The sequence below is a fragment of the Gossypium arboreum genome, chromosome 13 (genome assembly GCF_025698485.1).
Source record: "Gossypium arboreum isolate Shixiya-1 chromosome 13, ASM2569848v2, whole genome shotgun sequence".
NCBI lineage: Eukaryota > Viridiplantae > Streptophyta > Magnoliopsida > Malvales > Malvaceae > Gossypium > Gossypium arboreum.
In genome coordinates, this window is record NC_069082.1 from 121,755,091 (window position 1) to 121,826,630 (window position 71,540).

The following is a 71,540-nucleotide window of genomic DNA, read 5'->3' on the forward strand; positions in this document are numbered from 1 at the left end:
AACTCGACTGGGAGGTGGCACGGTTTACCGAAAATGAGTCGATAAGGTGACATGCCTATGGGTCCCTTGTAAGCTGTTCTATAGGCCCAAAGTGCGTCATTCAGTCTTAAACTCCAATCCTTCCTGTTATGTTTAACCGTCTTTTCCAAAATGGACTTGATCTCTCGATTTGACACTTCAGCTTGCCCGTTTGTTTGTGGATGGTAAGCTGTGGCAATTCGTTAAGTCACTCTGTAACACCCCAAACCCGGCCTAAAAGTTTGACTCAAATCTAGCATGTCACATTGAAGTATTTTTCGAAAATCATGTTTCCATTAAAAACCCTTCTTAATAATTAAAAACTTATACCCTTTTTAAACCTTGTTAGAAACCTCAGCTGAATAACATTCTTAACAACTTTGTAAAAATCTTGGCAGTTGCGGAAGCTTGATTTAAAAATAATTGCGGATACGTGATGTTTTGAACAACAGTAGTTGCTTTGGAAAATTGTGTTCTAAAACTAGCAATTATAAGAACAATAAGTAAAATTTCAAATTTGAAATCCAGAAAATTACAACGGCTTGACTACAACCCACATAAAAACATTTAAAAGCAATAATCAAAACTATAACATAAATAGTGTGTGTGACTTCCTCCGAGCCCCTCGCAGCCCCGATCCGTCTAAGGTGGAAATTACGAAAGGTTAATAAACGGGTGAGTTTACGAAAATTCATGTGAAATCCCTTACTATATAAAAGGAACAATCGGTCATATAAAAGAATTAAAAGTTGGCCCTACCCTACTTACGATTTCAAGATCAATTGGGCCTTAGCCCATTTTAACAAACGATGCGGATGGGCTTTAACCCATTACGAATAAGAAACATTATTAGAACTAGAATCAAAATCGAATCGAATTAGGTGACGAATCGAATCAAGATCGTAATAGAATCAAAATCGAATGTGAATGCAATTCCAACCCAATCCAAATTTATAACCAACCGCTACACTCCACCCGCATCAAATTTCTACACTCCATGTGAGGAATAGCTCACCCAAATTTACACTCCACGATTGCAAAGATTGTCGCCAGTTATCGATATTGTGACAGAGTCACCGACATGATATTGTGGAAGAGCCACCGTATCAGATATTTGTGGCATAGCCACCGTAAATGAATAATGTGGCAAAGCTACTTAATGAATACGTGGCACAAAACCATCGATAATCAGATTATGGTAGGCACATAGCCATCAACTAAAGTAACATAACCGCACACGTACTCTAGGTAAATGTGATCGACACGAGTCGTCAATAACCATATATTGGCACATAGCCTTAGTAAATACGTTTGGCACACATACCATAATCGAGTTGGCACGAGCCATATGTAGGTTGACACAAAGCCATAATCGAAGACTTTAAGCCATCAGTAGTTGTATCATGCTAGGCACATAGCCATCACGACGGTAATATAGTCGCACACGACCTCGTAAATATGACCTAAGACTCACCATTGATCGGTCTCGATTACCGTTCGAGGCGAATTGCAACCTTATCAAATCGAGACGAATATGCGGCTCTTAATCCTTCGGTGGATCCACAGTCGTCAAGCAACCATGCGATCCTAACAGATCAGATCTTCCTCCATACAAAATCCCAACCCATGCAACATGTCATGTATGCAGAATGTCATGCCCATATTTGAATAAAACAATCACAGTAAAGTCATTCATATACCAACATATATTCACAATCAAATTCGTCAACCACACAGTCCAAGTTAGTCACTTGGCCATAAAGGCAAAACAGTCATTTAACACCTTAGGGGCAACATGGTAATTTTGCCCCACAAGGTATCTCGGTAATTCCACCCTACAGGGATATTTTAGTAATTCTACCCTACAAGGGTATTTTTGTAATTCTACCTTACAAGGGTATTGCGATAATTCTACCCTATAGGGGTATTTCGGTAATTCTACCCTATAGGGGTATTTCGATAATTCTACCCTACAAGGGTATTGCGATAATTCTACCCTACAGGGGTATTCCGGTAATTCTACCCTACAGGGGTATTTCGGTAATTCTACCCTACAGGGTTATTGCGATAATTCTACCCTGCAGGGGTATTTCGGTAATTCTACCCTATAGGGGTATTTCGGTAATTCTACCCTACAGGGGTATTGCGATAATTCTACCCTACAGGGGTATTTCGATAATTCTACCCTCAGGGGTATTTCGGTAATTTTACCCTAGAGGGGTATTGCAATAATTCTACCCTACAGGGGTGTTCTGGTAATTCTACCCTACAGGGGTATTTCGGTTTTTCTACCCTACAAGGGTATTTCGGTAATTTTGTAAATCGAGGGTAAAATGGTAATTCTGTAAGTCAAGGGTACTTTGGTAATTTTACAAGTCGAGGGTATTTCAATAATTTTACAGGTCGAAGGTATTTCAGTAATTTCACAAATCAGGGGTATTTTGGTAATTTCACAAATCAGGGTATTTTGGTAATTTTATAAACTAGGGGTATTTTGATAATTTTACAAATCAGGGGTATTTTGATAATTTTACAAACCAGGGGTATTTTGGTAATTTTGTAAACCAAGGGTATTTTGATAATTTTACAAACTAGGGGTATTTTGGTGATTTTATAAACCAAGGGTATTTTAGTGATTTTACAAACCAGGGATATTTTGGTAATTTGGTAAACTAAAGTATTATAAACAGGGATAACAATACGAATGGCCTTAAAGCCTATTCTCGGCCCAAATGGGCCCACATGCTTGTGTGGCCCTTTTAGCCCAAATCTAGCCACAGATATGAGATTCACCTAGCCTAGTCCAATATATACTACACAATCAAGCAACTTATCCAATTGGGCCCGTAGGCCTATTGGGCCCACATGGCCCATCGCGGCCCGAAGTAGCCATCCTACAGCTAGAGTAGTGAGAAATACACACCTGATAGGAGACTGGAGTTAATCCGCGCTCTGAGCACTCTTAGTCGACGCCCAACCCAAAAGAGCACGCCACAAAGCGAAAGGGATCAGCCAAGAAGGGTACATTTACTCTCCTCATGGTTCTCTCTATTTAAAGCCGACCAGATCCACTCTTATGTTAGCTTCCGATGTGGGATCCTCCATCATCGAGTTTAAATTCAACACCAACTCTTGTCGCCGTTAGCAAAATAAATGCTCTTTACTTGCCATGGGATTCGAACCCATGCCTCCCCTCAGATGCTCCACACGCTACTTGCCACTAAGCCACAAGGCTTTTTGTGTCACAATTTCTCTAACAATATTCTTAAGACCTACCTACTACACCCAGGGTTTGATTCACCTTAAACCAATTTTTTTGCTAGAGTCTAGGTTTGAACCCAGGACTTCTCCAACACTTCTCAGCACACTTAACCACTAAAACAAGCCTTCATTAACGAAATTTTCACGCACAACAGAATATTATAAGCTGCCTTCAACCGCTCCCATACTCAAGGCCCAAAACTTCTAGGCCCAAATTCAGGGTGTTACACACTCCATATTTCTCCATAAGTGCACTTACGAGCTTATTGCAAAAATGTGTTCTTCTGTCACTGATTAATGCTCGTGGAGTGCCATACCTGGAAAAAATAGAATTTTTAAGAAAGTCAACTACGGTCTTAGCATCATCATTTCGAGTGGCCTTTGCCTCTATCCACTTAGAGACATAATCAACAGCTAAAAGTATATAAAAATTACCGAAAGAATAAACGAAAGGACCCATAAAGTCGATGCATCACACATAAAAAATTTCACAAATATGAATAGGAGTAAGCGACATATCATTTCGACGACTAAGGTTGCCAACTCTTTGGCATTTTTCACAAGTTTTAAAGAAATAAAAGGCATCACGAAATATGTTTGGCCAAAATAATCCACATTCGAGAATTTTGTGTGCGGTGCGTTTAGGTCCAAAGTGCCCTCCGCATGCATAAGAATGACAAAAAGTTAAGATAGACTATTCCTCTGTTTCTGCTACACAACGTCGTATTACCTGATCCGAGCAATGCTTCCAAAGGTAAGGGTCGTCCCAAATGTAATATCATGCATCCTTTCTTATTTTATCTTTTTTAGACCTTGGCAAATCTGAAGGAACAGTACTTGTAACGAGATAGTTTACTATATCTGCCTACCAAGGGTGCACTGTATTTGCTGAAAACAGGTTTTCATCTGGAAAGTTATCCTTCAATGGTGTGACGTCTACTGGAATCAGTAATCGACTCAGATGGTCAGCTACTAGGTTTTCGCATCCCTTTTTATCCCGAATTTCAAAATCAAACTCTTGTAAGAGTAGAATCCAACTGATCAATCGGGGTTTTGCCTCCTTTTTCCCTATTAAATATTTCAAAGCTGCATGATCAAAAAAGATAATTACCTTAGTTCCCAATAGGTAAGATCTGAATTTATCCAAAGCAAACACAACAGCTAATAATTCTTTCTCGGTCGTTGTGTAATTGCTTTGGGCAGCATCCAAAATCTTCAAAGCATAGTAGATGACATGAGGCTCTTTCCCTATTCTTTGGCCAAGAATAGCTCCCACACTTTGGTCACTTGCATCACACATGATTTCGAATGGAAAGTTTCAATTTGGTGGCTGCACAATGGGAGCGGAGACCAATTTATGCTTCAGTACATCAAACGCGTCCTTACAAGTCTGGTCAAATTCAAATTCTTTATCCTTTTGTAACAGACTACAAAGTGGTCGCGCGATTTTCGAAAATACTTTCATGAATCGTCTATAGAATCCTGCATGGCCAAGAAACGAACGAACTTCCCTCACTGATGAGGGGTAAGGTAACGAGTTAATAATATCCGTTTTTGCCTTATCGACCTCGATTCCTTTCGAGGAAACTATATGACCCAAAATTAATCCTTTGTCAACCATGAAATGGCATTTCTCATAATTTAAAACAAGATTAAATTCTAGGCATCTTTGTAATATCTTAGTAAGATTATTGAGACATTCGTTAAAAGAGTTACGTATACTGTGAAGTCATCCATAAAGACTTCGACGATTTTCTCGAGGTAATCAAAGAATATGCTCACCATGCATCTTTGTAAAGTGGCCGGAGCATTGAGAGTCCAAATGGCATTCGTCTATACTCAAATGTTCCGAAGGGACATGTGAAAGTCGTTTTGTCTTGATCCTCCGGAGCCACTGGAATCTGGAAAAATCTTGAGTACCCATCGAGACAACAATAATGGGACTTACCAGCTAATCGCTCGAGCATTTGATCGATGAAGGGGAGTGGAAAATGGTCTTTTCGGGTAGCTGCATTCAACTTTTTGTAATCGATGCAAACCCTCCATCCATTCTGTACTCGTGTAGAGACCAGCTCACCTAACTGGTTTTTCACCACTATCACGCCAGTTTTCTTGGGCACGACATGAATCGGGCTGACCCAATTACTGTCGGAAATTGGGTATATCATTCCAGCATTTAACAGTTTCTAGATCTCCTTCTTAACTACCTCCATCATGGGCGGATTGAGGTGCCTTTGAGCATCCCTCTTTGGTTTCGTGTTGTCTTCGATGGAAATTTTGTGCATACAAGTGGATGGACTTAGCCCTTTTATGTCGGCTATCGTCTAACCAATAGCTTCCTTATAATCTCTCAGAACTCGAACTAGACTTTCCTCCTCGTCTTTGGTTAACTTGTTTGACACTATAACCGATAAGGTGTCTTTCTCTCCCAAAAAGACGTACTTAAGATGGTCCGGTAATGCTTTAAGCTCCAAGACCGGTGGCTGCAAAACAGAGGGCAACATTTTAGTTTGGGAAGGTAATAGTTCAAACTGGTTACCTTTGTTTGTCAATGAAGGTTGCATATCCAAGTGATTGACGATTTCTTACAACGGATCTTCAATGACTGCGAATTCCTCGAGATGATGTAAAACATCCATGTCAATGTTTCTGAAAAGGACAGTTTCCAACTCATCAAAGTCATGATATTCAGAATAAGATTGAGTTAAACAATCTAAAATATATCTAAAATATCAATGCTAGAAATATTCAATAGTGAGTTAGGATGACCCATAGCCTCGTAGACATTAAATTTCACAATTTTGCCATCAAACTCCTTGGTCAGCGTCCCACTTCGAACATCTATTTTTGCACTTGCGGTACTTAGAAACGGCCTTCCAAGCAAAATGTCAGATGAATTAGTTGAATTATCATCTTTCATACTAATAATGTAGAAATCTGCAGGGAAAACTAATTCGTTAACTTTAACAAGGACGTCTTCAAGCGATTCTTCAGATAGACGATCGACTGTCCGCCAACCGGATTATTACTCTGTCTCTTTTAAAGGACCCGTTAATCAACTTATAAATAGAATAAGGCATAACATTAATAGAAGCCCCTAAATCACACATGGCTTTCTTAATGCCTACATTACCTATCTCACAGGAAATAGCAAACATACCTTGGTCCTTATATTTGGGCGGAACTTTCTTTTGCAGTACTGTGGAGACATTTTCTCCTACATTTACTCTTTCATTACCTATTAACCTCCTTTTTCTAGTATACAATTCCTTGAGGAATTTTGCATAACGAGGGATCTGTTTGATAGCGTCGAGAAAAGGGATATTTACCTCCACCTTCCTAGATGTCTCGAGGATTTCTTTTTCCTCCTTCTCTTTCTTATCCCTTGCAAGCCTCCCTGGAAAAGGAGGTGGCATCACAACTGGTTTCTGAACTTCCGATTCTGGCCTTGCTATTGGATCCGAGATTTATTTTTCCCGTTCCTTTTCTTGCCCATGATTTTCGGCTGGAACTGTTTCTAGAACCTTTCCGCTACGAAGAGTGATTGCACTGGCATTTTGCCGAGGGTTCGGTTCTGTCTAGGAAGGTAATTTACCTTGAGACTCCAAGTGATTAACTGCTATCGAGAGTTTACTAACTTGATTAGTTAACTCTTGTATTGATACGTCTGTCTTCTGTTGATATTTTGCGGTATCGGCAGCAAGTCATTTCACGATAGCTTCTAAAGATGTACTCGGCTTATGTTGTGGTGGTGGTTGCAGAGGTCTAGGTTGGTATGGTGGATTATATCAGGGATTAACTCCGTAATTTAGGTTGGGATAATCCTTCCACCTGGGATTGTAGGTGTTGGAAAAAGGATCATAGCGTCTTTGCCGAGATTCTGAAAAACCTCCAACAGCATCTACATGTGCCGTTGAATTATCGTTAAGGATTAGGCACAAATCCGTCGGGTGTTCAGACGTAGTACAAATTCCACATAGTGGGGTCAAACTCTTCTTTTTTGTAAGCAAAGATTGAACAACATTCGTAAGCTTATCCAATTTATTTTCTAAAGTTGAAACGTTTACCCCATTAACCCGTCTTGTAGGCTCTGAATTTGGTCGATACTGTTGAGAATTTGCCGCCATGGTGGATATTAGTTCTTTTGCCCTTTGAGGGGTCATATTGACAAGCGCTCCTCCGCTAGCAGCGTCGATCATCTTCATTTCCATAGGGAGCAAACCATCATAGAAATATTGAAGAAGTGATTGTTCGGTCAACCCATGTTGAGGACAACTCGCACACAGTTTTTTGTACCGCTCCCAGTAGTCGTAAAGCGATTCACTCTCCAATTGGTGAATTCCCACTATGTCCCTCCTAAGCTCGGCTGCTCGTGACGCTGGGAAGAATCTGTCAAGAAATACACGAGATAAGTCATCCTACGTTGTGATAGAACCGACAGATAAGTAAAATAACCATTCTTTTGCTGTATCAACTAAAGAAAAAGGAAAAGCCCGAAGTTTGATCTCATCTTCGGGTACTCCCTAGGGTTTCATGCTTGAGCAGACCATGTGGAATTCTCTCAAGTGAGTGTGTGGATTTTCGTTCTTCAGGCCTCGAAAAGTGGACAAAAGGTGAATCAAGCCCAACTTCAATTCGAAAAGGGTTCCTCCGGTTGGATAGTTGATGCATAACGGTGTTTACTCGTTGGGAGCAGCGGCTAGTTGACGAATGGTTCGGTTTGCCATCCTTTCTGATTCACCGAGGTTGCCTTTTGTTTCAAAGAGTGGTTCAGTCTCAGGTTCAACCTCTTCGACTCGTTTCCCACGTCGAATTACCTCTGCGCGAATTACTTCACTCAATTTTTCAACATCGGATTCTAGGATCCCCTCTCCTAGCTCAATTCCTGATTTACTTGCACGTTTAAGAGCTTCTGTCTCTTTTCATCGTGCTCGCACTGATTTCTCAATCTCTGGGTCGTATTCGAGATCTCCGGATGAAGATCTGGTCATGAAGACGATTTAAACAATTGTGAGTGTTGCCAGTCCCCGGCAACGGCGCCAAAACTGATGGCTGTCGATTCCACTAATATAAACCTACACCTAGTTTGCAAATTAAAGCAGTATAGGGTGTAGGATTAATCCCACAGAGACTGGAATTATCGAAAATTGTTTGTTTCTTGACAGATTAGTGTCAGGCGCTTGTCGTGCCTGCATGACGTTTAGGGGGGAAATAAAATATGAAACCTGAAATAAACACAAGAAAACGTAAAAAGTAAAAATAAAAAGATGAAATAAAAATAAATAACAAAATAATTTAAAGGAAAATCAATAAAACTTAGCTCAGCCTTAAGCACGGGTTTTCCCGTCTTTGACCCGTTCCTCGAAATTAGGTGAACTCCTCTTTTTCGATAAACTAGTTATAGCTACCAAGGACGCCTTGAACACCAACTCTTCCTTGTGTAAATTAGTTATGGAACGTCCTATAACTAACCCTTACCGATCGAACAACCTACGAAACGTTCGTGATTTAGAACTCCGGCAGCTTTGCGTTCTAGAAGAGCCTAGCTCGAACCAATGCCCTCAAATGTTGGGGCATTTAAATCCGGTTACTACTTCCCTTGACGGAACCAAACAGCAATCCCCACTTGGCACGCCAATGTGTTCACGGAAGACCAATTAGACAATCGATCCTTTCGGAATTCCAACTATACGTCTAGCCACACTAACTCAAACGACATCTTTTTTTACTTAGTATTGACTTGACTTTGTGAGTTGACGAAGTCATACTCTTAATCCGGAGAAATAATAAATATCGAAAGTTGGGAGTTAAACAGCTCGGGTTCGTAACTCATGGGTTTTTTGACGTTGTTAACACCGGCTTAAAGCTGAAAGGGGTTTAGTGTGGCATGAATTTAATCATGCTTGAAGGTTATGGAAATGATAGAAATTATATGAAAAAGGTAGTGGAAATGGATAGGAAAAATATTTGCAAAGAGAATTAGACAAATTTTGTAAAAAGAAGACAAAATAATCTAATGCTCAATTGAATTAAGAAAAAGAACAAGGTGGATAATGGAATTCCAAAATGAAATAGGAATGTAAAGACAATTGATTAATGGATGCCTTCCTAAGAACTAAAACCCCTTATTTATATGGATAGGGTTTACTAAAAATAGCTTAAGAAAATTAATATAAAATCTAAAATAATAATAATTAAAAATAAATAAATTAAAATAAACTTAAAATAGAATTTCCTATTTTTGGCTTTTTACAAAGTCAAATTTATGACTAGTCCTTGGCTTGCTCCATCTTTTTGCTTTGCACAATTTTAGCCGTGCTAAGCCGTAGTGGCCATTGCAGTCTAGCACTTCCAGTGTAATTTTCCTTTTTTAGCAAACAAACAACTTAAGATAACAACAGAGTTGGTGCCATGAGTTATCTGAATACCAATTTAATTAAAAAATGATTAAAACATATTCTTTAACAAAATAATAAATATAATTATATAGTTTTTATTTTTTTTATATAAAATCTATAAAATGCCAACACTATACTTGAACCTAATGTATTATGGGTGAGCTTAAAATGTTGACAGTGTACTTTTTTTGGTGAAAAATTAAAAATACAAAGTAATTAAGCTAGATCAACAAATGAGGATCCTCAAACAATCTTAAATCGAGGCTTCTACTGCGAACTAACTTAACCAAACTATCTGCAATTGAGTTCTCTTCTCTAAGCAAATGTTGAATCTTCCATTGCTTAGACATATTTAGAACTTAAAGTATTCTCCTGATTAGGGTAGAATTAGAATTTCTAGAAGAGCCATATTGAATAATGTTAACAACCTCAAAAATGTCAGTTTGAATTGAGATCCTATCGAATCATCTTTCCAAAAGAAGGTTTAACCCATCCAAGATCCCCCAAAGCTTAACCTCTGTCACTGTGCAATTACCCAAATATCGGCAAAACCTAATAATCCACCCACTATTATAATCACATATGAAACCTCCAGCTGCTGCAACATTTTCGTTAAGCCTAACCAAACCATCTGTTCTCAAACAAACCTAACTACTAGCTAAAGGTGATGAGTGAAGATAACTAAGAGGCTTATGAAGTGCAGTTTTGGAGATTAAAATGTATTGTTTTGCCCAACTGAATGAAATTTTAAGAATCTCATCATTACTTCAAGAAATGCCTTGAAAGGTAAGTAAGTTTCGATTCTTCCAAATATGCCAAGCAATGATCCAAAAGAGGCATGGCCAATCCACCCCATCCGAAGAAATGTTGAAATGATTCTAAAGATTTTCTGTCATCCAAATAGGGAGGGACCTAGTGTAAAACCTAGAGAGTCTGTCTTCTGGGATGAGTTTATCCTAAATAGTTCTAGCAGCAAGGCAATCTCTGAATACATGCAACATATCCTCATAATCCTACCCACAAAACCCATAAGCGTTGTTACTCCCAATGCCTCACCTTACCCTTTTAGTATTCATAAGTAGGCGTTGCTTGAGGATGAACCATAAAAAGAAACAGATTCGTTGATGACTTTTAAATTTCCAAGGAATCTCCAAAATCTGTTCTTTCAAATTCAATGTACCTTCTTAAATCTTCCTATAGACGCTTTTAAGAGAAAAAGAACCACTCGAAGTAGCTCCCCAAGTTATTTTATTAGGACCCGAAAATGAGTACGGTGGTGGAACATCTGCAATTTTGTTAATGGTCTCCTCTGAGACCCACAATCTGAAAAGGTCCAAATTCCACGATCTGTCACCTGCAACCATACTAGTAAGAGGACAATCCATATTAAAGTTAGAAAGAGATGGAATCTGTACAAATAAGGGACCACAGTTTGGAATCCAAGGGTCAAACCAACATTAGATACTATTTCCATCTCTAACAGACCATAAAAGTTTTTCGCGAATGAGGGGTCATACCTTAGAAATGGATCTCCATAAAAAGGAGCATCTAGAAACCCCGTACTTCAACCGAAAGACCCAAACCCAAAGGGCATCACCGTTTGAAACCAACCTTCATTGTAAAAAAGGTGTTGTGATCTTTCAAATACCTTAGGCCAAGACCTCCATAAGTTTTCAGTTGACACACCGAATCTCAACTTGCCAAGGCCATATTTGCACTGGCACTAAAAGTTCCCCAAACGAATTTCCGTACAATGCGCTCAATCTCTTCACAAAGGCTTTTGAGAACCATCATCGTCTGCATAAAATAGCTTGGAATTGAAAGTAAAACCAATTGAGCTAAGGTCACCCCTCTTGCTAAAGAGAACTATCTTGCATCCCAGCTAGACAAATTACTACGCACCTTATCAACCATGAAGCGTAATGTATTATTGGTAACCTTCTCATGGAAAAAGGGACATACATAGATACGTTCCCAAGTTACTCACCTCCTAAAAACCAAAAAATCTACTAATACTCCTCCCTATACTGCCATCAACCCTTCTAGAGAAAAAAATTTCATCTTCCTCATATTAATCTTGTGTTCTGAGTAACCACAGAACTCATCGAGAATGTTTTTTATTACTCGAGCTTGATGTTCCTTAGCCTGGCCAAAAAGAATCAAGTCATCTGCGAAAAATAGATGTGATACCGGTGGACCATTACAAGCCAGTCGAATAGGGGACCAGTTACCAGCATCAATAGCAGCACGGATTCTATGGCCCAACCACTCCATGCACAAGATAAACAAATAGAGAGATAAAAGACATCCCTAGTGAACTCCTCTAATTGGCCGAAATTTAAGAGTTGGAATCTAATTCCACAAAATCTGTATAGTAGAGCTAGAAATTGCAAACATAATAGCATTACGAATAAAATTAGGAATACCTGCAGCTTGAAGCAACGCATCGATAAAATCCCATCGTACCCGATTATAAGCTTTCTCTAGATCAATTCTTATGGCCATCCATCTCTTGTCCCTCTGCATGCTTCTCATAGAGTGTATAACCTATTGTGAGATGATGATGTTATCCGTGATGTTCCGTCTTGCTACAAAACCAATCTGTTCGGAAACTATAATTCTCGAAAAGACCACCTTAAACGATTTGCAATGACCCTCATAAGCAGTTTGTAAAGGACAGAACATAAGCTAATAGGTCGAAAGTGGGCGAAGCCCTCCAAAATTTGAATTTTAGGGAAAAGCACGATAAGCGAGTCATTTAATTCCGAATCAAATAGTGTACTTTTTTTATTTCACAAATAGTTTTAAAAAACTCCACTAATACTGTACCAAATATTTTCCGATACATTATTTATCTCTAAAATTTTAATTTTTTATCATTTTAACCAAAACCACTACATGATTTTTTTTTCTGTTTATATAAATTTTATCTAGTTAAAAATAATAAAGAAACGTTGGCTTAACTGACAAAATTAAAGATTTAAGAAGCTCAAGTCTTAAATTGTTTCTATATAAATTTATATAAAAGTATAAAAAATAACAATAGTGCAGTGTATTAATGGATGAAAATATACCAGAAAAAAGAAAAAAACTGTTTCCTTTTCTTTTTTCCTATGTGTATGCCGCCTTCAGCTCCGCTCCTACCATCTCCTCTTCCATCCACATAATAAGCACACAGTTTCTCTCTCATTTGTTTCATTCAACTTCATTTAAACATAAAACTTTCAACAGCCTTGTTGCTCTCTCTCTCAGGTTCCTGCCATTACTTTTCTCTCTTTTTTTCATGTTATGGGTAGTTTCCCCAGAATATATATATATATGCGACATAATGTGTGTTTTTGGTTTACATGTACATTCATGTGGACGATGATGTAATGTTTTCTGAGTCTTCTGCAAAATTTTGATTTGTCCAGCCTCCAAAGTCTTTGGAACATTTAAGGGTTGAAATGGTTATTTAATATTGTGTAATATGTAGATTATCTGGTTGTTAACAATTCTAGGTCTACTAGTTTGTATGCATATTTATATAGAGACACAGAAGACAAGCAAAGAACTTAAGATGTCGACGGTCGGAAATTCAACCAATATATTTTGGCAAGAATCGCCTGTAGGGAAGCTTGAAAGGCAGAAACTCCTTCACCAAAAGAGTTGTGTTGTATGGATCACAGGTCTCAGTGGATCAGGTTTATATATCAAAGGACTTTCCCTATATGTTCCAACTTGCTCTTTTCTTGGCTTTGAATTTGAAATTTGCTTCACATCATGTTCAGGTAAAAGCACACTTGCATGTTCATTAAGTAGGGAACTCTTTACAAGGGGAAATCTATCTTACGTACTCGACGGAGACAACCTTCGACACGGATTAAACCAGGATCTCGGTTTCAAGGCCGAAGATCGAACAGAAAATATACGCAGAGTTGGTACGTATGCTCTAAGTTTCCTAGAGTTGATGGTTTTGCTTGGCGTCCAAGAAATGTAATACATGTATGTATAGCTACAAATCTTGGCTCAAGTTTGGTTAAATGTATGCAACTTTCACTAAAGTAACCACGGACATAATGGCTTAGAGGAACTCGGATATCGGTTCGGTAGAGCCGGAGGTGTGATTAAGGCATGGTTCTTCTTTGACGCATCTTGTTTGATTCGGGTCTCTTAACGTTTTCTGCAATATTAATATTTAGGTGAAGTTGCAAAGCTGTTTGCAGATGCTGGTTTAATCTGCATAGCCAGTCTAATATCTCCCTATAGGAAAGACCGAGATTCATGCCGTGCTATGTTTCCGGATGCCAACTTTATAGAGGCAAAACCCTTTTCTTTCGTTTGATTTGTTTTATCTTTTTATTTACTTGAATGAAAATGCTTTTTCCTTGTACATATTTGCAGGTTTTCATGAACATGCCTCTAACATTGTGTGAAGAAAGAGACCCGAAAGGCCTTTACAAGCTCGCACGTGCCGGAAAGATTAAAGGTTTGATCGATTGCCTTCGGACATTCGTTGACCGCAAAATTGCCTCCTTTTTCCCTTTCTCCCCTCCCACCAACAACAACATACATACATACATGAGCAATGGCCTCTGCTTTAAGGACTCTAACAAGGGAATTGTGTTGTTTATTATAGGTTTTACAGGCATAGATGATCCTTACGAACCGCCATTGAACTGTGAGGTATGTAAGCTACTAATTATGACATTGAGATTATAGTTAGCCTATCTTTCTGCAAACAGTGGGAAATGGATAATCATTTTTGCTTATTTCCAGATCGAAATAAAGCAGAAAGCCGGAGTTTGTCCGACACCAGGAGCTATGGTAGGGGAAGTAGTTACGTACTTGGAGGAGAAAGGATATCTGCAACATCAGTAATGAACTGTCGAAGGCGGTCATTTTTACAACATTACTTCTAGGATTCCATTTGCCCCTAAGTATGGTTAGTTGCTTCTAATTATATCATCTAAATGAAGATGGTTTTGTGTTCTAGAGATAGGGACTATGTTACTTGAACTCGATGGTTTCGGGGGTCAGTTTGCTTGCTGCAACTCCATTTGCCCGAAAGCATTGTTTGTTGGTACTAATTACATCATCTACTAGTTGTTATTTTGCAGTTGCCAGGGATTAGCAACCATTGTTTTAATGGAAATTCCAGATTCAAGACATCCAACTTCTTGTATTCTGGATATAAGTTAATGAACACCATCCGTGACTTGATTCCAAGTCTATTAGGTTTTTATTTTTCATGAAATGGTTACTCAAAAAAACGATAAACCAAAGGTTAAATTTTGCTATTAGTCCTTATATTTTGCGAAAGCTGTAGATTTAATCTATATACTTTAATTTGGTATTTTTAGTCCTTGTACTTTTAAATTTTAAAATTCCAGTCTTCACCAATTGTTAAATTCATTAAATTCTACTATTTTCGAAATCTGATATGACAAACATATAATCATATGTATAATGTCATGTTAGCTTGTTATTTTTACACATTACTCACTGAAAATTTAGTTAATGGATTAATAATCGACATTTGCATCATGACTAAAATTTCAGAAATCGTAAAGTATAGAAATCTAGAATAATCCAATTGGAGAATATTGATTAAATCTACAATTGTATGCATAATATAAGCCTAGTAATTGAATTTAACTGCTATTGTTTAGGTCAAAACTAAAATTCAAAAATTCAAAAAGTAAATAAACTAAAATTGATCAAAATAAAATATGAGGATTAAAACCAGAACTTCCACAAAGTACAAGGACTAATAAGCAAAATTTAACCTATAAAATGAACCAGTAAAGGAACATTGTCTTGATTAACAAATTCAATGTATAACTTATAAATCCGGAATTCTGTTTTTCATTTGCATTTTATAAAACCTACAAATAGAAAAATAAACTATTTTAAATAAAAGAAATTCTAACTTTTTTCTTTGTCAATACGACAATCTTAAAATCAAGTTTGAACATTTGAAAAGTCTTAATTTTTTTTCAATAATTTTCCATTTAATCATGCATTTATGCTATTTAAAAGCATTGCACACAAGAATGATTTTTTTTTTTTTATCTTTTACTATTTTGCTCATTTAAAGGACCAAATAGCAACACAGAGAGTGTACTCTCTTTAATTTCTTTAGTCTCCAATGTTGTTCATCTTACAAAAATAACAACGTATGGATTCCCATTTTCAAGGACAATAACATTAAGCCATCAAGAAGCTGTATAAATGGACTATCCTCCAAATCCTAACCTCGAGATTTCGATGCGATTATCCCATCTTGAACTTCTGGCTCACAACATGATCTGACTGACGGAGGTTAAGAACGGATAACAGCAGAAGTTGAGTGAATGAATATGTAATATCAGTCGACAAAGCTTTAGCCGGATTTCGATTTAGTATGCAAAAATGATGCTCTTGTTGAAACTGGGAAAACGACCTCGTAGAGATTGTGAAAGAACCCTTTATCATACACATTCTTCTTTACAATGGCTTCAGTATCCTGTAGAAGGGACCGTCTGAAGAAGGATTTACATTTGCTCTCTTGAGGCTTTCCTTCAGTAGTCATCCCGGCGATGTTCGCTTTCAGTGCCGCTGTACTCGCTCGTGCTTCAATCAGTTTCTTCTGCCAGCTTATGTAGTCTTGCCACTTGAAGGTCTGTAATTTCAGAAACATTAGAAGAGATGAGTATTTCCGGGTTTATGTCAGAGTAAGGTAAAAAACTACCAAACAAGGTCTAAACAGATCTGACCTCATTTGTTGTCGTGTTCGTGAGACAAAGATTAGCGTGATATGCGAAGAAACCCGCTAATAAGAGAGAAACTACACCCATGAACACCATAAGAAGTATCTGGGTGTTATGTGCGTCTAATAGCCACTGCGAAAACCAAATTATTACTTAAATTCAAAAGAAGCTAAACTGCGCAGAGAATTATCTACACCATAATAAACAGGAAATCAAACATCGAGCAATAACCCTAAGCAAAAATTCAGATACCGGTGCATGTATATATGACACTCACCTGTACGACATACGGAGCTAAACTGCGAAGAGAATTATCCACACCATAATAAACTGGAAAAACAAAGAAAACGACATCGAATGATTACTCTATAGATTTTTAAGAAACTAGAAAATATTAGTCCAAATCGATTTACCTGTTAAAACATGCACAATTTGCAATTCTTTCAATCGTCCAGCAAGAACCAATCCAATAGCAATTGTCCCATAAATGCAAAGAAGGAAATGCCTGAAGAAATGCTAAATATGAATTTCGAACACTAAAATGGAAAAGCAGCTTTTTCGGGAACACATATTACCAAGACAGGTCTAGCACAGATGAGTACTGAACACAAGGATAAGCCGTGTTCTCCAACAAGTACACAAATGAAAAAAGTGCTTTATATTAAAGGATAGAAAGCAGGCACTTCTCGATTACTAGATTTAGATCATCAGTCCAACCAAAATTAATCAGAACCTTCATACTTATAACTAGCTTATATTAACGAAATTGGATGTTCAAAAGCTCCAGTCATAGTTATTGACAGAAATGGCAGCTAGTGTTGGATGATTGCCACCTAGTTATGTTACTTGGACTCGTGTTTAACTGTGTATGTGTTTGACTATGTTCAACAATTCAAGCAAAATGTAGAGTCAAAGTGAACATCACTGCTCTAAGTAAATTGAATGAAAAATAAAGATCACTAGCTGCAGATAAATAGTGCAGAACTCACCATAAAAGAAAAGCCAAGAAGTATCGGGTATTTCTCTCCCCAATACAGTTATTCTGCAATATATAAGAGCATATTAAGTAGATATTGAATGAGATTCAGATTTTTTAAACATTATGTACATAAAACAACTTGCAATACAAAGTAAAATAACAAAGAAAAGAATAGATTGCGATGTCAGTCAAACCATCCATCCACAGTGATGATCAAAGCGAGCAACACATCGATTGCATAAGCTGCAGTGCTTCGATCTAGCAGGTCTGGAACAATAGCAAAATCTCATCACACTTTATGTTAACAAAAAGGCTATCAATAAATACAAAACCAAAGCAATGACCCTACTTTGGAATTTTACAAGTGGGACATTCTTTCTCGGTATAGATGATATTGTCATAAGGATAAGCAGATAGATATCGTGAAACATTATCAGCCTTCACAGTCCCCGGATCAGAAAAGCTAGTTACTAGAAAGAGCAGAATGCCGACAGCAATAGCCAAAAAACTTGCGTACCTAAAAGAAGATACAAAATACAAGGAAAAGAGGGAGGACAATCATTTTGAAGAAATCAGGTTACAGCAGAGAACTCGCTTCTTAGCACATACCTATGAGCTTCACTCAGATAGTACCCAGGAATATAGCTAAAAGACGTCTTCACTATAATGTAATAAGTCGTTCCAATTATTGCCAAGTATATAAGCTGTCATAAGAAGAAAGTCATAAAACGGTTTACCACAATACGAAAGAAAAATCACCCCTTTACTAGTACAAAACAACCCTTTATAAGATCATCTTTTCAATATGGGTACTTTTCAAGCTAGGGTAGAATACTGGAGCATCTAAACCGTGAATTCTTATCATTTGCATCTGAGATCCATTTCTTTATATGGTATGGTGAAGGTTTCCTTATTTGATGCATGTATGTTGGCAGTGAGTTTTGACATTAAAATGGAGTTTATAGGGCCGTGACAGAACCGAACCTCTATTCGGTTTATCCTCATTCATCATATATAATGTGCATATAACTAAAGCTGTGAATCAGATGATAAAGATCAAAAAGAAAACTCAGGCAATCATCTTATAATTCAATACAACATCTCAAGCTTCACACCGTTGTCACTCTCCCATAGAAGGGCTAAGGCCAAAGTTTCGAGTTCTCTCTCTCCCCCTAAGACTTCCTCATAATGATGGGTGCCAAATGAATCTTATAATTCAATACTTTAGCAACTGAAACTAAACATCATTACCCATGCTGTATTGCTTTCTAATGTTCCCAAAGAAAACAACTTTCATGTATCCTAATTCAGATTCTACAATAAAATACCCAAATTCATAGAAACTCACTCAGCTATGAAACAAGAAAAAAAAGCAGAAATCATTTTTCCCAGGGGCTTCAATTGGTATTAGAATTATACCTGTAAGATAGGATTAGGCCTATCACAACAATAATACTCAACGGAAAGGATCAAATTTGTTCCTCTATCTCCAAAAACAGCCCCAATAAACCTCCTGAAACAAATTAAAACAAGAAAGAATCATATCCAAAGCAAGAAAAAAAAAAGAAGAACCCATAAAAGAAAATGTGGTAAAAAGAAATGGAAGTTACAGGAAGTATTGATAAGCTCCGAAAGTGAGGAAACGATGGATAGAGCTGATGGGTGTTCCTTGGAAGATAGGCCACTGCCCACAAAGGAAGGAAACAACTATTGTAAGAGTTATCAACCCATGGCATATCAATGCCCAATGCAAAGACATCTTTGTGAACAAGAATAAAGGGGCGAAGCTTTTTCTGGGTCTTTGAGACAGAGGGAAAAAAGGGGTATTTTGTGAGAGAAAATCTGGAAGATTTTCAGGAAGAGGTGGCTTGGTTTGACTTTTCGATGTTTTGTTTTACTTTTATGGCAGTTTCTTAGTTGGGGTTGGGTTTTTCGGATGTTTGTTCTAACTTCATGGTATTGAATTGTTTAGTGCACGAACTGAACTGAACTGAACTGAACTGAACTGAACTGAGAGATGATTTATCAGAAATTTTTTCCTATTTGATTATTGAATTGTTCATTGGATCTGGATCTTTCCTTCTGAATTTGGGAATGGGGTCATGGCCTGTATGAGTTGGGTACGATGTTAGAAAAGAAAGTCGATCTAATTATGTAAACTTAATTTTTTATAGGGTAAATTTCCAAGTTGGTCATCCAACTTTTAGGTACTTTCATTTTGGTCACTCAAAATGAAATTCTTACAATTTCATCACTTTAACTTTTAGGTCGTTTTCATTTTAGCCACATCATGTTCACACTCTTATTTTGGTAAAAAAAATTATTTTTTATAAATAAAACAGAAGATTACATAGAAGCATTCATAAATGAATTATCGCAGTGCTTTCTTCTTTCATAAAAATAATTATTTTTAAAGTATTGATTGAGGTAAAAAAATTTAAGAATTAAAGGGAAAAATGGTAGAAACTAAAATAATGCATTAAAATTTTGTCAAATTTTTCTTGTTTATCACATTGCGAAATTTTTATTTTTGATAATGTTAATCGATTTATCACTCTAATATTAAAATTAATTTAATTAAACTCCTTCTAAATTTTAATTTTAATTTTATATTTTTATATTATTTTTAATGAAATCCAGTTGATAACTTATATTTAAATTAGTCTATGAAACTTTAAAAAAAATTATTATAGTATTGAATATAGGTAATCATAGATCGGGCCAGGTCTCAAGAGAATTTTAAACTCAAACACAGTCTAAAAAATAAGTTTAAATTTTTATTCAAATCTAATTAAAAATAAAAGTATTTGTTTATTAAATTATACTTATCTTAATCAATGATAACCGGAGTGGGAATGGCAGTCCCACGGACCATAAGATGAGAGGTGCAGGTGCTTTTTATAATAACTGACACATTGCAAATATGCTCCAAGTTGAAACAACATGTATCAGCAAATATTTCTAAGCCATTATTATGACTAAAATAAATTCTCTCTCTACTAACTTTTGACTTTCAACAAGTATTTTGAATGGTTTTGTAATGCATTGTTCAACCCCCCACCCCACCATTTTTATACTGCTAATATGCAACTACATTTGTTTCTCATGTTTTATACTAAAGTTGCAATTCAACAAAGCGTTTACTAAACAGTTTAGTTTTTTTTCATTTATTAATTTAAATAAATTAACATGAACAATATTTTAGATCTCGTTTATTAAATGAATTGAATATACACAAAGCTTGTTCGATTTATTTATATTTATAAACATACTTGCTTATGTTCAGTTAAATAATTATAAAATTATAAAATTAAGAATTATTAAAACTATTAAAAGTTAAAAATATATTTTTTAATATTTTAAAATTAACTAATTGCTAACGTGACATACAATGAACAATCATGTGCATGGCACATCAATAAAGGTAACAACGTTAACTTCTCTATTTATTTTGGAATAATTTGATAAATAATATAAATTTAAAGACTAAAAAAGTAAAAATATTAAATGAAGGGTTAAAATGATTTTTTTTTAATAAAGTTAGAGAGCCAAAAAATCAATATTATTTTTAATTTATCTAAAAGGTAAAATTTTGATCATACTGGTAAACATATTCGTAAAATTGTTTCCATTTTTATTCTAACCAATCACTTCCTTTTCTTTTTTCCAATTTATTTACTTGTTGATTTCAGATGAAAATCCGATGAAAAGTTGAGGAAAACATTCTTTCTCATTCCAATAAATTAAATTAAAATTTTAAAAATAATATTTACATTTAGCATAAGTAGTAGCTCTATTGGTTAAGATGATTTTATTTATCTTGAATTTAAAATTCGATCCACAAGAAAATATCATAAACTAACTTAAAACACAAAAATAAGTGATTTATAATTTTAGGATTATATTGTATATTAGATTTAGTCTCTAGTTATGGTGATATTAATGAAAAATCATTTCATTAAAATCGGTACATTATCACATGCTTCATTATTTATTTTTAATTATATTTTAACGAGACTATGAGAATACAAACACTCATACTATACGTAGGTATATAGAGAATACATTATGAGATAGGAAATAGAAAGAGCAATAAAATAAGTAGGGATATCTATTTATTAATGTAAATAAATCAGCATCAACAAAATTTTTAATTATTAAATGAATTTAACATGAATAAAGTTTATCCAATTCATTTATATTTATCAACATGCTCGTTTATGTTTATTTAAAGCTCATTTAAATAATTTTTTTTAAATTTAAAAAATTTCTTCTCCCCCTTTCCTCAAAACTTTAAAATATTTTTTCCTACTCTCTCGCTTTCGTTCTCTTCATCGTCAAGACAAAATTTGAAAAAACAAAAAAATTTTCCCCCTTTCAGTTTTCTCATGATTTATGATTCCACTACAAGTATATATAGCCTGCTGGTGCCAATAACAAAAAAGACGACACCCAAAAAAAAAATTAATAAAAACATCGGTGCTAACAATGAAAAAGTTAGCACTGAAAAAGTAAAATTTAAACTTTTTTAACATCGATGTCGGCAACAAAAAGGCCGACACCAAAAATATATATATTTCTTAAAATTTAAACTAGTGCTAACAATCTGAACGCTAACATTTATTAAAATATAAAAATTTTTAATTATTAAAACCCCGAAATACTAATGTTTTTAATAGGTATCTGGAAAAATACATATCAATATAGACACCAAAAAAATAATTTTTTAAAGGATCGGATAATCATGTGGCAATGATTACGCGATAATGAAGGTTCACTGCCGGCACCAAGTGCAATGTAAAAAACAAATCATTTTCATACAAGATTTTACACTCTTAAGTCATTTTCATAAATAATTAATTTATTTGGATATTTCTTCTACGGGAATTGAAAATCCAGAGTACTAAAATATGATCTGATGGTAACTTCGTCAAGATTTGCATCAACAATACAAAAATCACAAAGAAATAAACTGGAGTTTAGTGATTAAAAAAAAACACTCCTAAGAAAGCAGCGAACTGCAGGTTGCTTTCGATTGGGAACCCTGAGTTGCATTTTCCATACATAGAGTTGAAGAAACACAAATAAGTCAATACCCAACCTCAAAACCACACTCTTAATCATTTGAATGTGAGAAGCCAACTGTTGTAAGAGAGGAGCATTTGGCAGAGTTACTTTCTTATGCGTGCTACTCAGGGAGCCTGCTCACTCATCATCTACAAATTGGATAGTGGGAGCAGCTAAGATAAAGTTACTACTTCGGCGATTGGGTTACTCAGAAAGTCAACTACATTATAGCAAACAGATCAAACTGGCATTTGCATGAATAATACTTATCATCTGCAAAATAAAATACTGATTCAATTTTTGTGCTTAATGCATGGGGAAAAAAACTTTTTTTCTCATGCATTAATCAATTCATGAGTCACAAAACCAGATTGAATTATCCAATCAATGACAAAGAAGCGGAAGATGAAGCAGCTTTTGCCCAAAATAGTTTGATATATAAGAGCTTTGTTCAAAAGATTACAAACCAAAATTCAAAGCTCGGTATCAAAATCCCCAAACCCTAAACAGCATATTCTACTATTTACCATTTTTCCATATTAAAATTAAAAAAGCTAAAGGCCTAAAACTCCTGAGAAGCAGATCCAATTTCACCCTTATCCTTCCCCATTTTCTTAGGAAGAAGAGTTTGATGAATATTTGGTAAAACACCTCCATTTGCAATAGTGACTGAACCCAAAAGCTTGCTCAACTCTTCATCGTTCCTTACTGCCAGTTGGATGTGTCTTGGAACAATTCGGGTCTTTTTGTTGTCTCTCGCTGCATTCCCAGCAAGTTCTAGAACCTGAATCAATCGCAATTCGAATGCAAATTTAGATTAGAACAAAAAAAAAACTCAAATCATAACAACATACAATCGAATAAGATCGTTTTTCTTTAATTAGAAAACCTATCACCAAATCGATTTACGTTAACAGTACAACCAAAAGAACTGAAACCCAGAAACAGATATCCTTTTAAAAACCCACCTCAGCAGCAAGGTACTCAAGCACGGCAGAGAGATAGACGGGAGCTCCGGCACCAACACGCTCGGCATATTTTCCAGCTTTCAAGAACCTGGCGATCCTCCCGACAGGAAATTGAAGACCGGCCTTGTGCGACCTCGAAACCGACTTTGATGCCTTCGGTTTCCCTCTCCCTCCTTTCGTTGATCCACCCGTAGAGCTCATATTCAAAATTCCTAAACCCTAAATTCCGCTGTGAAGATAGGAAATGGCAAACGGGAAAAGAGCAAAAACTTGAATTCCGTGGAAAGTTAAGTAAAGTGAGTTGCGGTATTTAATATACCGGTGGTTTGAGGGATCTGATTGGTGGAGTGAACACTCACGAAGCTTGCCAACGTGGCAAAAAATGTTTCGGGTTTCCCGCGAAAATCTGCTCTCTGTTTGGAATAGTATCGATTCTTTGTCTTTGTTCAAGATGAAAACGCTGTCGTATAAATGTGCCACAATTGATGTTACTTAAAAGGATCTCAAAGTTTTGCCCAAACCGACATCTTGTTTTTGGGCTGTAATCATTCACAAATCTTCATTCTTTTTGGGCCCAAAAAGAACCCAAACATATGACTGTTATGTCTCGTGTTTTTTTTTACTAATTTTTAATATCACATATATTACATATAATTTAACGTGTTTAAATTTTAAACTACTTTTAAATAATATAATTTTAATTATTATAATTCATTTTTATTTTTATAATTTTAATAATTATAATTATTCTTAAATATATAATTATTATAATTTCTATTAAATCATAATTATTTTTAAAATATAATCATTATAAAATATATTTTATGTCAATCTTTTTAATTAATAATTTTAAATTAAATATTTAAATTATTTTTAAATGTAATTTTGGAGTCGGTAATAATTTTTGAAATTTTATTGGGCGAAGAATTGACTTGAATGAAAGTAAAATTATAAGTTTTAATAGTTTAAGGACTAATTTGAATAAGAGAAGAATTTAAAAGGTTTTAAGTTATGATTAACCCAAGGGTTCGATAGCTATGATGGAGTTAGAGGAGTTCATGGGCTGGGCTGCTCGGCCAGGCCCGAAGGCTTACCCGAAATGTGGGAGGGTTTAGGTAAAAATATAGGCCCGAAAAATGAGCTTGAACAAAAAATAAGGCCCGTTTAAAAAATGAGCAGGGCTTCGAGTAAGGTATTTTTAGCCCGGGCCCGGCCCAAATTCACTAAATAACAAAAAAAATCTGCATTCTTTTTTATTTTTGAATGTTATTTTATTGTTATTTTCTCCCTATTTTGCTACCATTTTACTATTATGTTATTACTATTTTGTTGTTATTGTTTGGATATTGTATAAAACTTATTTTATTGTTGATTTTGTTATTATTTTAAAAGCATTTGTTAATTTTTTATTATTTTAGAGGCATTTGCTTGTTAAGTTGCATCTATCTTAGTGTTATTTAAGTCTACATATTTTTTAAAAATTATTTTCAATTTATTAGAAAATATTTATTTTGATGTTTTTAGTATTTTTAATGTATTATATATATTTAAAAATAATATAAAAATTAATCTGGGCGGGCTGTGCCGGGCCCTGATTTTAGTATTTTTATTCGGGTCGAGTTTGGGTAAAATTTTAGGCCTATTTTTTGGACCCGAGCCCAATAAATGGGCATGATTTTTTAGTTGAGCCCGGCCAAAACCCGATCCATGAACACCTCTAGATGGAGCTATTCCCCCTTAGTCAATTGTCGTTCCCTTCTCTACCGCCGGGAATTGTCGTCCAAAGCCGCGAGATATTCCCCCATCAGTCAATTGTTTTAATTGTTGGAGAGATCGGATAATTCAACCCAGTAATTAATGATCTAATCAATTCGACCATCTATCGACTTCATAAGTCATAATCATTTAAACATTCATACATGTTTATCTTTATATAAAAATATTTTATTTGTATATTCATTATATGAGAATTAATTTGTTTGCCCTAATTAATGACTCGTATTTTTTCACATCTTATACAATATATTTAAAATTGAAGATTTTACTAAAAAATTTAATTTGTGGAAACTATATTCATTATAAATATATATGGGCAAATATTTTATCCACTATGAAGTTAAAGTAGAGTTAATACATAACACGTGTCTGTTTTAATTTTTTTAATTTTTTTAATATATGAGCTAAAATTAAATTATCGGTTTTAATGCACTTCTTAGTAAAATCAATGCTTTGTGAAAATCCAAAATATCAGTTTAACTCTTGAATATAGAGAAAAATATTATCTTATTTTTAGTAGTATGTATAATATTTTAAAAATATCGATAATTTTGAAATGTATGCTAAAAACATATTAATGTTAATATATATATATATATATATCAATATAAGAATAAAAATAATAGTTCACCGATAAAATATTGATTAGCTTAACGGTTTGAAATGTGTGGAATGTAAATGAACGGATGGATAGATCATATATATATATATATATATATATATATATATATATATTAAATTAATTATAAATTGAATTGAGTTTTAACTCGATTAACATCAGTTATTGTTGTTAATACAAGAGGGCGTGGGTTCGAGTGTATTGAAACATATCATACTCCTATTTAAGGATTGTGGAGGGGCTATAAATAATTCTAAGTATTATATAAAAAATGAACTAATATGGTCAGAACCTACAATGAGATTGTTGAATAAAATTCAATTTGACTGGAATAAGTAATTCGAGTTTAAGTCAAGTTGAATTTTAAAATTCGAATAACTCAAATAACAAATTAGTGTAAATACCACTTTAGTCATTGTCAATTTTGAAAATAAACAAATTCATCTCTCCGTCTCTCAACAAATAATTCAAAATATTTATAAAATTTTCAAAAATATATTTTTTAAAAAATCTAAAGAATATATAAAGAAAGTTAAAAAATTTTAAATAATAATTTTGAAAATCTAAATAAGTTAATTAACAATTCAAATTTATCATACCCAACCAATTTCACTCGATTCAACTCGAATCGAATTTCATTTCACTAGACTTGATTTGAAAAAATTCAAATTGAGTCAATATAATAAAATAGAACTCATCAACTTGTTTAATTTAAAAAAATTATTTAATTTAATTCAATTCGATCGAACGTTTACCCTTAATCATATAACATGTTAAAAATGTTATTAAAACAAAAAGGGGAAAGAATCATACAATGTATCTGAGCTCTATTATGCGTGGATTATATTATTTGACAGTAGGTTGTAGTATTGGTTGGGTGTGTGTGTGTCCATGTTCGAGGGAAGTCCACAACAATCCAAAAACTTATCCCAGTTGTTGACCCATTGCCAATGCTTCCAAAACTATAGGGGGACCGTGGGCTGAGAGAGAGATGCCTAATAATAATAGCAAAAACTAGAACTTCACAGACAATGACAGCGGCATATATGGACAGACAGATATTAGCTGTTTGGTTTTGCTTCCTCACTCATATTTCCAATTACTTATGTCTTGTTTTACTTTTATTCCACTTCCTTTTTTTTTTTTTTAATTTCTCATTAAGTTCTATATTTTATTTTCATTTTTAATACATTTTAAGTTAATTATGCCCCTTACAGGGGTGAAGTCAGAAAATTCTTTTAGGGGCTGAATGAAATTTTAATTTTTATAGTTTATATCTTTAAAATTTGTAAAAGATTAAATTAAATTTTTATAATTTTAGGGGGTAAAGTGTAATTTTACCTTTACTAATTTAAATTTTTTTTAAAAATTTAAGGGTCTAAAAAATAATTTTACATTTTAGGGAGGGCCGGGGCCATGCTAGCCCCCTAGCTTTGCCCCTGCCCTTACTCGTTTTTAATATATTTTATGATTGAGAAGATATGAAATTATTTTAAATATTTTTATTAAAAATAAAGATTATTTGAGTAGTAAATTCGACAAGGGATGTATTTATATAATAATTATATTATTTTCTTTTTAATTTAAAATTTAAAATTTTAATAATTAAGTTGATTGAGTCTTTAGCTCGATTGGTATGGGCATGTTATCAATGCAGAAGAACATGGGTTTGAGTACGTTGAAGCGCATTATCCTCCTACTTATGGGTTAGGAAGAGGCTTTGGGTAATTTTAGATATTGTCTAACAAAAAGAACATATATGATCTGAAATTATAATAAGATTATTCAAAAATTTAATAATTAATATTTATATAAATCAGTCATATATGCGAGATTTTTTTTAATTAGTAAAATAGGTCTTTTTTTTTCAAAAATTAAGAAAATAGATTGATTTTAGATAGAGTGTATGAAAGCCTGCTTTCCCGCCACCACGCGCCCAATTGGACGCGCTTTCCTCCAACGATCATTTCCCAATGGTCAGAATTTAAAAGAGGCCAATGGTAAATTTTTTTAAGAATCTCACATCTGGCAAATAACCACCTTGGGGGCTGCAAATTGGATCCTACACTTATCAGTGCATTGGTGGAAAGATGGAGACTCAAGACACACACATTCCACCTTCTATGCAATGACTATATAATCGCACTCGAGAACGTAACTCTACAACTCAATTTACCGGTAGATGGGCTAGTCGTTACGGAGTCAGTGGCCGTTCCCGGTAAAAAAGATCTTTGCAAGACATTTTTTAAGGAAGGTGCTGAGAAAGTTTCAAGGTGGTTATGTAACACCCCTAACCCTTATCCATCGCCAGAATAGGGTTACAAGGTATTACCAGAAAGATCAGAACAATTATTTAACATACATAATGAAATTTAATAAAAATGTCCCTTTATTAAGCTCTCGAGGCCCAAAACATGTATTAGAAGCAAATCAGGACTTAATTGGAAGGTCAGAGAATTTTTTGTGAAATTTTCAAAATTTTTCCTAGATGCAGGGCTCACACGCCCGTGTGCCAGGCCATGTGGACTCAAAACGAGCCTTTTACAACAAGTTTACGAACCCTGCAATTCTTGAACACAAACAACTCCAAAATATATATATATTCAACCAATCTAAAATACATTCAAATACCTTTAATACATGCCAATTTTATCAATCTCATGACCTTTTTAAAGTACTTTCATAATTATTTCACATATAATTTCTAAACTAATTCATTTAACTTCATTAAAAAAACGAAACAGGGGAGAAAGAAAGAAAGAAAGGGGAATTAGGAATTTTAAGGTTTCAAGCTTAAGTGCTAACGTTGTGCCGGAAACCTCGGCTAAGAAAGGAAAGGAAAAAGTCAACGAGGATTAGCTCGGAAAATACGGTTTGTATTTCTATAATCTGAAAACTAAAACTATTTGTTTTATTTATTATTATTATGTATGGTAAGTGAAATTGAGGTGAGTTTGGTGTCGTGACATTGAATTGGATTGAATTGAAGTTGTATGTATATGTGAAAAATGTGATAAGTATGAAAATTGAGATTGAATTGGAATTATGTGATTATGGTGGAATTGATATTGAAGTGTATATTGATTGTGAATTGAGAAATGAATGGAAACCTATTAATTGTATCAGACTGAATCGGATATAGTTGGCATGCCATAGGATTCGAAGTGTTTAGGGATACTTTGACTTCAAGTCGATGAGACACTGAGTGTCGTATTATTACTTCGGATAAATCCGATGAGGTACTGAATACCATATCATTTTACTTCGGCATAGCCGATGAGGCACTGAGTGCCGTATTGGTGTGTTTTGGTTGGATCCGTGTATCCATCCAAGTCTGAATTGTGTTAATAGGGGTATATGAATGAATTGTCCAATTGATTGACATTGAATGATATTGATTATAGATTGGAATGAATAATGAAATGAAATATGTAATTGAGATGCATCAAATCACATGAATCATGGATTCATGAAATGGATATTGAAATTGAAATCGAATTGAGTATTTTTTGTAAAATGCTATTAAATAGCAATTATGAAATTGAAATAAAAAATAAGATATTTGAAAGTGTTATGAGTGATGTGTTTATGACATTTAATTATTTATTGAATGGTTACAGGTCATGAGTGATTATGTATTTAAATATTATAATTTTTTTATTAGTAAGTATTTGGATTATATAAATACCACTGAGTTTATACTCAGCGTACGGTTTGTTTTACGTGCGCAGGTTAGGTTAAAGTCAGAACGTTAAATCAGCATCCAAAGTTGATCCTGAATTTAAGTGGTGAAGTATATTTTCTTTTTGGTAGATATTATCGATAGAAATTATAAGTTGAGAAAATTTTATTTTGATTATGAGTTGAGAATTTTGCTTGAGGACAAACAAATGCTTAAATGTGGGGGTACTTGATAAACCGTAATTTATACATATTTTTACCCCATGTTTAATGCATTCTATGAATGATTTCCTATTAGAATTGGTGAATTCGATGCTCCTAATGCTTTAATTTCATGTTTTATACTTAGGAGAGCATAGGAGAGCGAAAGGAACGAGAAATGGGCCAAAACCGGAGAAAATGGGCCAAAGTACGAAATCAACACGGCCTGGACCTCCTCACACGGGCAGACCACATGGCCGTGTCAATTTGGCAGGCTCGAGTACGGCCTGAAGTAATCGCACATGGGCGTGTTACAAGGGCGTGTCCCTGCCGAGCCCAAGTTGAGTCCAATTCGGAAAAGGCTAATTTTGAGGACTCTTAGGCATTCCAAAGCCTATAAATACACCCTAGAGAAGGAAGAAAAGGGAGACACAGAATAGGGAGTAAGGAATTACTCCAAAGAAGCCGATTGATCCATCTCAGAAGCCAGATTCACCATCAAGACTGAAGATCTCTCCTCAATTTCCCTTTCAGGAGTTTTGGGTTTTCTTTATGTTTTGTATTCTTTATTATTCTGAGGTGTTTTCTTATTTAGTTATGAACTAAAACCCTTAAATACCTAAAGGGAATGAAACCTAAGATGAATCTTGTTATTATTTTTTGAATTGTATGATAAATATTTAACTTCTTCTTCATTATGTGTTATTAATTCTTGTTTTGATATCCTAAAATACTGATTCAAGATAAGCTCTTATTCAGAGGAAGAATAGACCTTGTCTAAGAGTACGTTTGTCATAATTAAGTGGAGTTGATTGCGCGCCTAGACATAGGGTGACAAGATTTTGCCGAATTAGGGTGAAACCTAATAAAGGGATCCATAGATAGAGTTAGTGCAACCCTAGGGTGTTAATTAGAGAAAAGTCCCAATTATTCAATCTAGGGATTAGACGTTATTAGTCTTGAATAGGGATAATAACATAACTTAGGGATCTCTACGGAACAAGTTAAATGAATAAATCGTCTGATTCACAGCCAGAATAACAAGTATAGTCTAGGTGGATTTTTCCTTAGGTATTGTCTTAATTCAATCGATTTTCCCAAAAACAATTCCCCAATTCCATTCTCTGTGAATTATCAGTTTAGATAATTAGTTAGTTAAAACAAAAACCTCTTTATTCTTAGGTTAGATAATAAAAAGACAGTCATTACTAGTACTTTTAGTTCCTTTGGGTTCGACAAACAATCTTGCTAAAACTATACTACTGTTCGATAGGTACACTTGCCCATATTGCGATAATAGTTAGTTTCAAGAACGATTAATTATAAATATTTAAAACCTATCACGAAATCACGCGATCATCTGCCTATTGTTAGATCAACACTTGGAAGTCGAAGTTAGTTATTATTTTTTCAAACTTATAATAATTACGTAATAATTTGAAATTTAAAATTTTGCAAATAACAAAATTTATAATTGTACGCTACAGTTTGAATGGATGTCATACGCCGATTCGATTATCGTAGAATATGTCCCACCCAAATTTTTGGCTATTTGGAGTATGTAGGACGCGATGGTGCCATTGATAGTTTACGTAATGATAGAAATACACAAATCGGATTGAGTGATGCAACAGTTCGGGCAGAGGCAACAAATTCCACCGCCACGGCAAGATATCGAAGCACTGCACAATCTTGATTTACGGGGGGAAAATCGACGAAATTTTGCAATATTTCCATAAGGATTATATCGACATTTAGGATCGTAGGATGGATTTCTTACTCATTCACGAATCTTTTTTCACATCAGACATGGTAACCTGTTTGGAGTACATGCCTTGGTTTAAGGTCGCCAGCAAGCCATATATACTGTTGGTGGAGGCGATGAATAGGCAATTTTGTCCAAATAGGTTATGGTAATCGCTCTAGCATCACAGGTCTGGAGCAAGTGTCTCGACGTGTTTGTCATTGATTCCAACCCAACAAAGGCCAACGATGTTTGCACCACATCCCAGTTAGTTCCCTCCACATATTCATATTCCTTTCACTAACCCCATTTTCTTTCACAAGCACCACCGCAAAATCTTGCATCTACACCTTCTGCGGGTATGAATTTCACGGCAACTCCATCCCCAACACATTACGCCCCAGTGCCGACATTGATGTTAACACAAATGCTGACATCAATTATGATACTTGTACCGAAACCAATGCCATTATCAATGCCGACGTAACCAAGTTTTACGACATTGTACAGTTATTCTTCGATAGTGTTACAAGCACTTACCGCGTCATTGTTTTATCAATGTACCTTATCATCACAACCCCTTCTCGTAAAATATAGAACACATAATAGGAGGTTAAGATGACATCGCACTCAACCATAGAAGAAGGAGATGAAGACGAAGACAAAGACAGAGGGTGGAGATGAAGATAAAGACGAGAGTCGAGATAAAGATTAATATGAGGGTGGAGATGAAGATGAAGACGAGAGTCGATATGAAAATTAATATAGGGTTTGAGGTGAAGAAGAAGATGAAGACGATGATCACGACTAAGAGGAGGAGCCGACACCCCAAGTTGTATATAAAAATCCTACCTGCAACTGTCAACCACCACCCTGTGACACACATTCGTCCTGACAATACCGGTGATATATTTTTCATTTACTTTTTTGTGATGTAAACATAATTGATATTAATAAAATATGATAATGTTTTTTTTATGTTTTTGTTCAGGGGGGAAGCCAGGGGGTTGGCATGGGCCCCGGCCCCCCTAAAATGTAAAATTATTTTTTAGGCCCTTAAAGTTTTAAAAATTTTAAAATAGTAAAGGTAAAATTACACTTTGGCCCCCCTAAAATTATAAAAATTCGATTTAATCCTTTACAAATTATAAAAATATAAACTATAAAAAATTAAAATTTCATCCAACCCCCTCTAAAAAATATTTTTGGCTTCGCCCCTATTTTTGTTGCAACTTATAATTGTCTTTGTTAAATTCTATTATATATTTTATGAAAATTTTCCATATATAATACTTTATATGAAACATGTAACGATCCAAAAGTTAGTGGTGTCGCAAAACATGGTTTCAAAAGCTTATTTTCATAAACTAGAGCTGTAAATATTTTATTCAATATTTATGGAGTTATATAATAGGCGAATTGAACTTTGGATAGTTACTTCGAATTAGTGATTAATTAAGGTATAGAGGCTAAATTATAAAAATAGTAAAAGTTCAATCGCTAGAGAAATTTTACTTGGTAGTCAAATCAGGGCATAAAGTGGCAATTTTTTCACTATGTTGCTTTTGTATACCCTAGGCGCATAACCTGTAATACCTCGAAAATTTTTACAGTAGGATATTATCCTTGATATAGTAAAATAAGTAAATAAAGTGAAAAAAAGGGAAATTTTGAGTTATGTCAATATTGAGAAGTATATTATGATATATTAATTCAAGAAAAGACTAAATTGTAAAAGTGAAAAAAGTTTTATTGCACAAGAGTAAATACTCAAAAATTGAAGGGTTAAAGTGTAAATATAAAAAAGTTGACGGACCAATAGTGTAAATATTTTAAGGGTGGAATGATCTAGAAACTAAGGAAAATGGATGAATTAGGACCAAATTGAATAGGTGAAGAACTATGAGGGACTAAATTGCAATTTTACCAAATTAAATGATGACTCAAGGATGAAATTTTAAAAGATAATAAAAGGAAAAATGGTTAATTGGAAGAGAGATAAATCTAGAAAGTAATGATGATGTTAATGATATTTATTTAATTAGATAAATATTATTTTAATGAGATATTTTATTATTTTATTATTATTTATTTAGTATAAAAGGGAAGAAAAGATGAAGAATTTTCATCATCTTTCCATGCACTAACGTGAGAGGAAGAGGGAAAGAAAGAAAGTTTTGCTTTCTTTACAATTTGGTCCTTCTACCAAAAATTCACCATTTTCACTCAAAAATCAAAAGAATTTCCATAGCTACCAAGAGAGAAAAATGTTAAGGAGACTATGGGAAGTTAGAATATCAAGTTGGATTCAAGAAATGGAAGCTACCAAGAGAGAAAAATGTTAAGGAGACTATGGGAAGTTAGAATATCAAGTTGGATTCAAGAAATGGAAGCTGAAGGAGAGATAAAATCAAGATGAAGATTGAAGTCAATAGAACAAGGTAAGAACATCATGATTTCAATATATTTTTAAATTTGATATTATTGAAAAAGCATGGAATTGATGTTAATGTAGAGTTTCCTTACATATGGTCCTATGTTCTTGATATGTTAGTGAAGAAAAAATAAGAGAAAGTGATGAGAAATAGAGTAGAAAAAGAAAATAAGGATGTTATAAACATGGTAATTAATATCTTGCACTAAAACAGTTTTGGACAGCAGCAATGATCTAACTTTGAAAAATCACCAAAATTTGTGGAAATTGAATTAGAATTTGAATATAATATGAAATTAAAGTTATTGAGTCTACTTTTTCATAGAAGAACGGTGTAAGCAATTAAATTGTCAATTGTGTGATATAACAAATTTAGCTAGACAATGTCAGAATGATTTTGGGTTCCCCTGTTCTGAATTTGGAAAATCATAAAAAAATGGATAAAAATAATTAGGTTCTTAAAGTTATATGTTTAAAATCTTGAATGAGTATATTTTCAATAGAAACAAATGAGAACATCATCCAAATCCTCTACAATGAGATAATTAATTTTTAGTAAAGAAGGGTTGGAACTGTCATATAGTAGAATAAGGGTGACTTTAAAGAATAAACTGTACTTACTGGCTAAATAAAAAATTCTAAAAACTTTATGGTAAGAAGATATGAAGTCTAGTTTCATGAAAAATTAGCGGATCTTAAGTTCAAGTTCTGTAGGTCAAGATATAAATAATTTAGTGACTATGACGCAAATGGACAGTTTTGAATATACATATAAGTATATCGTGAACTTATTGATAATGTTACTGGTAGCATGTTATATAAATCAAGGATGTGGAATGGAGAAGAGGGGGAGGAAAATAAATATATGAATTTTCAACTAGCAAGGGTTTTGTTGGGTTTTTCACATAGGAAGAAAAACAAAACCAAGTTATCCGGATGAAATATGAAGCTCTTGTTGAAGCTAGAGCAACAAAGCAATAATTCCGGATAAAGTATGAAGTAAGTTTAAGATTCACGGACTTGAGAGTTACAACCAACAAACAGAAGCAAAAGGGATAAGAAATTGAGATAAGTATTTCATCCGGGTAACATACATACTGCTGTTTGTTGCTACCTTTAACAGGTTTACATTTAAAATGGATAATTTGTATGTTTTAAACTTAATGACTAAATTGAATAAAAGAAGAACTATAGGGGAAATTTTGTAAAATGTCAAAAATGACCAAAATGAAGGAAATGTATTGTTTTATTGATTAAATTAATAAATTGAATGAAATTATTAATTTGGATCAAGATTGGGTGACAATCGGGGAAAATGAAAAATTTACCAAAATACTCCTGAATCTTGATATTTCTGCAATTTCGCGAAGTAAGTTTGTGTAACTTGAATTATATTCTTAAATACTTGAAATGTATGTTATTGATGTGAATTTGATTTAAATATTCCTTGTATGAAAATTGATGAAACATTGATATATTTGATAAAAAAGGAAAGAAATCTTGGTTGATCGAAAAGGAATTGACGGTAAAAAGAATCTAGCCCGGATGGGTGATCCTATCCTGATATAGCCCTCTCGAAGAATACGAGTAAAATGGATTTAGCCCGGATGGATAATCCGAATTAGGGTCTGAATTTAGTCTGGACTGGTAATTCAGATCCAAGCTCATTAGAGTAATTGTCATTGCAAGGGATTTAACCTGGACTGGTAATCCCAATAATACTCTATGAGTTTATATTACATAGGATTTAGCCTAGACTGGTAATCCAGCTGTAAGGATGAGGTTTGCTAGAGTGTGCTTTTTGAAAAGAAATGTGTAAGACCATGGTTGAAAGATACCATGACAACATGATATGAAATGTGTAAGACCATGGTTGAAAGATACCATGGCAACATAATATGAAATATGTAAAACCGTGGTTGAAAGATACCATGGCAACATGACATGAAATGAACAAGACCATGGTTGAAAGATACCATGGCAACATGACGGGAAATGAATAAGACCATGGTTGAAAGATACCATGGCAACGTGACATGAAATGAATAATACCATGGTTGAAAGATACCATGGCAACATGACAAGAAATGAGTAAGACCATAGTTGAAAGACACTATGGCATCATGTCAAAGATAAATAAGATCGTGGATGGGAGACGCTATGACATCTGTTGAACAATTGATATTCAGGTAATAAGTATTAGATGACGAATGGTTATATGAAATGGTTGTGTGAAATGTTTGCAAAAACTGGTCATATGGAAATATATGTACAAAATAGTTATATGAAATAATTATGAAGATAGATAAACGAAATAATTATAGGTACATGGAATATAATTTATGTTAAGTTTGATATAAACTAGTACCGGAATAAATATACATAAAATATATGGAAATGATGGAACATGAAATATTGATATAATGAAATGAATGATATATACTTATGAAGAAACGGTAAGAGAATGATATGTTTCATGACATGTACATATATGATTATCTTTGATATGTTGATACAAGGAAATTATGTAAGTTAAGACAATTATTAAACTCAAGTATGACATGTCGAGAAAATAAGTATATCAATGTTGAATTTATATGAAATACATACTAGTATAGTAACAATGTTGTTGTTTGATACTTAGACAAGTGCCAAGCTATTGATTGAATGGTAATATATTTATTTATATGATGCACAGAATCGGTAAGTATTTAATTGAAATTTTTTTTAAGTGATCTGTAAATTTTAGTAATGCTCTGAAACCCTGTTTCAGCTGCGGATATGGGTTAGGGGTGTTACATAACCTCTGTTGATTGTCCCTTTCCCGAAATCCATATTGGTGTGTATCCGAATAGAATTTGAATGACTGTTTGGGACACGACGCAAGTTCATATTCAGGGCCAACTCAAACGAGCGTTGGACACTTGTGGCTACATACTCTAATTTGAGACGGGTGATAATTTAAATCTCCATACATTTTGCATGCTTTCTAATATGTACATATCATTAATATAACGCGTGTACTCTATTTTTACATTCGCATACGTAATAATTACATTTGTGCATGGGAATCGAAGTGCTTGGAATTTTTCACTATCGCAAGTCTTTTTCAATAGGTCAATACAAAATCTTCCACAATCGCAAGTCCACTTTGCTAGGTTTGTTTTCATGTGCCTATATCGTAGACCCTATCATATGATTGTGTCCACTGTTCGAATGATATATGATAAGTCGTAATTTATACATATTTTATCCCATGCTTAAGTATATTTTTGGATGAATTATCATTAGATTTGTGGAATTTGATGCTTCTAATCCTTTAATTTCATGTTTTATACTTAGTTGAGCATAGGAGAGTAAAAAGAGCGAGAAACGGCCAAAATAGAGAAAATGGGTTAACGTGGGAAATCAACACGGCCTAGACTTCCTCACACGGATAGACTACACACCCGTATCTACTTTGCAGACTCTAACAAGGCCTAAGCCACCCTACACGTGCGTGTCCTTGTCGAGCGCAAGTCTAGTTCTACTCGGAAAAGGCCACTTTTGAGGGTTTGGAAGTATTCTAAAGCCTATATAAGCACCTTAGAAGGGCACCTAGAGGGGACACGGAGTAGGAGACAAAGAATTACTCGAAGAAAGCCGATTGATCCATCTCAGAAGCCGAATTCTCCTTCAAAACTGAAGATCTCCCATCTATTTCCTTCAGGGGTTTTTGGGATTCTTTATGTTTTGTTATCATTATTTTTATGAGATGTTTTCTTTTACACATATGAACTAAATCCCCTAAATACATAAGGGGGATGAAACCTAAGACGGATCTTGTTATTATTTTCTGAATTATATGATAAATACTTGATTTATTCTTAATTATGTGTTCTTAATTCTTGCTTTAGTATTCCAGGATGTTGATTCAAGTATTGATGTGCTTATTTAGAGGAGCAAAAGTCCTGTCTAAGAGTAGATCTAGCATAATTAAGCGGAGTTGATTGCACCCCTTTACATAGGGAGACATAAATTTGCCGGATTAAGGTCAAATCTAATAAGGAAATCCATAGATCGAGTTAATGCAACACTAGGGGTTTTAATTAGAAAGAGAATTCAATTAATCAACCTAGGGTTAGACGTTGTTAGTCTCGAGAGAGATAATAATATAAATTAGGGATTTCTACAGATCAAGTCAAGTGAATAAATCGTCTAATTCAGAGTCAAATAACAAGTGAAGTCTAGGTGGAATTTCCCTTGGGTATTGTCTAAATCAATCAGTTTTCCCAAAAGTATTTCCCCAATTTACTTCTTGTGCATTCTTAGTTTAGTTAATTAGTTTGGATAAAACAAATCCTCTTATTTTTAGGCTAGATAATAAAAAGAAGGTTAATACTAGTACTTTTAGTTCCTGTGGGTTCGACATTCTGGTCTTGCTATAAGCTATACTACTGTTCGATAGGTGTACTTGTCTTTATCATGATAGTAGTTAGTTTTCAAGTACGATCAATCATAAATATAAAACTTACCACGCAACATCAATGTATTAACGAGGTAGGCCACACAGGCGCACAAGTTATCCAACATTCTATGGAAACGATGTTGGATGAGTTTGTACCCTGTGAAAAAAAAGTATACCCATGAATGCAAACAATGAACGAAATATGGTATAACAAGATTATGGAAATAGTGGCAACTACTTACCCATGTTAATACATTGATCTTGTTCAGTTTTCGAAGGCCATTTTGAGTGATAGTTAGAGTCGACATGTCGTATATAGTACCTATGATGTGTGAGATCCTAAAAGTCACCGTGTTGTTCAATAGAGGCCAAGATTTTGGGTCCCTTATCGGAGATGACACATATGTCAGGTTGCGGGCAAACATGATGGCACAATCAAGTAAGGAAGAAATCTCAGTTATTTGTTATTTCTTCTGAATTATTGGAAATGCTATCGACAAAATCCTCTAATTGCCATCTCGGGCATCAACCATCAACAACCGACGCTCATACCTCCCGTACAGTTAGATGCCATCAATTTGTATCAAATGCTTGCAATGCTGGAAAGTTTCCCTACATTGATCGAAGATATAAAAGGATCGATAGAATACTCTTTTCCCAGGGACCAAACGATTGTGAAAGTACGCTTGGTGCATTTCTAGATCAATTACGGAACCTGTTATGTACCGATCAAGTATCGAACACTATTGCCACAAATCGTTATATGACCTATCTCAGCTGTGATGCAACTTATCTTTAATCTTTTATTTTGTGACCCATGCCTTGTAATTATAAAAGCTACGAATGTTAGCAATCAACACCAACACGAGAATCTTGAGGCTCGCTTTCACCATAGGTAGAATTATGTCAGATATCATGTTAGAGTCTAACCTCGAATGATCCTAACTTACACTTGCAAATTACGAGTTAAAGTTACATTATTGGCAAAAATAAAGACCCTTGTTAGGTCATGTTATGTCGGATATTAGGTGATTGCATCGCGCACCTGCTGCAACTCAAACATGTAGACCGATATACTTTTTTATTGTCCACAAGCTCGTCTTCTTTCGAAAATATGCTATGATTTTTCATTTGTATATTCTGTCGTGCATTGCACTTTTTCCCTTGAATTTCTCCGAACGAGATTTTATGACATGATAGTTCACACAGTTCTTGAAGTTGTACCACTTCAGTGCAGTAAGAAAAACATCTTTATTGGGATACTCCATGCCAACTTCCAATACTTGAACATTTGATGATAAACTTGAATGGCCAGGTGTTCTGTGTAAGAGCTACGAGAACTCTAAACCACTTTCGACGGAGAGGTCGATGTTGATAATGTGGTGCAGAAGTTAATATAAGATTTATATTTTGTTCTTTTTAAAAATTAAAAACTTAATAATTAATATTTATATAAATATATATTTGCGTTACATATGAAAAACTAAAATAAAAAAAATTGTACAAATTGCGATAAAACAACATCTATATGACCCAGTAAACAGTTATCTTTCGGTCGATCAATTTGTCACATCTCGTGTCCTTATTCACATCGGGTGTACTTTAGTCATTCTCTGTTTACATCTTCTAACCTGCGCCACAAGTTTCCTATCCTTCACCCACACCACGCACATATAATAACCTCCCTGTTTTAATTTATTTTATCGGTGTGAGATTTATCATTTTATTGTTCACTCTGGTTTTCTGCTCTCTTATGAACTTATAATTAAGCCAAAAAAAAAAAAAAAGAGAGAAAAGGTTTTAATGAATTTGATAATGTGCTAAACAGCAGAAAAAAGAAGGATCTTTGGAGTGGAAAATAGCATAAGAATAGAATCTTTGTTGTTTGTTTCTTCTTCTTTTTTCCTTTTTTTAATTAAAAATGGTTTTGTGATATGAATTGTGGGTTTCTGGGTTATTCTTCGAAAGGATCTGTTTGAAGCTTTGGGGTTTTGTTTTTGAGTCTTTGAAGAAGGGGGGAAATGGCTAGAAGTAATGAAGTCAAGCTCAATGAATGCAAGGTACAATCTTTATTCTTTGTTTTTATTTGTCAATTTCTATTATTTCTATCTAGAGTTGGATTGGCAAAGTCGGTTTTTAATGGATTTGTAATCTACTTTATGCCTTTTTTGGTTAAATGAAACCCACTGTAGCCGTGTTTTTTTTTTTTTTGGTTAGAACTTGGTATTCTTATCAAGTCTTTTCTATTTGAAGATCTTTTCTTAAAACTTTGGGGGCGTTTAGGTTATTGAAACTTTATTATTTTCTTGCTTTTGGGTATGTGTCTATTTAATTTGTGGATTGTTTTGCTTTTGCTTTTTAGTGATTTAGGTTTGGAGCTATTGATTGTGTTTCTCCAAGAAAGTTGGAGTTCTCTGATAGTCGTTCATTCTTTGGAGTAGTGTTATTTAAGAGGCTTGATTAGATTGTGAAGATCATATAAATCAGTGAAGGAATCTACATGTTGTTGGTTTGCATCAGCTTGCTTTGATGGATAGTTTTGTCTTTAATACATTGTGAAAAATTATGGAGTTCATAGCATGTATTCATACTGACTTTTGTTGTGTATATTGACAATTGACAAAGTGAGTTAAGTAAACAATGGATTTGATCTTTTCTTTGCCTTTGACTCTGAATAGATAGTGGTTTCCCTAAATATATGTGCTCTTTGTTTTGATTTTTTTTTCTTTGCCTTTGTCTCCGAATAGATGGCGGTTTCCCTAAATACGTGGGTCCTCATCTCCAATTTTAAGTTGGCTTACAATCTTCTTCGTCGACCTGATGGCACTTTCAATCGTCACTTGGCAGAGTTTCTTGATCGCAAAGTCCCTGCTAATGCGAACCCAGTTGATGGGGTTTTCTCGTTTGATGTTCTCATTGATCGTGGTACGAGCCTCCTGAGTCGGATTTATAGGCCAGCTACAGCTGAAGAGCCTCAACCGAATATTGCTGAACTTGAGAAGCTTGTTACAGCGGAGGTGGTCCCTGTTATTATTTTCTTTCACGGCGGAAGCTTTGCACATTCCTCGGCTAATAGTGCTATATATGACACTCTATGTCGGAGATTGGTAAGCCTTTGTAAGGCTGTTGTGGTCTCCGTGAATTACCGCCGTGCACCCGAAAATAGATATCCGTGTGCTTATGATGATGGGTGGACTGCTCTCAAGTGGGTTAACTCTAGACCATGGCTTCAAAGTCAGAAAGATTCTAAGGTTCATATATATCTGGCTGGTGATAGCTCTGGTGGTAACATTGCACACCATGTTGCTCTGCGAGCCATAGAATCGGGAATTGATGTGTTGGGAAATATATTGCTCAATCCAATGTTTGGTGGACAAGAAAGAACTGAATCTGAAAAGCGTTTAGATGGGAAATACTGTGTTACTCTACGAGATCGGGACTGGTATTGGAGAGCTTATCTTCCTGAAGGCGAAGACAGAGACCATCCTGCATGTAATCCTTTTGGACCTAACGGTAGAAGTCTTGAAGGAATCAAATTTCCAAAGAGTCTTGTCGTGGTTGCCGGCTTGCACCTTATTCAGGATTGGCAATTGGCTTATGTTGAAGGGCTCAAAAAAGCTGGACAAGAGGTTAAACTTTTATACATGGAACAGGCCACGATTGGTTTCTTCTTGTTGCCGAATAGCAATCACTTCCATACTGTTACGGACGAGATAAGCAAGTTCGTGAGTTCTGACTGTATTAAAACAATAGGGGAAAGAATCATGCAATGTATCGGAGCTCTATTATGCGTAGATTATGTATGTTTATTCAAATGTTTTTTAGGATAAGATGGAATTATTAATATTATTTGATAATGAATGTAAAAGTGGGTTGTAGTATTGGTTGAATGTGTGTGTGTGTGTGTGTGTGTCCATATTCGAGGGAAGTCCACAACAATCCAAAAGCTGCTCCCAGTTGTTGACTCATTGCCAATGCTTCCAAAACTAAAGGGGGACTGTGGGCTGAGGGAGAGATGCCTAATAATAATAGCAAAAACTAGAACTTCATGGACAATGACAGCGGCATATATAGACAGATAGATACTAGCTGTTTGGTTTTGCTTCCTCACTCATTTTTCCAATAATATTACTCATGTCTTGTTTTATTTTTATTCCATTTCCTTCTTCTTCTTTTTAATTTCTCATTAAGTTCTATATTTTATTTTTATTTTTAATAAATTTTTAATATATTTTAATATAACTTTTTTCAGAGAAATTGAAATAACTATTAGTTTGTTTGTTTTTTAATTTTATTATGAATAATATTTCTTTTTTAATTTTTTTAAAAGCAATCAATTGTGCATTTACAGTTATTTTTTCAACATTGCATTTATTTTTCTTTTATTAACGGAAATTATTAATTACAATTCAATCATCATTTACTCAATTTTTGAATATTGTAGAGACTAAATTGTTTTTTATAAAGATAATTTGTACAAATTATTTTTAGAATGAATATCCCGTCAATAGATTACAATTTAAGATTTAAATTATTCTTTTTATCTTAATAATGATTAGATTGCTCCTTAATCCATATTCTATCAATGAAAATAGTTAATTTTGATAATGCAAAAGAAAAAGACAATTTCAAGTTGGTTGAGAGAAGACTTCTAAGAGAGTTTAAATATAACTCTACTTCCTACTTTTATCGAGTAATTGAGGATAAGACCCAACACATTTACGTTGTTGTCGTTGCCTGCTTGGTTTATGTTTATGTCTACAGCACATATTGGATGGATTTGTTATTTATCTTTTACGAAAATTATATGTTTCTAAATTGTTACAATTTTGACTTGATTTGTTGCGTTTTTTTAAGGAAACTAGTTTTTGGCGGTTCTGTTTTTTAGGAAATTGACTCATCGGATTTATCGTTTTGTCCTTTAAAAAATCTTATAAATAGTTGGGTCATTCTCTTCGTGTTCTCGTTTCTCAAAACTTTTCCAACCAAGTTTTCAATCTTGTTTTCCTAACTTATTTTTCCAGATCCTTTTTCAAGAAAAGCAATACTAATTATGTTTTACCTTCTTTATTCGGGTGTACGAATATTGAAATTTTGTGTTAATCTTTGAGGGCGACGTCCACTACACGGTAACACCGACAAGGGCAGATTTGCTTCTAAGGTAGCGGTTCTTCCATGGCACAATAATTATTTCGTTTATTTACACACAATTTATTCTTTTCTATCAGTGCTAACGATTTGTTTTGCAGTAATATATTTTCAACAGTTAACTCTGTTATAAATTGATTTTACTTGCTCACACAAGGTAGGCCTATTTATAGATTAAGTGACTTATTAAGATGAATCAGATTTGAATAAGATTTTTTTGTCCTCGTACCAATTTAGTTCAGTTTGAATTTAAATTAAATAATTTAAATATAATTATAAAATTTACACGTATTAATAAGAAATATAAATTCGATATTAATGGTTGAAATTATTTTTGGATGTGAAATGACCTTAGAACTTTATTTTTACGATACGAATATAGAATCATGGTGGTACATTATGAGTTTGACATGATTAATGTACTACGCAGAATGGGATGAATTATGAGATAGGGACAATGCGAGAGATGGATGGATGGAGAAAGGTAAATAGGATGAGGAAATGAATTTAGATTCAAGAAAATGAGACTTTACCTAATTTTTGAGAATATATATTATTGGTATTCAAACCAGCAATGGTGATATCCTCAAGTGGGTCATCATGTACACATCAGTATTAGGTTTAGTTTTCTTAATACAATCTTCTTTTAAACTGAAGATGTAAATAAGCACCTCCAGGGTCTTGATGTTCTCGTTGTGGGTAAGGTATACTTTCATATGCTCTCAATTGTGGAGTAAGGATCAAATAAGTGCACGAACCAGACGATCATTGGACAGAGTGTAACTTATATCTTTCAGCTCACTTTTCATATTAAACATTTCTCTTACATGCTGTCCCATATTATGATTTAATCATTTATTGTTAGTGTCAAATTTGATTGTGAGATACCTGAGTTTAGTGATCGAGGTGCCACCAAACTTCACCTTAAGAACATTCCCTTCTATGTTGGGTCGTATTCTCATCTTCAAGTTTTTTGTAAACATTATTTAGAACCTCGTAAATTTATTGTTACTAAAAAACATACTAAATTTTTTTACCCTAGATTTCAAGATTTCCTTTTAATCTTCAACTTTTTTTCTTTTATTTTTAATTTGCATTAGCTTTACTTGTATATTACAAAAAAAAATGAATTTATATAGTAGGCTTTAAGGTAAAGAAAAAGAAACCGACACACTTACTAAAAAATTGATAGTTAATCTTATATTTGATCTAATCTCGAAGTTTGAATCAATTTATTTTAAATTTATTAATAATATTTAATTTTAATATTAAAACATTAAATAATATAAAAATAAATTATTAACATTTTAAAATCAATACTATTATTAAATCTGTTTGGTATCATGAGTTAATAAAATTTGAAATAGAAATAACAAATATTATTATAATATTTTTATATCTTAAATGTATATTTTATAATATATTTTAATAAATGACTTAACTATTTATCTAGAAAATCTCTTTTAAAAATATATTATTTTTAAAATAATTACCCACTTTCATAAAAATAATTTTATTTAAAAAAATTAATGTAATTTTGGTCTCTAAATTTGACAATTAGATTAATTTTGATACTTATATTTTTTTATGGTCCACTTTACTATCTAAATTTAGCAATTAAATCATTTGTAATCTTGAATTTGAAAAATGTAAAACATTGATGACATGATACTTTAAGGTTACACTACACATCACTTAAAAAATAATATAGACAACTTCAATATGTAATTCAAGACTAAAATGGACCGTTGCTAATTTCAGGAACCATAATAGATAAAAGGGGTAAAGTATAAAAATAGTCACTTTTATTTGTCTTAGATTATATTTTAGTCACTTATGTTTGAAATGTTACGTTTTAGTCACTTACGTTATGGTCTTGTTACGAAATTGTCACTCTCCCATTAAGCTCCGTTACCTCCCTAACGACGATCCTATGTGGCAATCCAAATTAAATTTATTTAATTAAAAACCTATTTTCATCCCAGCAACTGGACATCTAAGCTGGCATTTAAAACTCATTTGGACTGCCACGTAGGGCTGTCGTTAGAGAGGTAACAGAGTTTAACAATAGAGTGACCACTTCGTAATAAAAAGATAACGTAAGTGATTAAAACGTAACATTTCAAATATAATTGACTAAAATATAATCTGAGGCAAACAAAAGTGACTACTTTTATTTTTACCCTAAATTAAAGATACAAATATTAAAATAAATTTAATTAACAAATTCAAGATAAAAAACATTTTTATTACTTTTCACTTTCTAATATATTTAATAATTTTATTACTTTTAAGTGCTCTAATTTTTAATAATATATTTCAAAATTTTGGTTTGTTTCAAATTTAAAATTTGAATTTAAATTGAGATTTTTCCAATATAGATTAAATATAATAATACATAAATATTCAAAATAAGCACAAATTTTAGTAAGGATGAAAGTTCATGAATAACTCATAAAAACGACAACAGCCTAAATAAGAAACGGCATCGATTTTCCGCCATTTTCCTTTCCCATAATGGTATGGTATTTCTCTGGTTTGGATGCCTAAAATAGGTGTAAAGTATCATTTGATATAAATAATCATCTCAGGAAGTCAAAGGGGAGATCTGACGGACTCCGTTTGTCCTCACGTGACCTGACGTCGGCGCATGCGGGGTAGCTTTTGTTTTGTACCCTTTTTTGTTTCTTCCTCTAAATAAAATCAAATTTAAAATTAAGAAAAAAATCATTTCCGTTATCGTTAGTTTCCAATTTATTAGAACGAAACCATTTTGTTTTAGGGGATTATTTTGTTAGTTAAAAAAGTGACTTTTGGGTCAACGGTGTGTTTATTTCTCGGTGAAAATTCTAATCTAAAGGCATATTCAATATGAATTAGTCAATTAGCCAATAAATTATTAGTAAGGGAAACAGTTCGTGGGTTAGACTAATTTTTTCTTATAAATTCATATAATTGATCAATTTTATAATTTAATGATTTAATTGATCAATTTAGCTCTTATTGAATTTATTCAAATTGATTTAGCATTGATTGAAATTAGATAAAAGAATAGTAAACATCCTTATAATAAGATTTAAATTGCATTTTACTCCTTCTATTAAAGAGATAAGTAAGTTAATCATTGTATGTTAGATCAAAGAGTAAATTGGTCATTTGTTAAAAATTTCATCTATTTTTACTATTAAAAATAGGTTTTTGTATGTCAGCATGATATACAGACAATACAACTTGTGTCACTATCTAGTTATTCCATCAAACACACTAGTTTTTAATTGTACAAATAGATAAATTTTTTAAAAGGATTAATTTGCTCTTTAATCTAATGTACAATGATTAATCTACCATTTTTTAAGTAGATGGAGCAAAATACAATCTGATTACTAGTATAAAAGCCTTTATGGTACTTTTACCTTGAAATCGTTCAATCTATTGAATTGAATTAGATTGCAACTGGTTTTTAGTTAACTTTTATATTATAAATTTTTTAGACAATGTGCCTAGAATTAGACATAACCCTCTCCTACCCTTAAATAAGAGGATAAATGCACTTTGACGCACTCGAATCCATACCCTTTTAGGCTGACAATAATGTCAATACCAAATGAATTAAGACTCAATCGACTTATATTACACTATATATTTGTTTTAATATAAAACCCCAAATTTTAATACTTAATTTTATCATTTAAACCAAAAAAATTTTCTTAACCAAAATATTTTTTATATTATATATTATAAACATGTTTTTAAAATAAAAAAATTACATATATTAAAAGTAAATTAAATTGATGAACTCAATTACAAAATTTCATGATGAAGAACCTATCCACATAACTTGTTTTATATATCACAATTTTTAACGCCCTACAAAATCAATTTTAACCATTATAATTTACTTAATTCAAGTGATTGAATAGAAAATTATTGATTATTTTTATAATTAAAGATAATGTAACCTAAATTCATTTTATATTTTTAAAATTCAAATATATGATTATTGTGATTAGTAAATTCGTCAACGGATGTATTTATATGAGATTTGTATTCTGTTCTTTTTAATTTAAAATTTAAAATTTAAAATTTAAAATTTATATAAATCTCTAATATAAATATATATTTGTGTTAAATATGAAAAATTAAAATAAATAAAAAATTGTACAATATTCGATAAAACAACATCTATAGGACCCAGTAAACAGTTATCTTTCGGCCGATCAATTTGTCATATCTCATGTCCTTATTCACATTAGGTGTACTTTAGTCATTCTCCGTTTACATCTTCTAACCTGCGCCACAAGTTTCCTATCCTTCACCCACACCACACACATATAATAACCTCCCTGTTTTAATTTATTTATTGGTGTGAGATTTATCATTTTATTGTTCACTCTGTTTTTCTGCTCTCTTATGAACTTATAATTAAGCCAAAAAGAAAAAAAAGGTTTTAATGAATTTGATAATGAGCTGAACAGCAGAAAAAAGAGGGATCTTTGGAGTGGAAAATAGAATAAGAATAGAATCTTTGTTGTTTGTTTCTTCTTTAAAAAAAAATAAAAACAAAATTGGTTTTGTGATATGAATTGTGGGTTTCTGGGTTGTTCTTCGAAAGGATCTGTTTTAAGCTTTGGGGTTTTGTTTTTGAGTCTTTAAAGAAGGGGGGAAATGGCTAGAAGTAATGAAGTCAGCCTCAATGAATGCAAGGTACGATCTTTATTCTTTGTTTTTATTTGTCAATTTCTATATTTCTATCTAGAGTTGGATTGTCAAACTTGGTTTTTAATGGATTTGTAATATATTTTATGCCTTTTTTGGTTAAATGAAACCCAGTGTAGCGGGGTTTTTTTTTTTTTTGTTAGAGCTTGGTAGTCTTATCCAGTCTTTTCTATTTGAAGATCTTTTCTTAAAACTTTGGAGGCATTTAGGGTTGTTGAAACTTTATTATTTTCTTGTTTTTGGGGTATGTGTCTATTTAATTTGTGGATTGTTTTGCTTTTGGTTTTTAGTGATTTAGGTTTGGAGCTATTGATTGTGTTTCTCCAAGAAAGTTGGAGTTTTCTGATAGTAGTTCATTCTTTGGATTAGTGTTATTTAAGAGACTTGATTAGATTGCGAAGATCATATAAATCAGTGAAGGAATCTATATGTTGTTGGTTTGGATCAGCTTGCTTCCTTGTGTAAAAATTATGGAGTTCATAGCATGTATTTCATACTGACTTTTTTTGTGTATATTGACAATTGACAAAGTGAGTTAAGTAAACAATGGATTTGATCTTTTCTTTGCCTTTGACACTGAATAGATAGTGGTTTCCCTAAATATATGTGTTGCTTGGAAGATGAAGCTCTTTGTTTTGATTTTTTTTTTCTTTGCCTTTGTCTCTGAATAGATGGTGGTTCCCCTAAATACGTGGGTCCTCATCTCCAATTTTAAGTTGGCTTACAATCTTCTTCGTCGACCTGATGGCACTTTCAATCGTCACTTGGCAGAGTTTCTTGATCGCAAAGTCCCTGCTAATGCGAACCCAGTTGATGGGGTTTTCTCGTTTGATGTTCTCATTGATCGTGGTACGAGCCTCCTGAGTCGGATTTATAGGCCGACTACAGCTGAAGAGCCTCAACTGAATATTGCTGAACTTGAGAAGCCTGTTACGGCGGCGGTGGTCCCTGTTATTATTTTCTTTCACGGTGGAAGCTTTGCACATTCCTCGGCTAATAGTGCTATATATGACACTCTATGTCGGAGATTGGTAAGCCTTTGTAAGGCTGTTGTGGTCTCCGTGAATTATCGCCGTGCACCTGAAAATAGATATCCGTGTGCTTATGATGATGGGTGGACTGCTCTCAAGTGGGTTAACTCTAGACCATGGCTTCAAAGTCAGAAAGATTCTAAGGTTCATATATATCTAGCTGGAGATAGCTCTGGTGGCAACATTGCACACCATGTTGCTCTGCGAGCCATAGAATCAGGAATTGATGTATTGGGAAATATATTGCTCAATCCAATGTTTGGTGGACAAGAAAGAACTGAATCTGAAAAGCGTTTAGATGGGAAATACTTTGTTACTCTACGAGATCGGGACTGGTATTGGAGAGCTTATCTTCCTGAAGGTGAAGACAGAGATCATCTTGCATGTAACCCTTTTGGACCAAACGGTAGAAGTCTCGAAGGAATCAAATTTCCAAAGAGTCTTGTCGTGGTTGCCGGCTTGGACCTTATTCAGGATTGGCAATTGGCTTATGTTGAAGGGCTCAAAAAAGCTGGGCAAGAGGTTAAACTTTTATACATGGAACAGGCCACGATTGGTTTCTACTTGTTGCCGAATAACAATCACTTCCATACTGTTATGGATGAGATAAGCAAATTCGTGAGTTCTGACTGTTAATATAATTAACCTGACCTACAGGCTGCCATAAATGACAGGAGCTTGACATTCCTCCCCTTGTTCCAACCAACAAGTTTGCAGTTTATGATTGTGTAGTATTACTAGTTAGTGTCGTATTAATGCTGGTATTATTTTGCTCCATATTTTCTGACTATCGAGCTTGATTATATGGTAAAGAAGAGGTATTCCAGCGCATAGCTGGATCAGGATGTGTTCTGGTCTGCATTCACTCGCCTGGACTTGAGTGTTATAGTTCGATGAAGCTCTTGTTTCGGTTAGAGCCTTTTTGACTATGTTTTAGCAGACTAAGTTTAAGAGTTACAAATTCTGGCTTCTTGCCACAAAGGAGAAGAAGACAGGAATATATGGATAACATTCGGTAACCGATCAAGGGATCGGTGTCTGGCTAATGTTATATATATATATATGCTAATTCTAGAACATGGATTAGAGAGTTCTCCATGGCTTTTATGACCCTGTATGTTTATACATATGTGTTAGTATATATAAAGATGTTTGCTTAAATCACTCTCCTCCCTTGTCTGACATTCAGCTTTTTCTCCAATTTAAATGTGGGTCTTTTATTTGCTCTATCATTGTTTGATACACTACCGGACAAGTGTAAATACAACTATATATATATCCTATTAAGATTGAGACATTTTGGACTCTCTTGTTTACAAGCAGGTACACTCTTTTAACTCTTAATCAGGTATGGTAATATATGTTTGTGAGGAATCAGAAGGTAGGCATTTCATGCGTTAAATCCCAGCAGGGACAAAAGGGGTATCAACACACCTTTGACAAATGATTGGAAGCAAATTCTAGTAAGTTTTTAATTATTTTTCTACCTATGGGATTGGGATTTTGATTTAATAATTTATTGTCATTTCTTGAATGCTTGTTATTATGGTATGGATGATTAAATTTGGAGGGCTGAATCTTTGCATACAATACAGGAATTGGCTTGTTTTGAAAAAGGAAAGGAAAAAAAAGAAAAAAACATACATGGTATATTAATGGTGGTTGCAAAATGGATGACATTAAAAGGGGGACCACTTGAGAGGGCATACACCATCCCTTTTTTTGTAAGCTGTTATGATTTGCTGTCATAGTGCTAAAAGAATATTAGCATAATGTTAAAGAACAGCTAGGCTTTTTGATAATGACATCAAAAGCCCTGTCTAATTGACTTTAATGGAAAATATGGCACTATCTTAAGAAATAAATTTGATTTCATTTTGTCCCTCTTTGTTTCTTCTTAACCTATATGACAATGTCAACTATTGTGATTTTCTTTTATTCCCATCCTACAACAAGATTATTGTTTTGCTTCTAATCATGCATTCTGACTAGGATTTGCATCTGAAATTTCTGCTCATAAACCTTTCTATTTCATTATTATTGAATATTGATGGTTTTAAGACTCTGGAAACATGAAATAATTTATACATTCGAATGTTTCCAAAATCATCAGCTTACCATTTTGTTTACGAAAGATATCATACAGGTTGAGGATAGTGCCAACATTTTTATCATAATCAAATTGGTACACAGCCAATGCAAGATTCATGCCTATTCTCAAAGACAATAAACCTTTAGATTTATAAAGATCTTGAAAATTAAACGCATTTTGATATGATACAGCTGTTTATAAACCTCTTGCCGCTGTTGGATCCTCATAATAGTTTGGCATTTTCTTTTAGTCAACTTGAAATTTTATCTCTCAATTTTATAGAAAATTTTGAGTGTTATAAAAAGAGATGAGTTTAGATAGTAGTAACGCCTTGTTGAGATAATATACACAATGCAGTATCACCTATCAAGAAAATAGTGATCACATCATTTTCTTAGTAAGTGATGGTGCACCATGCTACAATTCATTCTAACTAAATATTTAATACATTCAAAATTATAAAAAGAAAAAATTTTAATTTAATTTAAAGATAATTTTAATTTATTAAAGGAGATCTAAAACTCCAAGAATAACATCAAATCTGACATTCAAATTTATAAAAATCTTAGAAAAAATTACATCAATTGACATCTATACACTTGGAAAGCATGAAAAAGATTGAAGAAGATGAAAAAGATGTTGGGTGATGATGATATGAGCTTTTTATAAGATAATATAAGAAAAAGAAGACAAATCTATTTTATATATTCTGTCATTACAGCATACATTTTGGCTTTGTTTGCAGGTTTGCAGCAACGTAGGGGGACATCCCTGTCATCTTCAAGTAGTTTTCACCCTTATAAAATATTAATAAAATATTTATGTTCATTGAATGTGAATCACAACAAATTATGTAATGAATGCTGCTGTTTAAATATAGAAAACTTCAGACATAGAAATCACCCCATCAGCGTGCCCTTTCCCTTTCTTTTCAATGCCGAAAATACCGCAGTTATGACCTATCTTTTATCCCTTAGAGTATGATTATGTGTCGGACATAAATACGTTTAGAGTTAATTACATCATGCATTCTTAAATAACGGTGATCATTTTAAATTAGTTTTAAATTTTGAAATATTCTAATCATTATTTTTAAATTATCAAAGTTATATAATTTTTTATTATTAAAATTATTAATTTAACTATTAAATTAGATGTTATATATCATGTGGCATAAATTAAAATAATTTTTTTAAAAATGAATGTTGTGAAAATAAATGTAATAAAATATTAATTTTGAAGTTTTTGAAGCTTTTACAAAAGATTTCTTTTTCTGTCTTATTTTACTTTTAGTTTTTACTTTAAAATTTATGTGATAACGTTTTATTTTTCTTTAAAATTTTCATTTTAAACTATTTTTGATATGATTTGACTTGTCATTTAATGTTGAAATTAATGATTTTAATAATGGAAGGACTTAATTGATATAATATAAACAATTTAGATATATAATTAGAATGTTTAAAATTTAGGAACCAATTTAAAATAAAGGTAAATTTAGGAACCAATTCAAAATAAAGGTCATAATTTGAGGATGTTAGATGCAATTAACTCATACGTTTATATATATTTGAAGTTTTTACATATATATATATATATATATATATATATGTTTAATCAAATATATTTTTCACAAATCATATCAATATTTAATGGTTTGAATCACAAACCTTTTTTTTCAATTTGGTACTTAATTTTTTTGGGTCATAAATAGTATCTAAACTATTTTTTCTCTCCAAATTGGTAGGTTCATTAGTCCAACCTACAAACTGTACCTAAATTATGTCATTTTTCTGATTTTAGTATTTAACCATTTTTTTTGTCAAAAGTGGTACCTATACTACTTTTTTTTCTCAAGTTGGTATCTTTATTAGTTTGACCGTTAGTCAATCAAGGTTTTTAAAACCAAATCGATAGTTAAACTAACCAGGCCTCTAGTTCTCGGTTTGATTGATTTGTTTGATTCAATCAAATAAATTATTTAAAAATAAAAAATATTTAAAAAAGAGTGCTTCGTCCAACCAATTTGGTTCGCGAGTTAATCAGATCAGCCCCTATCTCCAAAACAATACCCGACCGATTCCCAATCGAACTAGTTTAACCGGTCAAATCCCGTTTGACTCTAAAAACACTTGTTTTAATTGATGAAAGAACTTTTTTGATCTCATCAAGTCGAATAATAGGCAGTCAAGTTTGAAAACAAAAATTATTCGTTGTCTTCTCAACCTTGAGAGGATAAATTTCGAGTATTGCTAACTTTCCAGATATTATAAAAAAAGAAAATAAATAGAAAAATTATATAAAAGAAAAAAAGTAAGAAATTATTTTTAAAAATTGATATGACGTAGTAGTCTATTATTGATTGGAGTTTTTAATATAAAATTTTGACGTAAAATGGATAAAATTATTAGTTTAGGTATTACTTGTGACTTAAAAAAATTAGGTATCAATTTAAGAATTAAACTTTAAAAAAATAGACTTAATGGTTTAACTAACCTACTAACCTACTAACTTAAGAACAAAAATAATTTAAGCTATAAACGTCAATTAATCAATAAAGTACGTCAATGAGACACAGTCGGTGATCAATATGTGGTTGGAAGATCTCCCCATCTTCATACATGGTGGTGGTTAAGCTAGTTGATCGAATTTGTTGCATGTATATCCATATTTAGGGTTTAATATGAAAATTGGCACTTGCATCATTAGGAGCTATGTTGGCCTTGATTAAAACGCAGCAGTGATAATACCAGACATGTCTGAACAATGTCTGGTTTAGTACAGAGTTGAAAAGAGAAGAAGAGCTTGTTATTCCTAAATAGATTGATAATTATTGGAATTCACAAGATTCGTTATGATACAAGCTTTTAAGCTCAAAAGTAGATACCATACCCAAAATCCCCATTCTCTGCACATAGGTCCTTTTAGAATTACACAGGGATTGAGCCACCAGCATTCAAGATTTGTTGTTCAAGCTGGCATTCAAAAAAACAAAAGGGAGAGTCAATTCTCAAGACTAAGTTGGAACATTGATACAAGATTGGTCCTAATTTTACCTGGAACATAGATTCAAGCTTGGTTTTAATAATGCCATACTCATGCTTCACTTGTTGCAGACATTTAAGACATCTATATATTAATGTAAGACATCAAGATTTCACTGGATATATAATCAAATGTAATGATCCAAGGCATAAATTCCACTCACCCTTCCACGTTGTGAGCTTCGCAATAGTTCCGGAAGACGATGCAGAGTTTCTGAACTCTGTGAGCACCAATGCTGTTCATTTCACAACATTTTAGCCATGGAAATGAATCAATATGAATGGGATTCACAGCTTGCTAGACACTTAAGAATGTTAATAAATTCATGGTCAAGTGGTGGCAAATGAGATTAACCCAAAATAGAAAGAAAAAGCTTATGTGAGGTAAATAGTATTACCTGGAGCTGCTACCTTTCAACTGGTGAACCTGAGCATCCATCCTTTTGAAATCTATGATCTGCTGCTCTCTAAATTTAAACATCAGGAGTAATCATAATCAAATTACATTAAAGATTAAAAGCATGGTAGAAAATAGGGTCTTGATCCTCACTCACAGTGCTTTACTCAGTTCATTAAGAAGTCTTTCAGAAACTTCAAAGAAAAGAGACACTACTTCCACAACAAAATCTGGGTTATTTTCATCTTGGAGTGACTGAAGTTGGGTGAATTGTTCATCCAGAAAACCCTAATAATAAAACAAGAAATGGGGGTTAGAGAAAACATAAAATGATTTTTTTTGGGGGGGGGGGGGGGAGGAACATTAAACCCAGATTTTCTTGAATGCCAAACAGTCTGCTAAGACTACCAACAAACAGAACTAACCTCATGGTAGAGTGAGGTTCTGTAGTCAACTAGTTGCCTTTGCAACTGAATCAAATCCATTGCAGCTTTTCTTTTTAAGAATTATATGTTTTGCAGATCTTAGAGAGCTATATGTATAAAATATATATCATGTCATTGGATTAAAATGAGTGGAAAACTGGATATTATAGTGTTAGGAGGCAAAGAATCTTTGCCCCTTGGAAGTGGACTATGTAAAGTCACACTTTTCCTGTTTCTCTCTCTCTCTCTCTTATTATTTTTGCTTCACTCTCTCCAGTCCCCTCTGGGAAAATCTCACAATTAATGATGACCATGTTGAAAACTGAATTTATATATAAACATGTATATGATATACATCTGTATGTATGAATATTTAAAGTATCAAAAGATACAAAACTTGATGCCATTTACCATTCACCTTCCCAACTTCTTTTTCTCCCTTTGATCAATTATTGCCGTTTCTTTCTTTCTTTATCTTTATACCAGTAGTTCCTTCAATTGTTTATTGTCTCAACAACTCCTCCTTAAGTTCAGCGACTAATATCCAACAAATTACCATTATAACATATGAATATAATATAAAAAATTATCATATAATATAAATGTAAAAGTATCATAATTTTAATATTAAGAGAGATTATATTTTATCCCGGATAATTTTTCTGTTAAATATTTAATCTATTTTTATGGTTAAATTTTTTTATTAATTATACTAATTTTTATAGTAAAATGGATAAAATTTTTAATTTACTTTTTAACAATATTATTTAAATCGAACTAAAATGACTAATTAAATCGAGAATCAATATGAACCAATTAAATCTAGAATCGATATTTAAAGTAAAAATGGGACCAAATAAATTGTTATTGCAGGGTGGGAGATTGGATAAAGTTTGAGAGAATGGATTGATGAGGGTGCAAGAAGAGGGTTGATTTATCGCTTTGGAATGAGGACTTTGTCCCTCAAGATTAATTACAGGACATTGAACAAGGTAATGTGAAAACCATGTTACAATGTTCCATGTTTTGCATTAGAGCTATTTTGTGTATTGGTTTTGTCTTTTCCAAAAATAAATAAAAATAAATAAAGGGATGATAAAAGCACTCTTTAAAAGATTAAAAACTATTGCAATAGCTAAAATTGTGTAGCTCCTAAGATTTTATTTATATTAACTCTAAAAAATTATAAGATGTTTTAATTTTTTTACTTATATTTTGTAACTTATGGTAATAAAGATAGTATAAATAGAGAGTATGTATAAATTTATTATAGTTTTAATAAAAAGTTGAATCCTTTCATTTTTTAAAAATTTTGTAATACGTTATTAACCTGTAGATTGAATATATAAAAGATAGAAATCATGTTATCAACAAAGTCTACCCATGAGTTCCGTAATGATAATTAAATGGCAAATCCAACACATTAACATCATCTTACACTAGACTCTCGATTATAAATACCTCCGAGAACGAGGAAGAGATGATTGACTATCCAAGAATACCAAGCTTATACTCTGTTAACTCATCTTCAGCTTTTAACCTTAACACTCTCCTTACCTTCATTCTTTCTAACTTCCATCTCTCCGCCTTGACTGAGTGAACCAGCCTCTGCAACAACCACAACTCTCTTCTCCATATCTTCTCCTTGTTATATCACTGTATCAACAAATTCGTTTTAGTGATAATTTGGTAGATTTTTTTATTAAGGCATTGCCAAACAAAACATTTGAAAGATTGGTAGTCTAGTATACAAGATTTGAATGCATCGACTCAAATATGTAATGTGATGTTGACATTAGGGGCCGGGAGTCTAAAACATGTGTACTCTTTTCCTGATAAAGGTTTTTAATGAGATAACTTGTAAAAGAAAATTGTGCATTCTTTTTTCTGCATTAAGTTTTTATCCCTCAGAATTTCTTCTAATAAGGTTTTAAGGACATTTAAAGAAAAATGTTGTAAATCTATTGATAAAAGGATGTCCTACAACTTCGAAAATCCTCGAGAATTTTTTTTTGTAACCCCTAAAGAATTTTATAGGGTGTCTCTTAATTCTCTTATTCATTATTTTGTAACCCACGATAGTGGAAATTGGTAAATAAAAAGCATGTATAAACTTATTGTATTTCAAGTAAAAATAAATAAATTGTCCTTCTATTTTTATTTACTCTTGATACTTCTCTCTTCTTCTTACTACAATTCTCTCAATTTCATAATATTGGAAACTTCTTCCTTTACTCAGTTGTTCAAAAATATTAATATTTAAAATAAGATTTAAATAAAAATATTATAGTAACAAGATCAAAATTCTTACCGAAACTTGAATCCATGAGTAGGTGTAAAAAAATCAAGTGGGTAAGTTTTAGTACATAAGCATATCCATTCATCTTACCTACTCCCCCATATTCTTTATGTTTCTTCCTACTCTTTCCCCTTAATTGATATATAATTATATGTGATGTCAATATTCGTCCAAACGAATTTTATCAGGTTTTTGCTCTTCATTCCACAGTTGTGGGATGTAATGTTGTTGTCTCATTGGTTAATATATTTCATATGATTTGGATTCCACAAAGTATTTGCTTTTAAAATCTTTTGCTTTTTTGGCTTTTACTCTGTAAAGGTTATCTTTCTTATACCATCTTTAATCATCTTTCTATTAATTATTATTTGTGATGTTGAAATGTTTCATCTTTTATATTTCTATATATATATATACTAGGTAAGGAAGAAAATAATAATGAGAAATAAAGGGGAAGATTATATCAAGCTTTTATAGATGCACACATGATTGCCCTTTTCAAGACCACCCCCAGCTTTCCAAAATTATCCTAATTAAATGAATTTGAAGAAAAATTAGAAAACTTACTTTGTATTATCTGCTTTCCAAAATTATCCTAATTAAATGAATTTAAAGAAAAATTAAATAACTTACTTTGTATTATATTCGAATATTAATTTAATTGGTTCATAAAATCACTTTTAAAAAATGACATTCATCGTTATAATTGTGAACATATTTCTATATGATAAATGATGGAGTAATTAGAAGAATTTGAATTGGGTTAATGCTAGATATAAGGAACCTAGAGTGACAAATTGAATAGTATGTTGGATTGAGACAAATCAAGCACTTAAAAAGGGACCCCCACCTAGGACAACAAAAATGGCTCCAATTTCCATACTCACAAGGTGCCTATGTGTCCCTTATAAAGTTGGCTAAAAGTCCCCAAGTGAAGTGCATGCATATGCAGCATAAGAGACTGTAGATTTTGGTGAGAGATTTCACATTTCACTCAATGGATATGGATGGTATGATGGAAGATTATCTCAGTGACTGGTTATAGTTCAAGGGACCACTCTCTCCCTAGCTCCTTTGATGGGAAGGGCATCTAGGTAGTGGGGGCCAATTTCCATGGCAGATTTCATGTCATAAATGCAAGCACCCAAAACATAATGTAATATAACTAAATGTCTCTCTGTTCATATTTGAATTTTAACAACTTAGTCACAAATTTTAACATACACGAATTCTATCAAATCTTACATAAATGTAAGCTTCATGGCAGGATGCTTTTGGGTATCCAAAGTTCTGTAAATGAACAGAACATGGCAGAAGTTAATGATCAAAGAGCTCTACCGTGTATATATAATCAATGTACTGTTTCATTTTATTTTACTCTGGTATCAACTTTTGGCTTATTCTTGAAACGAGAAATCTTGAGAAGGGCATAAGATCAGCTTTGATGATTTCTTTGTTGCTGAAAGCTGTGTAGCAGATTTTGAAATAGCTTAAGACAATAAATGGTCTCTTATATTGTGGACATTGAAGACTGATCTAAACCTTCACAAGAAGTAAAGAGAATAGACTCAAGATTTAACCTAGTTAATTTATATAATCATTTTCAAAATGTCCAGTTTGTAACATCTCCTATCATGAAAAGACATTTCAAGAAAATCTAGAGGCATCAGATGGCTTATACAAATAGAACTTAAACCTAAAAAGAACACAACTTCTGTAATTCATTTCCCCCCCTTTTTTTTTTTTTTTTTTTTTTTTTGTACTTTGAAGAATGAATAATGTTACACAGCACAGAAAGTAAATGTCCTCACAAATCATTTGGATTTATCAAATATAAAATTTACAAAATGTACATTAGGACGGAAGAAACCAGAGGAATTTGCACTTGGCAGCACAATAAAGCCAGTAGTCATCATATTATATTACCTGAATAAATCAGTTAGTAGCTTTTTAAAATCATCAAATCACACTTCTGATTAGTGTGTGAACCCCCAACAAGGCTGACGTTTTAACCAAAAGAACCTGAAAGTTCACAATACAAATGATCATGAAGGAATCAAGCACTCATTAAGTCAACATATCACAAAATGAAATGATGATTTCGAAAAGGTCTTAGAATCAGTACACGATTCAAAGTTGGTTTGTATGTTTATATGGAAGAAGCAGAATTTTAGAAGCTAGGATTTCCAGACTATGATGCATCATATATAAGTACAAACAATTATATAATGCCTTTAGATACTTACCTTCCTCGGAGAAGGCAAAAACACCCCCGAGCATATCATCATTGTCAACTTCTTCCTCAGATTTTTCTCTATCACAAGGACTGATGCTGTTGTCAACATCAGTAATAACCTTCTTTGGTTCAGAACATGCACTTAAGGGTAATGCTTTGCAGTACTCTTCTTGAAAAAATTGCTCAAAATCCGGAGACTCATTTACTGGACCCTCATCTAGCATGTTCATACTCAAATCAGATCGATTAGAACTTGTGTTTGAAACGTCACTGGTTCCGTCACTGTTTGGAAACTGAACCTCCTTTGCAACAGTTCTTCCACCAGATAAGGAGCCACTTGTTAAGGAAGACATACTATTAGTTGAGTTAGTATCTTCAATGTGACAAACACCCACTTTTGATTGATTGAACGAAACTGAACCAGCATCTTTGTTCAGATTGCTCTGGTTAAGCATAGTTGATGCCAAAACAGAATTTTGTCCTTTTACTCCATCATCATCCTTTCCAGATTGAATGCCAGAAGGATAAGAACTCCTTGTTGATCCTGGTAAAAACACAAAGCATAAATCCAGTTTGATACTTGAGTATATTGGACGACATTTAAAATTCAAAATATTGTTGTACCACTATCTGAGTTTTCAACTGAGCTAGGTGACATCAACTTAGAGTGAGAAATAACAGTGACTTGAGAGAATCTTGCTTTGGCATCTTCAGAAGACACAGGATATTTTTCTCCGCCAAATCCTCTGAAAAAACAAATGGCAACAGTGTGAAGGAAAATTCATAATAACAACCGTTTTGCACCAGGTCAGACCATCCTAAACCTCTCTTCAATATAAAAATAAGGGACGTGAATAATCAAAACCAGCAGGCACAATGTAAAAGGACATGGAAATTACCTGTTCCATTCAGATTGAAGCCTGTGAAAATGCTCAAAAACAGGCAACAAATCCTTCTGTCTAATTTCAACCTCATGAGCAGGCATCTGTTCTAATTCAATTTCTCCACCAGATTGATCAGCAGTGAATTTATGCTCCTCAAACCCCACAGGACTCATTGTATAGAATGATACCTACGAAATACATATCATATGTAAGTGAAATGGGCAATGAGCAAGAGTATCTTATGATCCTATAAAAACTCTACCTTAGAATTCTGCCAGACTGGTATCCTTCCGGAGCTTATCTGCACTTCTGCATTAGAAAGATACAAGTGAGACCGGTCTTGGGCCTTTGACAGGTCATTGTGCCCAGCATCATTATTTTCAGAATCAGAACCATCCACCATCATCTCTAATGCTTCTTTTCTTCCATGAGTCATTCCAGAAAGACATTCTTCTCTTTCTGGCCAATCTGTTCTTCGGCATACATCCCATGCTTGCAATTGCATAGTTTCAACTTTCACCCGTAATTCCTCATCTTGTACCTGAGGAGCAGAGCCTGGTCCAATTCTTGAAGCATTTTCACCAGCCTCTCCCCTAAATGAAGGCAATAGCTTATATTGAACAACATGACCAGAAGGAGTGTAAACTAATAGGTGCTCCAAAATATTAGTTTTCATTTGAGCTTGTTGCACATCATTAGGTAAAGAGTTATGAAAAACAGCAGAAAAAGCACCAGAGGGGAACGAGGCCTTTCCAGCGACAGAAGATGCAGCATTGGTAACTGTATTAAGCCATGAGTTACCATTTTTTATTCTGCTAACAACAGAGAGGGTTACAGTTGGTGGTGGTATAGAAAATGTTTGAGAGTATATCACGAAAGATGGAGTGGACCACCAAGGGAGAGATACAGCTGGTGATAAGATAGGCCCATCTACATGAGAATTCTGAATTTGGAGAACATTCTCACCACCAAATGGGGAAAGAACAAAAATATGGCAAGTACCCCGAGATGAGACAATGGCAATCCACTGACTGAAAGGACTAAAACAAATATCTTGAATCACCTGCAAAATTAAACAAAACAACAGCAAATTATAAATATACGTAAAACACAAGAGTTCCTTTAAAGGTAGAAGGAGCAAAGACATACAGCTGACGTCATCCCGCGATGGAGCTTGTAAAGATGCACATGTGATGAACTCCAATCATAGCTTTGAGAGCCAGATCCATTCTTTGTTGAGGATGGCATGATCCGAAAAATATTTATGTTGTTTCCATGTATAGAGGCTGTAACTAGAAGAGTCCCACTCGGATCAAAACATAGAGCAGAAATTGGACTAGTATGAGCCCTGAACTGTGATATAACAGCCCTGGTAACATAATCTTTAACAACAACCTGCAATGAATCATATAAAGAAAATCCTAAAAAAATACACTCAAGTCTTCATTGTTTATAATTAGCAGGTCAAATTTTCATGCCTCTGATATTCAATACTTCTAAGAACTAATGAGCAATATCATCTCATCTGACACCTCACTGAGAAATTCGACCTCAAGCATGGATCTCACATAATTAAAAAAAGAAAAGAAAATCCAAACATGTAGCAAAAGATAAGATAGACACATTCCACATCAAGGGGGAATTAATGTTCAATGATCATGTACTTATCTCAGGCACTCTAACAAAAGACTGAAATTTGCTTCTAAAATACATCAAAAACTAACCGTCCCAGCAATATCAGTCTCTCCAGCATGCGAAGCAGCCCGACCAACTTTCCAGCCTGAATGTGAAGATACAGGAGAACCAGAACCATCAGGAATAAGATCTTGATAGTATTTTGATAAAGTTCTGTAACCCATGTCACCCAGATTGATTAGCCCTGCAGCTAATTGCTTACTAGATTCCATGGCATATCGAGCCACAAGACTCCCACTGCTGGGTGAAGTTGATGGACTAACACCAGGAGAAGGACTAAGGTTCTGTGGACTCAGCCGACCTGTGTTGGACTGCAATGGATTGTTTGAAGCGTAAGCTAACCATCTGGGACCCACTGCCATGGGTCCGTATCCAATACTAATCCCAACCATTCCTTGGCCACCTGCTTGAGGGACAGGATAGGTGAGGATGCTAAATTTGTTTTCAAGAGTGAGAGCATCGAAGCAGTATATCTGCCAAACAATAAAAGAAATTAGCACGGTTTAAATTGTTTGGCTAAATTAAATAGTAGGTCAAAAATATGAAATAAGGATTGTATCTAAACTATTTGATAAAACACTAGTAATCTGCTTTTTTTCAGTTGTGCATTAAACTAGAGCAAGCATAGAGAGGAAAGAGGAGGATAAAAATTGTTTAATCCGTCGGGACTTGTCTATAACAAATGTTAAAACATTAGCTGTCTAAGACTAAGTTCAAGGAAGAGAAGAAAAAAATCATATGTTAATTCTTACTTGTGTTGCAAGCCCCACAGCAATTATTCGAGGACTGCATCTAACTGTATACACAGTAGACCGAAATCTTAGTACATGGACATAATTATGAGACCTTAGTGAATAGAACCGAACAGCAGTAGGAGAGATAAGAACATTTCCAGTTTGAGGCCCATCAAAACCATCTCTAGTCAATCCATCTCTTCCAGTAAGCATCAAACCTGAGCCCTTTGACTCATCACAGGCAACAACCAAAAGTAAAGGATGCGATGCTCTAAATCCTTCATGACCCTCTGACTTTTCAGGAAGTGGCTGCATTTGTAAAAATGTGACTGGATCATCACGCCTTGAAACAAGTTCGTTGACATTAGAGGCATCTTCAACATCAAGAACTTGAAAGCCATTGGAGTATCCAAGTAAGAGAACTCGTTTAAAAGATGATGGACCAAGCTCTAGTCTGTCAAAGGAAGTCCAGAGCACCTATTTTACAAAGAATTCCAAAAAGATAGCAAACAGTGTATCAACAAGTTATGCAACACAAGAATTCCAAGGCAAATGCACAAAGTTATTCAAGTAATCAAAAGAAGTAAGACCATGGCAAGCTACATTACAGAGTCACAAATAAATTTATATTTGCATATCGCATTTACCCACGCCTTCATAGGATTAGGGCTAAACAATTGCCCTCATCCTTTACAAGGAGTCATTGCCATCAAAATTATAGGCAACTGAAACAACTTGCATACAATACAACAGCATTCAATAGTTGAATTTCCATTTTGACCTTCAAGGAACTAAAATCCCCATATTACTAAAGTTAATCAAACAGAATTGGCCGTAAATAGCAAATCAAGATTTAAGTCTTACAATAAACTACTTCTGGTACTCTCTGAAACACAGTACGGTTCTCATAAAAATAGCTAAACTCATACAGTCACCATTGCAAAATTTATAACCTAACCCATTTTCACAGAGCTGCAACCATAAATGGGTCAAGAAAATGATTAATTATCATCATTATTACTGCAAAATAATGGATCCAAGTGCTGAGCATTTATGATGATTTTGATTTAAATCATAATTTGGGCATTACAGACTTACAAAACTCTAAAATAACAAGGGATAAACATTATTACAGCATCAGTATAATTGATGAATAATCAAGTCTACCAAAAAGCTTAACTTTCCTCAAGTCTCTAAGACATCATTGAATCATTTCTGACCAAAAAATTGTATAATGAACCGTCATTCATTTACATTCATTAAATAAATTATTCACAACTTCATTCATTTTAATAAAATTCATAAAAGGAAAACATCATTTTCTACACAAATAATGCAATGTCCATTCAATGGCCACTAAAAAGCCAATAGTTATATATAGTGATTTTTTTAAGGAAAAAAAAAAGAACAGATTTCTAACGATTTTCAACAATCCAACTTGAATTTTAGCAAATACTCGAAAATAAATTAAGTTCAAAAATAAATTCGCAAAGAAATGAACTATTTAGCTGCGCATTACACTTCGCAAAGCCCTGATTCACTAGAATAAGTAATTTTATTTTAATTTTAAGAAATAAATAAATAAATAACCTAATTTATCCACATCTGATATTTTTCTGAGCAATCAGAAAACAAAATGAACTAAAAAGGAGCTTATTTATCGCAAATAAAACCCTAAATCAACAAAGATTAAATTAATTAAGGTTATAATCAATAATTAGAAGATTTAAAATAGAAAACCTGGTCCTTTTGGAGTTCGTGACTGTCTCCAGAAATAGAAGCGGCAACAGAGGCACTAGCTGACCGGACACCAGAAGAGGCTGTTTTTATGCAGGAAGATATAAATTTCAAAGAAATCGGCAAATAACGATTATTATTATGACTGTTAGTTCTGTTATTGATAATATTTGAGCCTTTGTTGTTTCCGATGTTGCCGTTGCTCTTCATAGTCAGGAAATAATCCAAAATTAATTTCTTTTGCCGGCCACCGGGGCGTTACCGGGAAATTTAAAACGATCGGCAATAGCATAAGAGGTTAATAACAGAACGGCAGTATTTCACAGCTTGACGGTCACCGGAAATGATTTTTTTTCTTCTTCTTTTTTTTTTTTTTTTTTTTTTGCGGTGGTTGGGTTTGACCTTTTTTAACAGAGAGGAAGAATACAGGGGAGAAGAAAAGACGGTTCTTTGCTTTCTATGTTAAATGTTAATTGCGGTGTAAGCAAAGCAAAAAGGATAAATTTCAGATCAGTGGACAATGTTTTCTGAAGTGCTCAATTAGGTTCTTCTCGGTCAAATGGATTTGGTTGATAGGTTACCTGCTAATTTGAGTTGTTTTTGAATTTTGATCATTTTGAAGACCTATCGTAGAATACAATATATTTAAAATTTATGAAAATAATATAGCAAATATATTTTGGGTGCAAAAAGAATATTTTAAATTTTCAACTTTCTTTTTTATGTTGGGTGCAAAAATTTGTCTATGAATATTACTTTAATTTTAATTATAAATGAATTTAATTAGATTTTTACCCACAAAAAATTGATATAATTACATACATTGAATAATTACTCAATCTCTTTTATTTGATCTAAATTAATCTAGTAATTAATTATAATAAGTTAATGAAATTTGAATCAATTCCTTATGTCTCACTATCAAAATTAAATATTAGTCCTTTTATCTATTTATTTATTTAGATTTCCACCGACTTGATCATGAACTTGTTGAGAAAAGATAGTTACATGTTTATTTTCTCTTGATTATAATTTTATCTAAAATAATCGTTTAATGTTATCATTTTCTACTAAAAAAATATCGATGAATATAATAATTATATAAATATTAAAAACTATTTTAATTTTGAAAAAATATAAAAACATTTTAATTTTATATTAGTATAAGTGAATCTCTTAAATTATAATATGAAATTAATATAATTTAAAAATTGATGTTGATTGATTAATTTAAAATATAAATTAAACTTTTATAGGGAGGAAAATAAAATAAAAATAAATTAATGTTGAATGTACAAAGTCAAGCCCCACTTTGCTGACATCAACATAATGAGCAAATGGAAAATAAGAAAACTATAAGGATGAGAGTGAAAAAATGAGAAAAGTATTGGGGCAAGGGAGAAAATAAAGAAAAGTAGAGGGGGAGATCTGTTACGTTACGACAAGGAACGAGAATATCTTAAAGTAGATGCCGATTGCCGAACCACAAACCTCCGGGATAGATTTTCTCTGTTGTCAACCGTAAAGTAACCATTTTCCTTTTTTTTTTTTAAATATATATATATATATATATAATTAAGTAAATTGATAATTTGGAAATATAATAAATAATAGTAATGATTTTCGGAAAAATATATGTCTTATTTGGTTTGTAGTTTTGATTTTATTTAGACTTTATAAATTAAAAGTTACAATATTTGAACGTAAATGAATTTATTTTTAATCAAATTGTTATTTTTTAATATAAAAATAGAAATTTTAATTATTATAATAAACACATTTTCTTTTCATTTAATTGCAAAAGTTAAACAAGAAACCTATCTCTTTCGGTTCGGTTAATATTCAAATTAAATTACTTAAAATGTAAAAGTCTTTAATCGTTAATTGAATTGAATTTTTTTCAAATAGATTAACCAAATCAAAATATTTTGGTTAATTCGATCGATTAACTGAATTAACCGAAATTTATATGTTTTTATTTTTTGGTTAAAATAAGTATAAAATATATAAAAATACAATACTAATATCTATTTTCTTTTATTTAACAATTTAAAAACTTTAAATGGAGATGATAACAACAAATGTGATATTAGAAACACTACATAAGTCTTAAAAACAACAAATATTTCAGTTAATTATTCGATTTCAAACTGAATTAACCGATAATTGAAATTCTAAAAATCACTAACGATTTCGACCGGATTAAATTTAACCACCGACTTAAATTTATTTAGATTATTTATTTGAGTTGTATTCTCCTGCCTCTGTGAGTATTATATATTGTATTTGATATAATTTATATTATATAATTTTGATAGATTTATGAATTTGCATCATAGTCAAAGCGAAGGAAAAGTTTAATACGCGATTTTCTTTTATATTTTTGTATATATTTCAAGGATATTTATAATAAATAAAAATAATAAAGCATAAATACAAAAAGCATGAACTCAAGTCAATGCCTTGATGCTTTTCTTGCCTTAATACGCAACAGTACTGATAATGTATGTAGGGTTAGATATAGCTAGAATTTATATGGGTAAGACTACGGTTGGGTTAATGTAAAAATTTTAGGTTTGGGTATGGTTTGATTTGAAAATTAGGTTTAAAATTTTGTTTAAATTCAGCTCAAATAAAAAAAAAAATACTAAACTCGAGTCCAACCTGTTTGTATTAACTTTTGTGTAATTGAAAAAATGATATTTCAAATATAATAAAAACATTAAAATAAAAATTTCTTGACAAATTGAAAATCCATTAAAAGAAATTATTCATACTTAAATAATATTAAGATAGTTGTAACTTAACAGCAAATGTTTCTAAAATAATAACAAAATTAATAATAAAGCAAGAGTCATGCAATATCTAAATAATAATAACAACAAAATAGTAGCAATATAATAGCAACATTGTACAGAAGCAAAATAACACTGAAAAAAATGCAAATCTGGGTTGAGTGTAAGCAAAAAAATCTTATCTGAGGCCCGATTTGTTTAGAAAATAGACCTTATTTTTGCGTCTAAGCTCATTTTCTAAGCAAGTCTTTAGGCCTGGACGGGTGATCCCATCCATTAACTAATCTAAATATAACTCATTTTTCCATTCAAATATAATTGTAATTTGATTTCGTTATTGTTATATCAAATTTGAGCATAAATAATCAGATTTAACTTAATTGAGAAAAGATAATAAATTTTTATCTTAAATGAGAACAAGATAATAATTTCTATCGAGCTTCAATTCAAATTTAAAAGTTAAAACTTGATGGAATTCGAATGGAATTTTAAATTTTTATTCAACTTGATTCAAGTACACCCTTAAATAAATTATATTGTTTGTTTGTAACAGTAATAGATATTTTATGTTGGGTTTTTATTAAGTATTTGAATAATGGTTGATTTTGGAGTTAATTTTGGATCCAACTCAAATTTTCAAGTCCATCTTTCTCTAAATTATATATAGGAGGATAATGGATTTTAGTACAACCAAATCCATATTTTGCTACATTGAATTCTGTACAAAACCACGAAACTTAACTTTATAATATAACTTTATATACATGCGTCTCTCTCTCATTCCATAATTATTTATATTTATATAAAATTTGATGTATCAATGAGTTTAGTACCAATAAAGGCCAATTTTTGAAATTATTACGGAAATGGGCATTTTCTAAAAATAATGTTGGGTATAGATCGAAAACTCAAAAACGTGCTGATGTAGACGCATTTTTAATGGATATCCTAGAAAAACGCTTTCATGTCAATGTTTTTTTTCTTGTGTCAGGTAAAAGCGCGCTGACATGGACGCGATTTAGTAAAAAGCGCTAACGAGGACATGCTTTTGACTATGTAATTCCCCAATGGTCACCTTCAACAGCCGTTTAAAAATCTAACCATTAGGCAACGGTCAAGAAAAAAAAGTATAAAACCCCCAACCCATTTTTTAACACAAAATTCCAAACTTCTCTCTAAATTTAACAAAAAAGCTTTCAATGCTCTCTAAATTTTTATTTTAGTCTGAATTAGTATTTTTTATTTACTTATAATTTCTAAGAAATTTAATCATGTTAGCAATGGTTCAGCAATTAATTCGTCTAGATGATAAACATATCTCCGTCAATCAAATGAAAATGGTAATGGTTAATTTCATTTTTTTAATATTATTTAATTTTTTATTTCATTTTTATAATTTAATTAATATTTTTTATAATAGTCGGTAGATCGAGTGTTACAATGTTGTATTCGTAATCTAACTAGTCCTCCATCATCGTTGATTGAAAATTATTTGAGGGAAGTAGGTTTTTGGCACATGACCAATATAGGCCGGGGCTGCAAGTTGGACCTGAATGTAATAACCTAATTTTCAGTGATGTCCAAAATAGTGATTCAAGATCACAAAATCCAATGAGTGAGTCCAAAAATTTAATAAATTAATATTTATGAGTCAAATGTGATTTTAGAAATATTTTTAAATTAATGAATTTTGTGAATTAAAAGAATTTATTAGGTAAATTAAGTTGAAAACTAGGTACCGAGACCTCGATTTTATAAACCAAGCCGTAAATATTTTTATAAATATTTAAGGAGTGTTAGTGAATTAGTATTAAAGTTTCGTTAGAAAATTCTAACGTTTTGATAGTTAATTAATTAAAAAAGACTAAATTGAGAAAGGTGCAAAACTTGTTAAGATGATTAAATAGCTCAAATAATGATTAATGGAGGACTAAATAGAATTAGACATATGGGCAATGGTTTGGACGACATGTGTGTATAAAAATTTACAAGGATAGTGTGAACAAGGAACAAAATTGGAAATTTTGTAAATTTAAACTTAAAAATTGAAACTTCATGAGAAATCTAGAGAATTTTATTCTAAAACTTCAGCAAAACACCATAGGAAGATTTCTTAAACTGATTTTCATATTTTTGTTCCAAGTAAGTTCAATACTTGCTCTTTTCTTATAATTTTTGTGATTTTGATACTTTTACAACTAGGTCCAACTATTTAACTCATTAGTTTTTGATTCTATGAGTGATTTTAAAAGTCACCATGGATGAATGCTGGAAATTTATGATGAATAAACATGGATTTGACGCTCTAATTTTTTTATATTATGATTTTATTAAGTGATTTTGATAGAAATTGATTTTAGGACCTAATTGTGAAAAAGTTAAGAATTAGGATTTTGTGTTGAAATTCTGAATATCAAAGGTGGTAGCTTAAAATGATTAGATAAAGTGTTAATTGATAAAAAAATTAGCTCAATTGATGAGTTAATTGAACAGGGACTAAATTGTAAAAAGTTTAAAATTTGGGGTAAATGTGTAATTTTAAAAATTGAAAGGTATAAATTGTGAAGTGAATTAGAATTGAATTAGATGTTAATGATTAGAAAATTTTATATTATAGATCAAGAAACCAAAGATAAACGTGGAAAAGAGAAAGTAACAGATTAGTTCTTGAGTTTCTACAAATTCTACAAATTTGCCCAAGTAAGTTCATATGGTTGAATTTTATGAATAATTGTTAAATTAGAAATGATATATTGTATTTTTTTACACCTTTGATATTGAATTATGAATATCATAATAAAATGAAAATCGAATTGAAAGTTCAAATTAAGTGGAATGCAGGATTGAGTATAATCGTTCAGTGACATATGACTAATTGACAAATAAGACCATGGTTGGACCATGACAATGTTTAAATGTAAGACCATAGTTGGGCTATGGCATTTTAGTGAAAAGACCATAACTGAGTTATGGCACTGTGAACGTAAGACCATGGTTAGACTATGGCAGTAGATGTGAATACGTATAAGACCATAGCCGGGCTATGGCATCTTGATGATAAGACCATAACTGGGTTATGGCAATATGAGTGTAAGACCATGGCAGGGCCATGGCAATGTACGTATAAGACCATAGTTGGACCATGGCATCAAGTAAACGATGTACTTAAATCCGTAAGACGTTCTCTAATTTGACAAAGATTGGTAAGTGTTATATGGATTAAAGTGGTAGAATTTAAGCAATCATTAATATTGAGCTCAATCAAGTGAATTCGTCATTTGAAATTGTGAATAGCAGGGAATGTTAATGAATTGCTTGTTTAATGATTTATTATAGTATGTTCGGTAAGGTTTACTTTTTAAGCATATGAACTTACTAAGCTTCTATAAGCTTACTCTTGTGTGCTTAATGTTTGTTCCTTGTAGATTGACGTGAGTTCAGAGGATAGGATCAATACATCGGGTCACACTATCCAGATTGCTCCGGTAGATTTTGTTATACATCTTTTGGTTTATATGGTATGTATAGGGATAGTTTGATAATGAAACAATTTGAATTGGGGTTGTGAGACTTAAATGTGTATGTATATATTAGAAATTGATGTGTTTGTGATGTTATATCTTATTTAATGTATGTTTTGGCTTGAATTGTTTGCTTGGTTGGACTATATTGGTATATGAGAGTGTTGTGTGCAGGTTGATTGTGTAAAGGGTGAGAAAAGTGGCCTTAAAATGACCTATTTTTGTCCACACGGGTGTGTGTCTTAGCCGTGTGTAACACAAGGCCATGCAAATGGGCGTGTAGTCTGGCCGTGTGTCCCCTGCATCTTAAAAATTAGAAACAGAATGCTCAGAATTGAGCACACGAGCAGAGACACGGGCGTATGTCTCAACCGTGTGAGGCACATGACCTAGCACACGGGCGTATGGCTGGCTGTGTGACATAAGTCAGAGAGTTACACGGGGTAAGAGACGGCCTGAAGC

General features: G+C 32.9%; 7 protein-coding genes across 10 annotated transcripts; 3 read left to right on the top strand and 4 right to left on the bottom strand.

Moving 5' to 3' along the window:
- Positions 1-12,875: 12,875 nt before the first annotated feature.
- LOC108461303 (adenylyl-sulfate kinase 3-like) lies at positions 12,876-14,938 on the top strand. Its single transcript, XM_017761107.2, has 7 exons — positions 12,876-12,929; positions 13,178-13,360; positions 13,448-13,597; positions 13,859-13,977; positions 14,061-14,145; positions 14,296-14,342; positions 14,436-14,938. The coding sequence occupies exons 2-7, from the start codon at positions 13,192-13,194 to the stop codon at positions 14,535-14,537; spliced, it is 672 nt and encodes a 223-aa protein (XP_017616596.2). The 5' UTR covers positions 12,876-12,929; positions 13,178-13,191; the 3' UTR covers positions 14,538-14,938.
- An 825-nt stretch (positions 14,939-15,763) lies between these two features.
- Positions 15,764-19,524, bottom strand: LOC108461302 (probable protein S-acyltransferase 17). The gene is made up of 10 exons (XM_017761106.2): positions 18,998-19,524; positions 18,807-18,900; positions 17,997-18,091; positions 17,737-17,904; positions 17,582-17,654; positions 17,398-17,450; positions 16,822-16,913; positions 16,686-16,738; positions 16,415-16,540; positions 15,764-16,320 (listed from the first exon to the last, which is right to left on the bottom strand). The coding sequence occupies exons 1-10, from the start codon at positions 19,144-19,146 to the stop codon at positions 16,042-16,044; spliced, it is 1,182 nt and encodes a 393-aa protein (XP_017616595.1). The 5' UTR covers positions 19,147-19,524; the 3' UTR covers positions 15,764-16,041.
- A 3,345-nt stretch (positions 19,525-22,869) lies between these two features.
- Positions 22,870-23,733, bottom strand: LOC108462894 (histone H2AX-like). The gene is made up of 2 exons (XM_017762806.2): positions 23,423-23,733; positions 22,870-23,238 (listed from the first exon to the last, which is right to left on the bottom strand). Exons 1-2 carry the CDS (start codon positions 23,621-23,623, stop codon positions 23,017-23,019), a joined length of 423 nt encoding a protein of 140 aa, XP_017618295.1. The 5' UTR covers positions 23,624-23,733; the 3' UTR covers positions 22,870-23,016.
- Positions 23,734-39,989: 16,256 nt separating this feature from the next.
- LOC108464236 (gibberellin receptor GID1C-like) lies at positions 39,990-42,205 on the top strand. Its single transcript, XM_017764414.2, has 2 exons — positions 39,990-40,384; positions 41,072-42,205. Exons 1-2 carry the CDS (start codon positions 40,346-40,348, stop codon positions 42,152-42,154), a joined length of 1,122 nt encoding a protein of 373 aa, XP_017619903.1. The 5' UTR covers positions 39,990-40,345; the 3' UTR covers positions 42,155-42,205.
- A 5,587-nt stretch (positions 42,206-47,792) lies between these two features.
- On the top strand, positions 47,793-51,084 carry LOC108464237 (gibberellin receptor GID1C-like). 3 transcript variants are annotated; one of them, XR_008277374.1, is made up of 4 exons: positions 47,793-48,176; positions 48,860-49,837; positions 50,568-50,682; positions 50,815-51,084. XR_008277374.1 is itself a non-coding variant. In XM_053024285.1 (3 exons), the coding sequence occupies exons 1-3, from the start codon at positions 48,138-48,140 to the stop codon at positions 50,561-50,563; spliced, it is 1,038 nt and encodes a 345-aa protein (XP_052880245.1). In that variant the 5' UTR covers positions 47,793-48,137; the 3' UTR covers positions 50,564-51,084. The 3 variants fall into 3 exon arrangements, 2 of the variants coding, with proteins under 2 accessions (XP_052880245.1, XP_052880246.1); XM_053024285.1 differs by having other exon boundaries at positions 50,543-51,084; XM_053024286.1 differs by having other exon boundaries at positions 50,568-51,084.
- A 3,032-nt stretch (positions 51,085-54,116) lies between these two features.
- Positions 54,117-55,717, bottom strand: LOC108463345 (histidine-containing phosphotransfer protein 1-like). Of its 2 annotated transcripts, none has more exons than XM_053024288.1 (6): positions 55,589-55,717; positions 54,910-55,040; positions 54,754-54,822; positions 54,520-54,591; positions 54,368-54,440; positions 54,117-54,286 (listed from the first exon to the last, which is right to left on the bottom strand). In XM_053024288.1, the coding sequence occupies exons 1-6, from the start codon at positions 55,589-55,591 to the stop codon at positions 54,242-54,244; spliced, it is 393 nt and encodes a 130-aa protein (XP_052880248.1). In that variant the 5' UTR covers positions 55,592-55,717; the 3' UTR covers positions 54,117-54,241. The 2 variants fall into 2 exon arrangements, with proteins under 2 accessions (XP_052880248.1, XP_052880247.1); XM_053024287.1 differs by lacking the exon at positions 55,589-55,717 and adding an exon at positions 55,178-55,569.
- A 3,561-nt stretch (positions 55,718-59,278) lies between these two features.
- On the bottom strand, positions 59,279-65,380 carry LOC108461106 (autophagy-related protein 18h-like). The gene is made up of 9 exons (XM_017760805.2): positions 64,766-65,380; positions 63,044-63,502; positions 62,321-62,764; positions 61,746-61,991; positions 60,859-61,659; positions 60,612-60,784; positions 60,337-60,458; positions 59,723-60,256; positions 59,279-59,498 (listed from the first exon to the last, which is right to left on the bottom strand). The coding sequence occupies exons 1-9, from the start codon at positions 64,970-64,972 to the stop codon at positions 59,485-59,487; spliced, it is 3,000 nt and encodes a 999-aa protein (XP_017616294.1). The 5' UTR covers positions 64,973-65,380; the 3' UTR covers positions 59,279-59,484.
- Positions 65,381-71,540: the final 6,160 nt, after the last annotated feature.

Coding starts and splice junctions, on each gene's coding strand:
- LOC108461303 (XM_017761107.2), top strand. CDS start 13,192: ATGCATATTTATATAGAGACACAGAAGACAAGCAAAGAACTTAAGATG. Junction 13,978..14,060: donor CGGATGCCAACTTTATAGAG/GCAAAACCCTTT, acceptor ACATATTTGCAG/GTTTTCATGAACATGCCTCT. Junction 14,343..14,435: donor AACCGCCATTGAACTGTGAG/GTATGTAAGCTA, acceptor GCTTATTTCCAG/ATCGAAATAAAGCAGAAAGC.
- LOC108461302 (XM_017761106.2), bottom strand. CDS start 19,146: ATGTCTTTGCATTGGGCATTGATATGCCATGGGTTGATAACTCTTACA. Junction 16,739..16,821: donor AATTGTGCATGTTTTAACAG/GTAAATCGATTT, acceptor TTGTTTTTCCAG/TTTATTATGGTGTGGATAAT. Junction 16,541..16,685: donor TAGCTCCGTATGTCGTACAG/GTGAGTGTCATA, acceptor TGGTTTTCGCAG/TGGCTATTAGACGCACATAA.
- LOC108462894 (XM_017762806.2), bottom strand. CDS start 23,623: ATGAGCTCTACGGGTGGATCAACGAAAGGAGGGAGAGGGAAACCGAAG. Junction 23,239..23,422: donor TTGAGTACCTTGCTGCTGAG/GTGGGTTTTTAA, acceptor CGATTGATTCAG/GTTCTAGAACTTGCTGGGAA.
- LOC108464236 (XM_017764414.2), top strand. CDS start 40,346: ATGGCTAGAAGTAATGAAGTCAAGCTCAATGAATGCAAG. Junction 40,385..41,071: donor TCAAGCTCAATGAATGCAAG/GTACAATCTTTA, acceptor GTCTCCGAATAG/ATGGCGGTTTCCCTAAATAC.
- LOC108464237 (XM_053024285.1), top strand. CDS start 48,138: ATGGCTAGAAGTAATGAAGTCAGCCTCAATGAATGCAAG. Junction 48,177..48,859: donor TCAGCCTCAATGAATGCAAG/GTACGATCTTTA, acceptor GTCTCTGAATAG/ATGGTGGTTCCCCTAAATAC. Junction 49,838..50,542: donor TGGATGAGATAAGCAAATTC/GTGAGTTCTGAC, acceptor GTTTACAAGCAG/GTACACTCTTTTAACTCTTA.
- LOC108463345 (XM_053024287.1), bottom strand. CDS start 55,237: ATGGATTTGATTCAGTTGCAAAGGCAACTAGTTGACTACAGAACCTCA. Junction 55,041..55,177: donor GAACCTCACTCTACCATGAG/GTTAGTTCTGTT, acceptor TTTTATTATTAG/GGTTTTCTGGATGAACAATT. Junction 54,823..54,909: donor AATGAACTGAGTAAAGCACT/GTGAGTGAGGAT, acceptor GTTTAAATTTAG/AGAGCAGCAGATCATAGATT.
- LOC108461106 (XM_017760805.2), bottom strand. CDS start 64,972: ATGAAGAGCAACGGCAACATCGGAAACAACAAAGGCTCAAATATTATC. Junction 63,503..64,765: donor ACGAACTCCAAAAGGACCAG/GTTTTCTATTTT, acceptor TTTGTAAAATAG/GTGCTCTGGACTTCCTTTGA. Junction 61,992..62,320: donor AGACTGATATTGCTGGGACG/GTTAGTTTTTGA, acceptor GATTCATTGCAG/GTTGTTGTTAAAGATTATGT.